The 72089-nt window shown below is 38.6% G+C and overlaps 1 protein-coding gene across 1 annotated transcript; it reads left to right on the top strand.

Annotated features, from left to right (window-relative positions):
- Nucleotides 1-34913: 34913 nt before the first annotated feature.
- On the top strand, nt 34914-52492 carry Slc10a2 (solute carrier family 10 member 2). The gene is made up of 6 exons (XM_036209299.1): nt 34914-35290; nt 40890-41008; nt 46916-47004; nt 48060-48235; nt 50517-50674; nt 52365-52492. Exons 1-6 carry the CDS (start codon nt 34914-34916, stop codon nt 52490-52492), a joined length of 1047 nt encoding a protein of 348 aa, XP_036065192.1.
- The last annotated feature ends 19597 nt before the right edge of the window (nt 52493-72089 follow it).

The raw sequence follows: 72089 nt of genomic DNA, 5'->3' as shown, positions 1-72089 counted from the left end.
AGACAGACATGCATACATCAGTACACATTTGTCTAATTAACCCTGAGTACTTTATTCAAATTTTTACTTTATTCAATTTTTATGGCCAATTTATTGAAACACAATTGATTTTTGTGTCTTAAACATATGCCCTACAACCTTACCAAAAGATCATTCATTGCATACATATTCAAATAATCATCAAAAAATTACTCATTTCTTACTTTCTAATCTAACTCCCTCTGTTTCTTTTCTTGCCATATAATCCTACATAGAAACACTCATACAAAACTGCTTTGAGCAACAAGTGTTATTTTTAGGCTGTTCCGGTCTTTGAAGATAACTTCAAATATTTTTTTATAGATACCTTTCAGAAACTAAAGAAATTTCTTTCTATTTCTAGTCTACTGAGAGTTTTAACCATAAGGAAATATAGTATTCTATGATAGTATTTTCTTCAACTACCAATATATTAATTTTTAGTATGCTAATAGTTATTTCATTGATTTGTTTCCAATCATTAAAAAACTCAGAAACAAACTATACTTGGTTATGAATCATTATACTTTTATACATTACTCATTTCAACCCAGTAACATTTTGTTAGGAGGTTTTTTGTTTTGTTTTGTTTTGGTTTTGGTTTCGGTTTTTTGGTTTGGTTTGGTTTGGTTTGATTTAGTTTGGTTTGGTTTGGTTTGATTTAGTTTGGTTTGGTTTGGTTTGATTTAGTTTGGTTTGGTTTGGTTTTGGGGCGGGGGGGTTTGTCTTTTTAGGGTTTTTTGGTTTTTTGGTTTTGTTTTGGTTTTGGTTTTTCAAGACAGGGTTTCTCCATGTAGTTTTGGTGCCTGTCCTGGATCTTGCTCTGTAGACCAGGCTGGCCTCATGCTCACAGAGATCTGCCTGGCTTTGCCTCCCGAGTGCTGGGATTAAAGGGGTTTGCCACCGCTGCCCAGTGAGTTTTTTTAATTTATGACTATACAAGTATTGACTGCAATTGTGGCCTGTATTGCTTCTGATAAGGAGCTACTTTTCACATTTTTCTCCAAGGTAGGCTGTGGTTTTAATCTTGATTCTTTTAATATTTTATTCTTTATAAGTATTTTTTAGCTATTTTACCATGCCATATCTTTGAATGTGTATGTATGTGTATGGGGAGGTTCATCTTCCCTGACCCTTGTTGTGGGGGTTGGAGGTGTCTCCCCTACCTATGTATATGTGTATATGTTCATCTGTGTGTGTGTGTGTGTGTGTGTGTGTGTGTGTGTGTGTGTGTGTGTGTCTGTGTCTGTGTCTGAGTGTCTGTGTGTTTATGCTTTCTAGAGTTTATTAAGATTCTCAGGTCTACTGGTTCCTTCATTCAGGTATATCTGAAGGAGACTCACAGTCACTTATTCTAGTTTGAGCCTCACTTCTCCTTGTGACCATAATTCTGCCTATTTGTTCTCACCCCTGTCACCTTTTGCTACCAATGCTCACACATTCTCTAAAAAGAAAACAATTGAAGATTCTTAGGTCTACACACTTTAAAAACTTCAGAAAAAAAAGTTAGTTATTTTTCACTCAAATAAATGTTTGCTCTGACTTCTCCAGTTATCCAGCTACTTTGAGTTACTGATGACATGCGAAAGATCACCAGGGGAATGCCACTGATTCTCGTGTAGCCTTCTGTGTTTTAGCATATTTATATTAGCATTTTCAAGATACTTATTTGTTAATTATAACTTGTCATTTCTGAACCTTCTTATTGCACTATTTTGCTCTAATTATTGACCATACTTTCCACTTCCTTGTTCAAAAACCTCTAATTGGATAATGATGAATATCATGAATGCTAAGCTGTTGTATTTCTGTCTCCTTTATAATGCTGTTTGGAGAAGTGTTTGGGTAAACTGTCAACTTGGTCCTTCAGTTACATGTTTGAAGCCTTTTTTTTTACAGTAGGACTAGAGTAGCCTTCATTCATTCCAGGGTTTCATTGGCCCCTTTACTAAGTCATGACATTCAAAAATCTGTATTGAAGCCTCAGGAATTCAGCAAGGTCGGCCTGACTTGACCAAAATTAGATGTCTCCCAGTACCATTAGCTCTGGTAATACCCAATTTTTATCCCATCATTGTTGTTCCATGCTCAGAGTTTCACCCTGTGTACCTGTAGATCCATAGTTATCCACAGATCAAGGGAATGCCTAGGTATGTTTCTGGATATCTTTAAAGGGATAGTTACCTTCAACCTACTACTCTTTCCAGTCAATTTTAACTTCTGCTCTGTCTCCTCATCTCAGTACAGCAATTGTACTGTTTGTTTTCTTTCCTTGCATCAAGCAGAAATCTTGGACAACTACATCATTATATTATTTTTATTATTATTATTATTATTATTATTATTATTATATTCACATCGTTAGCTTCCATGTTCTCAGGTATAGGAGACTATGTGGCCTATGGTCAAATATTTGAAGTGACTATTCTATGATTATTGACAAGCCTCATAGTTTGTGGAAAAGATGAAACACTGTGTATTTCTATGTACATTTACTCATATAACATATCACTTGAACTATAGCCATTTTTGTCATTTATTATATTTGTGTTTTAATTTTACACATCAGCCATGGGTTCCCCTGTCCTACCACCTCCTGGCCCCCCCCCCCACCTTCCCCCCAGCCCCTCCCCTCCATTCCCATCTCCTCCAGGGCCAAGACTCACGTGGGGATTCAATTCAACCTGGTAGATTCAATACAGGCAGGCCCGGGCCCCTCCTTCCAGGCTGAGCAAAGTGTCCCTGGGTAAACCCAAGGTTCCAAACAGCCAGCTCATGCACTAAGGACAGGTCCAGATCCTACAGCCTGGGTACCTCCCAAACAGTTCAAGATATTCAATTGTCTCACTTATCCAGAGGGCCTTATCCAGCTGGGGGCTCCACAGCCTTTGGTTCATAATTCATTTCAACCTGAACGACAGTGGGAGTAATGAAAGATATTTAAGGAATTGCTCAACATCCCTAATTATCCGGGAAATGCAAATCAAAACGACTCTGAGATACCACCTTACACCTGTTAGAATGGCTAAGATCAAAAGCACAGAAGACAGCTTGTACTGGAGAGGATGAGGAGCAAGGGAAACTCTCCTCCACTGCTGGTGGGAATGCAAGCTTGTATAGCCACTTTGGAAATCAATATGGCGCTTCCTTAGAAAATTGGGAATCCATCTCCCCCAAGATCCAGCTATAGCACTCTTGGGCATATACCCAAGGAATGCTCAAACATACCACAAGGGCATTTGCTCAGCTATGTTCATATCAGCATTGGTTGTAATAGCCAGAACCTAGAAACAACCTAGATGCCCTTCAACTGAAGAATGGATAAAGAAAATATGGTACATATACACAATGGAGTACTACTCAGCAGACAAAAACAATGACATCATGAGGTTTGCAGGCAAATGGATGGATCTAGAAAAAATCACTCTGAGTGAGGTAACCCAGACTCAGAAGGACAAACACGGTATGTACTCACTCATAGTAGGATACTAGATGTAATACAAAGATGACTAGACTGCTACACATCTCCAGGGAGGCTACCTAGAAAACGGGACCCTAGGAAAGACCCAAGGATCACCCAATGACAGAGAAATGGATGAGATCTACATGAACAAGCTGGATGACCGTGGGAGTAATGAAGGGAAAGATTTGAGGGAAAGAAAGCTTAGGGGAGCAGGAGATCCCAGCTGGATCAAGAACAGAAAGGGAGAATGAAGAATAACAGACCATGATAAATGAAGACCACATGAGAACAGGAATAGGCAGAGTGCTGGAGAGGTCCCCAGAAATCCACAATGATATATCCTCTGTAGACTGCTGGCAATGGTCGAGAGAAAGCCTGATCTGACCTAGTCTGGTGATCAGATGACTAAACACCCTAACAGTCGTGCTGGAACCCTCATCCAATAACTGATGGAAGTGGATGCAGAGATCCTCAGCCAGGCCCCAGGTGGAGCTCCAGGTGTCCAACTGTCGAGAAAGAGGAGAGTCTGTAAGAGCATGAATTGTTGAATCCAAGATTGCAAAAATCACAGGGACAAATAGCCAAACGAATGGAAGCACATGAATTATGAACCAAAGGCTGTGGAGCCCCCAGCTGGATCAGGCCCTCTGGATAAGTGAGACAATTGAATAGCTTGATCTTTTTGGGAGGTACCCAGTCTGTAGGACCAGGATCTGTCCTTAGTGCATGAGCTGGCTGTTTGGAACCTTGGGCTTACACAGGGACACTTTTCTCACTCTGGAAGGAGGTGACAGGACCTGCCTGTACTGAATCCACCAGGTTTAAATGAATCCCCAGGGGTGCCTTGATACTGGAGGACATGGGAATGGAGGGGAGGGGTGGGGGGAAAGGTGGGAGTGGGGGCGGGAAGGGGGAGGACAGGGAAACCCATGGCTGATGTATAAAATTTAAAACACACAATAATAAAGAAAAAAAAGCAAAAAATCAAAAAGAATTAGGACTCAAACTCAAGTTCACATTCCCTCCTCAACAAGGTACCACCCTCTGCAAAGATTTCCTTTGATTCCCTGACAAAGTATTGTGCTGGGCATAATTCTTGGATAGCTCCAGCAGAAAATTTCTGCACTCATGTCTCCCCATCCTCTAATCCTATCCATTTTCTCAGTTTCTCCAGAGGATAAGAGTAGGCTTTGTCTTAGTTTCCATCTCTAGTATCACTGCAGAAACTAACCCAGATCCAATAAAACTGGGCCTATGAAGGGTCTACCATTTATCTGGCTCTCCAGAGTAAAACAAACAACAAACAAACAAATAATAGCAACAATAAATATATTACTAAAACATATGAGGAGTTTTTATCTAATAGAAGTTTTGTTCTTTGGATGATAGAAGAAAGGAAAAGAAAGCAAGAATAGTTCCATATCATCTTTCAGCCTGGAGATTGCCCTATGTGACTGAATGGTCAGTCTTATCAGACTGAGACACCATAAGCAAGTTGAATAGTAACCACTCTAAATTTCTCTAGTCTTCCTTCCCTCACATCCCATTCTCCTTATTATTACTTCCCTCATAGTATATTGATCAATAACTCAAAACTATGTATGCATAATTTCTGCACCTATTTTCTTGGACTATCAAATTTTCCCTTCCAAATATATAAATTAATTTATACTAACATATATTGTATCTTTGTTGCATTAATATTAATTATCCTTGTTTCAATAACAAAGGATGAAAACTTAGTGGCTCAAATCAATAAACATGTATTATTTCACATTTTATTTGGGTAAGGAATTTAAAAATAGCTTAATTTGGTCTTCCATGAGAATGTTCTCAAGGTACCAGGCAGGGTTTACAGTGATCTGAAGACTGCACTAAGGCCATGACAATGGCTTTCAGTATGACTTACTCATGTGGCTGTTGGCTATAGGACTTGAATTTTCTTTAACTATTGATATGTGACTTCAATCCCTTACCATGTGTGTCTCTCCAGAGAGCTGTTTAAGCATCTTCTTAACAAGGCTATTTGTTTTCTCAAAAATAAGATTTCTGAAAGAGAGCATCAAGGAATACCCAATATCTTTTATCACCCCATCTTCAAAGTGTCCCCAATTATTTTGTCTCATTAGATTCATTAGAGATAAGTCACAAAATAGGATGCATCCTTAAGAGAAGTAAAGTTTTCTCTACATTTGGAAGTAAAGGGTGCGAATAGGTTATAAAAAGACCACACAAAGCTTTCCTAGATTCTGAGAACATATATTTTCTGGTAAAAGCTAATTCTCCCCTTCTCAGCAGTGTGACTCCTCAGGGCCTTGTGAGATTTTCCATATCCACATTGGCATGCACCTTATCTGTATCCATTACCAAGTGGTCAATCCTAAAAACATATACACACCACCAACACTAAATTGACTCAGCCGGTTGTATTTGCATAGTTATTCATATGTGTGTGTGGACATGTGTGTAACAATAAGAAAATGAGAGCAAGAATTTGAGATGAGGCAGTGATGGTGAGACATTGGAAGGGCTGCAGAAATGATACACATACAGTACACATGTATAAAATGCCAAGAAATCAAAATTTTAAAAAGAATATATATTTGCAAAATGCATTGTTCCAGGGGAATTTGCAGACTTGAAGCTAATGATCACCCCAAGGATAAACCAGTAGCCACCACTGGAGCTTTGCAGAATTCTTGCTGGCTATCATGTTTTCAATTTTCTAAACTATATCAAGAAAAATACCTTAAAATCATCTTGCTCAGAACTTTTTGCTCTTTGTTTCCTCCATTATGTTAACTATAACTCCATTTTTTTAATCAAGATCCCAACCATTGATTCACATAGACTATACCTACTATTGGTATTGGATATTTACAAATGTTCTTGTCAGTAACCACAAAGTTATTAGAAGAAGCAAATGAGCTGTGAAGTGAAAAATTACTACAGAATGATTCCTGGTGCAGTAGATGGTCAATAAATGTTCTCCTTTAAAGAAAAAACTCCTCCAAACCCATTAGTCATCAGCCAGTAACTCTTGGCTTATTGCTGTTTGAGTCACTATACCTATAATCTTATGGATTCCAGATCATACAACACACATTTGCTTTCTTTCATCCTTGCATGGGCATAAGTAATTTGTCTCTTTCATCTGGTATTTTCTTTGCACATACATATAAAAATAATAACATGTCAGCTTGAGCAGTTATGCTACCTGCCTTTTCTTATACTCTGTGTATCCCTTTGACCTTGTGGAACAAGAAGTCTCTCTCACACTACAGTTTTAATGAGGTTATTAGCTTGCATATCTAATGAGATGATGGCATATGCTATGAGTTCCTAACTTCAAAATATATTATTTTAGCTATTTAAAGAATTAACTTCTTAAGTAGAAAGAAACTCCGTTGGTCATGGTTACAACTTTAAAATAATAATTATTATTACTATTATATATTATTTAAGAAATTCTGCATACACATAAAAGTAATCTTTGCGGACAACTACTCACTAAAGAATCTTTATATCTTTTTTTAAGTTCCTATGTATAGCAAACTTTTAGTTATTTTCACTAACAGGTAACAATATAATTGAAATTAATGAGCCAGTAACTGCATCTTATCTTGCAAAATCTTTTCCATTTCATTTACCACATCTAACACATTTAAATAACTTCATTCTGATCTTCTATTTCCATTACCCATGCTTAAAGATAGAATGCTAATAAGCAAAGAAGAGTCAAAATGGGTCAGGTAGAATGGAAAAATAGCAAAGCACTAAGAATTAACTATACTTCTAAATATTGGAACAGATACAAAAAATACATTATATAGTGGTCATTTTTAAGTGATACACTATTAGGTCAAGAAATAGGTTTTCCCATTCATGTTGACTTCATATGGTTCATGCTGCTGAGAATTTATTGAAAAGGATTCCACATTCCTAGGCAGGGAGAAGAGAGGAGTGGCACATTTATCTTTTGAAAACAGCTTTACTCATCATTAATTGTTTGTGCTGTTTTTACCCATCATGCTCACTTAATCTGAAAGAAGCATCCCTTTGAACCCACACTTCCCATCCCTGATATGCAGTGCAGATCATCCTTCCTCATGCTTTTCCTTTGCCCCACAACCAAGAATCCAATGGCCAATGTAGTCTCCTAGTGAGTGTGCTCACTCCCAACAGAGACTAGCAGCCATAAAATCTGTGATATGGAAAGTCCATCCTGAAAGTGGAAGAAGAGGTAAAAATGTGTATATTCCATGACATATCACAGATTGGCCCCCTTTGGAAAGGCCTTATAATACCCTGCTCAAGGGAAAAGAATGATGCCAATGTGATGTCCTTGGTCATTGCCTAGTGACTCACCACTATTACGAACTGTCCCAGCTTGTGTAGCAGTCCTATTCTTAGACTAGCAAAGGGGGAAAATGAGTAGGGTGGTGGTGGCACATGCCTTTAATCCCAGCACTTGGGAGGCAGGTGGATCTCTGTGAGTTTGAGGCCAGCCTAGGCTACAGAGTGAGTCCCAGGAAAGGTGCAAAGCTACACAGAGAAACTCTGTCTCAAAACACAAAAAAGTGGGGGGAGAGGATGAATTTCCACTAAAGTAATAAGGTTGGAATCCCCCTGACAGCTTGGAGAAGACATTTATTTGTAAAACATCAGCTGTACAATGCAAGACCAACGCTACATTAACATGCCTGGGACAAATTTGGTTAGCCAGTACCTAATGGTTAAATAGTCTTGTACTAGATCAGATTTTATTTTCCTTTTTCCTCTGGGAAGTGGAATTTTTTTTCCTTGAACCCCTATCCCCCTGAAAAGCAACTCAAGTTATCTATCTATCCTATCAGAGATGAAATTCAATATTTTGTTTCAAGAACCAAGTAAACAATTTGACAATTGCTTCTCTCATAGCTACTAGAACTGCTGGGTATTCCTAGAGGATCAGTTCATCCCCAGTCTCAGAAGACAGCTCCCACAGTATAGCCGCAGGTTTCCTTCTGAATCCATTTCACTAATGAAAATTTCACCCAAACAGAGCTGACTCAGACAGCTGTATGCAGTCCTAGTTTATGTACCCTAGATCTTGAATGTCCTTCCAAACCAATCCCCAATAGCAGAGAGCTATTTATTGCAGAGACAAATGCATTTGTTCCCATTGTAGAGCTGCAGGCAAAATCTAGCAATTTAGAACAGAAAGAAATAAAATTCTTTATCTTATACATACTGGTTTTAGTCCCATCAAAGTAACAAAGTAATAAATGCATATCAAAGTCTTCCTGCAGAGATTTTGATATTTTTGTGCATACAGCTTGTTTGTAAGTATCTGTTTTGAAGACTGAATCTTAAAATCATGTATTCAATCTAAATGTCATTTATTTTGGATTCAGATTCCATTCATCTCCCCATCCCTTCATGTCTGCTCTCTGCCCTTGAAACTCACCCCCAAATAAAATAAAATTTAAAAGAAAAAAAACCTAACATACAAATAAAAAAAGTCTCAGTGTGGAAGTTGTAGTGTGACACAGGGAGTCACACAATATACCCTTTGGTCCATACATCTTTACACGTAAGTGTTCGTTGTAATGGGTCATTAGTCTGTTTCAGTGTCTCTGGATTCTGCTACACCCTCTCTACGGGGCCCTCATTGGGACTCCTTTTGGATATCCTGTTGTTGCCTTGTGTCATGGAGATCCTGTGGCTTTGGATCTGCAGGTCCAATCCCTTTACATGCTCCAGCAATTCATAAATGAGGTGAATGCTGGGGTGAGCCAACTTACAGCTCTGTTTCTGAGCCTGCATGGTAGCTGAGTTGGTCAGTCTACCAGTTTTCTCTTTTTGACAAGCTCTACAGCATTGCCCTGGCTAACTCTACCACTGCAGCTGGCTGCAAGGAATGCGTGGGGAGGGGGAGGCACCTCTCCTGCTTTCATGCATTCAGGCCCTGCCCACCTGCTCTCACCATCAAGGCCAGAAATGCCCAAGGCTCCTGTTGCCATTGAGGGCCATGCAGATGCCCAGGATCTGGACCACCACCTGAGGCTATGTTGGTACTTGAGGGCCATGCAGTTGCTGGATCAATGCTGATCTGAGTACCCTGTACTGCCAACTGGGGCCATGGTGACATCCTGGTCCTGGATGCTGACAAGGACCATCTCTTGGTCCATGGTCCAACCACAGCTAGAGTCTGTGTTGATATCTATGGCCCATGTTGCCACCAAGGACCGCACATACAAGTGGGGTCTGAGCCCCCACCAAGGGCCATGTTGGTGTCCTAGGGCCATACTGCTGCTAGGGCATACAGATCTGAGTGGCCTCTGCTGCTACCTAGGGGATCATGGTGTTGTCCAGGCCTGGGCTGTGTGTGGCCAAGGGCCGTGTCTGGGTCCATGGCCCTGCTGTAACCTTGATCTGTGTTGATGTCCATGGCTCCTGTTACCACCAAAGACAGTGAGGATAGGGCTGCATATAGTATCCAGATTTTTAAAGGTGGCCATAAACAATCAATGTTCTTGATTCTCCTCATATTCACTGTTATTGCCACTAACCTTCATACCTCTTGGATTCCAAATAGCTTCCAACTAATTTATTTCTCTTATGACCCAAAATACCTTGGACACTATGTGTTGCCCATAACGTTATTGCATCAGGTATTCAGTGGTTCCTTATAGCCTGTCACATAAAGCAGAAACTTCATGATCCCTTAAGACTGGGCTGCACTGCTTTCTAGCTGATCCCCTCAGCTTGTGTACACACTATGTACTGCACTGACTGCTCTTTCCCAGTCAGTTCTCACAGGAGTTGCAATATTATTTCTTCCTGAAATTTACTTTCCCAACTCACTCCATTCTTGTTCATTTTCCATGTCAAATTTTATTGCCTTCCTGGCCACAGTCACCACATCCTCCCACACTCACAACACAGTATTTCTAATCTCTTTTCTCCAGCACATGTTCATATTCCATTCAGCTCTGTTTCTTCTCTGTGACCATCCAACCATGTTCACATGAGGGTAAAGACTGTATCACTCTATGATCTGCCAAGCAGGAAAGATCCTGACAAGCAGAAATCACTCATAAGTACTTTTCAACTTGTGTTGGAAATAATATTGTTTGGAAATATCTTTATATTTACCTTGTATTTCTTTTATTTGAATTTTACTACTACTGTCAATATCATATCTTTACCCTTCCCATTTGCAGTCCGATTATTATCAGCAAACAATATTCTCAGTAGGTTGGGCCTATATACTGCAAGTCAGAGATAAGTGATAGAGAGAGAGAAAAACTAGGTATCACAGTATTTCCAGGTGAACGTTCAGTGGAACCTCATGTTCTCTGGTGACTGCCATAATGTACCAGGTTATTGTACCATTGAAATAAAATGGAGATTAAAACTAATATTAGTCTATTATTCTTTGGCATTATACCTTTCCTTTGAGTTATCTCTAAAAGAATTTTGCATTCTTTTTTGTTGTTGTTGTTTTTCGAGACAGAGTTTCTCTGTGTAGCTTTGCGTCTTTCCTGGAACTCACTCTGTAGCCTAGGCTGGCCTCCCAGAGATCCGCCTGCCTCTGCCTCCCAAGTGAAAATCAACAGTTCTTTAGTCTTCCCTAACTTTGTTTCTCAGACCCTGTGATTTCTTTTCCCAGTCTAACACTTTTAAACATCATACATTCTGAAAGTTAAAAGTTGTAAAGCAAGAGATTTACTGCAAATGAATACAACTGTGTGCTAGGACTTTATAGCCAATATTTTAAGTACAAAGCAAAATAATATTAAGAGATATAGATGATACTTTAACTTGTTTTTCAAGAGGAGTATCTGAAACAATGTACTATTCCATTTATATTGATTGTTTGATTTTTTGTTGTTGTTGTTCATTTGTTTTGAGACAAGGTCTCAATCTGTTACCCAGGCTGGCCTGCAACCCACTACCTAGTTCCAGGCTATCATGATAAACAAGGGTATATAATACACTGTGATAAACAGGAAAAACCCTAACACTTTTCTTTGTTTTAAGATTATTTAGAAAACTATTTAAGAAGAGAAGGCAGGGAGAGAGGAAACTGTGGAAGAAAAGAGAGAGAATGGAATGCTGACACCATGACAGGAAAAGACTTTGAACTAACCTACATAACACTGGTCAAGGTCTAGGGTTGAGTCTATCTGAAAAAACTAACGTGGATAGTTTGTGCATTGAAGGGCTCCAATAAAGCCATCCGATGTGTTCAAATATGTGCTTTCCCCTGAACACAGTCATATACTTGTCTGTTATAAAAGCAGTGGTATTTAAGGAAACTGTGCAGGTTCAATAACCAAAAGGCTAAATGTGTCAAAAATTCTGTGACCTTTACCTCGAATAGCACACCCATGCAGGAGGGTGAGAGGACAGGCTGGGATTGAGAAGGATACACAGAAACCACAACATGCATCTTTTAAGAATTTTAGTGAAGTAGTAAAGTATTGTTTTTGCCATTGCCCACCTCATGGTTTTACTCATTCTTACATCAAGGATTCAGATTTACTTAAAAGCAGAATGCCTACATATTTCACTTTTTGTATTTCATTAGCTTAAAAAAATATTTTTCTATTCTTGATATTAGAATCAATTGTCAGCAAATAAATATGAATTTCAGATAAATAACAGATCATCCTAATATAAGTATAGTCTATGCAATGTTTTGTATATACTTATAGCAAAAATGCATTGTTTATCTGGAATTTTAAAACTAAATATTTTTAGTATATGTGTCTGTAGGACCTATTTGCACTGAGAAATTATTTGTTGCTTGTCTAAAAAATCTAATGAAGCTGGATATTGCTTATTCTACTTGGCAACCCAACTCATAATTTACCTATTATTTAAAATTATATCAAATTCCTTTTCTTTTTTAATTTTTATTATTTTATTTTATATATTTTTATTTTATTTTATAATTTAATTTAATTTTACTTAGCAGCCATGGGTTCCCCTGTCCTCCACCCTCCCACCCCCGCCCCCACCCTCTCCCCAGCCCACACCCCATTCCCATCTCCTCCAGGGCAAAGACTCCCCCAGGGATTCAGCTCAACCTGGTAGATTCAGTCCAAGCAGGTCAGGCTGAACAAAGTGTCCCTGCATAAGTCCCAGGTTCCAAACAGCCAGTGCCTTTTCTTATACAAATGTTTCTATACCTATCTTCCTTCAAGAAGATTAAAGTATTAATCTCTACAACACTATTGAATATGTGTTATTGTCTACAAACTATATCAGGTGCAGGGGACTAAACCAGAAGCCTCCTGTTCAAAGACAGAGGATAGCAAGGATGGAACAGATATGGTGCAGGAGCAAGGACCATGGGAAGGTGCAGAGTATGATCCCCAATGAGCCTTCTTGTAGAACTTCGGGATGTCTACCCCTCTCATCCCCTTTCTAAGTGTGTCTCTTACCAGCATTAGGAGGCTACAGTTAACACCTCTCAGACTCTTTTGTGAAATACTTTGCTTTAGCACTTACATTTATCTATTTTCATGTAATAAAGTCATTTTGTCCTCATTCAGTGACTTTTCAATGGAGTTATTACAAAGTTGGGTTGGTTTGCCTGACTTTAAGGAAAGTGAGAAATTGTGACTTCACAATGTACTAAATTTGATAGGCATTTCTCTACAACTTTACCTAGTCATTTAATCCTCATACTATCTCAATGAACTCAGTACATTTTGTCAATTTAAGTAAGAGACTAAGAGACTGAATGCTTTGTTTTACTCAACCCAATTGCAAGAATGGTAAAAAATGAAGCTGAGAGTCAGACCCAACATTCTGGTTCCAAAGTGTTATGTTGGAACTCTATAATAGAGTAGCATACATGATATAAAAATTTAAATTAGCTTCTAAAACCTCCACAGAACTAGTAATGTGTTCTTTTTATTTTGAAAAAGCTCAATTTTTATTATGCCTTTGAGATTCAAAAATTAACCATATATGCTCAAGTACAATTTGAGGAGGGGAAAATCTTAAAAGAAGGAAGCTAAATCAATGCTACTTTTTATAATTAAAGTATATGTTATTTTTGATGCCCCTATTTGTTGCAGCCCACCCAAGGAGTTCAGTTCTGTGCTATAGACAGACTCTAATTCACACATGAACACTGGTAACAGACCTGTGACTACTAGACCACTGCAGATCTGAGCAATCTGAGAAAGCAGGGCCACAAGATCTTTCTCAGGAGACCATTTTATATAAGAGGATTTATTTTGGTGTTTAAAATGACTTGAAAGTTGAACAAGTTACACACACATCTGTAATCCCAACACCCAGGAAGCTGGAACAAAAGGACCCTCTCTTTGAGATCAGTTTGGGACACCTAATTAGATGGTGCCTTACTAGAACAATAATATGTTTTTCAAAAACATTTAAAGCATTCTTAAACACTTGATAAGAATTTTTGAGAAAACCAGACATGAGACAGAAAGAAACACTGGTGTTTAGGATTTTTACTTTAGTCTTGATCTGTAAAGTACACAGTAGATTATGCTAGATATTCCTAGAGTCTTAGTAACATCCAAAATGGTTTCCTTGTAAGCTATGATGAATATTAATTCTCCATTTCTTCACTTGTCTAGTGAAGACACTTAAAACACAGAGACAAGTGAGTGGGAAAGGATATAAAACCTCCATTCTGTAGCAAGTGTCTTGTTCCCAAGTCTTGATGGATTAAATTTCTAGAAAACATTTCATGATATACATGTCAGCTATGTGGCACAGCAACAGGGACCAGGTAAAAACTATTCTCACAATGAGAAGAGATGAAGGAATGACTGTGACCAAATGGATTTGTCTCAACAAAAAGTAAAGGTTGTTGGGCAGTGGTGGCACACGCCTTTAGTCCCAGCACTTGGGAGGCAGAGCCAGGTGAATCTCTGAGAGTTCGAGGCTAGCCTGGTCTACAAATTGAGATCCAGGACAGGCACCAAAACTATGCAGAGAAACCCTGTCTTGAGAACTGCCCCCCAAAAGAAGAAGAAGGAGGAGGAGGAGGAGGAGGAGGAGGAGGAGGAGGAGGAGGAGGAGAAGGAGAAGGAGAAGGAAGAGAAGGAGAAGAAGAAGAAGAAGTAAAGGTCTTCAAGGTTTGGTCTCCATGTTCACATCCTTAGTAGACTGCTGCATTACATAGAAAGAAGAGTGGTTTAGTATGATCTCAGTGGTATAAAAATTGTCAGAGAAAAACTTTTCATCCCTAGGAAGCATACTGACATCAAAGGAATAACCCTATTCATATTTTCTAAATACAGTTAACTGTAAAATATAATTTATGGCCTCCCACTTTTAGAGTCAGAAGATAAAGAGATATGTAAATTGTGCTTAATGTCTGGTATAAATCAAAGGTTTCAAAATTACAAAATAAAAACCTTCTTATTTGGGGTAAATTATCCCACATATAATTTAATAAAAATATATAATTGACAAAATATGACATTTAAGAAAATATTAAGTGCCAACAGAGCCATCAACATGTCACACAAGCCTGTGCTTATTGTCATAGGGTAGGTGGACTCTGTGGAAGAGCAGAGTTCCAGAACTGAAAGGATTTAAAGGTCCCCTACTTTACTTGAACATATCTGTAATATCTTCAGAATCTGGCCAGCTCCTGGGTGAGAATGAGCATGGAGAAACACCCTCGAGGGTCCCATAGATGATTTTACACAAGATTCGTCAGTAGGACTGATTTACTAACAAAGAAGGAAAAAACACGGTTAAAGATGAGAAGCAATTTAGAAAACACCTTTCCTACCTCTCTTGCAATAGGAAAAGTCTTCTCTCCATTTTAACATTTTGCAACTATTCTTTCCAACCCTTGCTTAATGCAGATACTTGAGGAAAGAAGATGTTTTGAACTGAGACTCATGGATAGGTAATTCACAAGGACAGTGTCACAATCTGAGGAATAGTGTCCCTAGTTTGGTGTGGAGCTGTGAAAAAGCCATATGATCAATAATTTGCCTTGGAAAAGATATAAAATTTACTACTATATACTTTGTACAATTCATTCATGTTAATGATAACTACATTTGTGCAAGAAATCTCTATAATTGCCCCAACTTATAACACTAGAACTCCTTGCCTTAAGAATAGTAATCCTTCACAGCCTCCCCGACTGGCAACCATCATTCAAGTTTATATCTGAGGTTCGATTACCTTGATAGCCTCAAATGAAACACGAAGCACTTGTGGTTTTTTGCCTGTCTTAATTCACTTAGCACAGTGTCCTCAAGACCCACGCATGTTGTAGTGTGTGATATATATTTTGCCCGAAGGATGATATCCAGTGTTTGTGTATGTATAACATTTCTTCATCAATTCATCTGCCAATGGACATTCAGGCTGACACTACCTCTGGATGATTGTGAATAGTGAGCATGGGAATGCAAACATCTAGAGAGTTGGCTTTCAATTTGGAAGACAAATATATAGTAGTTGAGATACTGGAGTACAGAGAGTTCTATTTTTATTTTTATTTTCCTTTTACTTTTTAAATTCAAGATTTAACTATATTGCTACCTTCTTTTCACCTGTCTGTTGTTCTAACTCCAGCTTCACAGCTATGGCCCCTTAAGCTCTGTGTGGTCATTTGGGAATAATTTCCTGGTTCCTCCAGGGTAGTTAACAAACCAAATTGTTCTCTGCTTCTGTTTGCATAATCCTTAGAGATGATGCTGATTCCATTTACTCCTCTTTGTCCCTTGGGACAAGGAATAATGCTGTTCGCCCCTGGTCATTGTTTCTCTACTGTTTCAATAATTTAGTAAGAGCTTCCAGGGACAGTTATTCAATGAATGGTCTTCCACCTTTCATATGAGACAGGAACACATATTTAAAGGAAAACTATTGTTTGTGATATTTGATATAAAGTGTGTACAAAAGTCTCTGTTTGTATGAAATGTTTTTATAATTTTTTACTATAAATCACAAAATTAGATACTTATTAAAATTCTAAGGTAAAAATTTTGACCTGCAAAATTGGTTTTCTCCAAAGGAGTGTCACTGGGTGTATCAACCACACTCCAGCAGACCCCAGGTTCAGGGTAGTTGGCCAACCTAAAACAGACTCCATAGTTTTTGTGGGATTTCTTATTTTGTTGCATTATTTTTGTCTTAAAGATTTTTGTTTGCTTTGATTTCAGGGTTTTAGTTTGTGTGGGTGTTTTGGAGGGAAAGAGAGAAAACATTTATTTGATGGCTCGGGATGATCTGGGAGGAGTTAGGCAAAGGAAAAACTATCAAAATATATTATATTAGAAAATTCCTAAATGAACACAATGAAGAAGTACAAGAATATTTTTAAGTATGCAAAAGATTGTCTCCTGCATGCTAAATTAGTGAAATGCCTTAAAGATTTGTTATAAATAACTCCTGAAAGAATTTTTTTCTAGTAAAACAATGAAAAAATGTGGAATTTAGAAGCTAATAAATAACTAGTTATTAAGAAAATCAGCAAATAACCACACATAGTACTTTTTCCACTGCTGTGACAAAATACCCAACAGAAGCAACTTGAAAGATTAATTTGGCTCACAGCCGGTGAAGATATTGTCCATGAAGGTAGGGAAGGCTCTGGTAGTTAAGAATGTGGGGTCAGGAGCTTAAGGCTGCTGTTAACATTATGTCCATAACCAGAAAGGAGATGAAGATGAGTGCTAGCACCCAACTGGCTTTCTCTTTGTTCTTTGCATTTGGTCTATGATTCTAGACCATGAGATGGTGCTGCCCACATTCAGAGTGCACCTGACTCCTCAAACTTTTTTGGAAATTTTCTCATAGATACACACAGAAGTGTGTTTCCTGGGTGATTCAAAATCCAGTCAAACTAACAATGAAATTTAATCATCATACCATAGATAATATTATTCTAAAGATGAATATAAACACCAAGGGAATGCTCAGCAAGTGGCTAGAGAAAGATGATTGCAAAGCAAAGAAATTCTTCAGCATTTATTTGGTATCACTCCAATTAAATTAATTGACCTGGACAAAAATCCTCTTCTCCCCAAAGATCCCTGGAATAAAGAAATAATACAAAGTACAGAGATGTCTCAGTATTTGCCACAACCTAGAACAACTCAGCCTTCAAGAGCATCGACTTACCTTTGTCCCACATCAATAAGCAGAATTTTGAGCATCCCCTAACATGTCTGACACTTTAGAGAAACCATATGGACTGAGGACTCCAGGAATAAATTCTCTTAATTGCAATTAATAATAATATGAGTCTTTGTCCATACATCACTATAACTGTGCAGTGAGTTGTGTAAGGTTTCAGCTTTTGGAAAAGTAATGCACACACTACTCCACTCCAGAATAAAATATGTTAAGACACTTGCCAAGAACTCTCACTATGATTCTTCCTAGCTAATAGTAGAACTTACGAAATGTAACCTTTTGGAATAAAGAACACTTACAATAACCAATAATAATAACTAATTATGTCTCAAAGTTGTTCTGCCATACACAGACACCAAGACTTCAAAATGTCCACCTCAATAATTATCAAATGTTGAGATAATACTTAATGAAAAAGATGGGATCAATTATGAATAAATAAACAGCATTGGGATCTAAATAACTTTGTCAAAAAGCAAAATTCCAGAATAATATTCTCAAGTGGAGTTTTGTTTTGTTTTTTCAGGTTTTACCACATCTGAGAAACTCTGCTCTTTTCGTTGGGGAAGACAGTCACATGAAAGACTTCCACATGAAAGCCTTTCTCTGGGGAAATGAGATACACCACAGACCAGCAGGCTCATGTGTGGTTGGATACATTCTGTTCCTTCCCACCTCTCTATAGAAACTGATACTCCTTGATTTTGGAAATGTATATATTTAACAGTTTAAGAATGATTTCTAAGCAAAGCTGTCCTATATAATGTTGTCAGCTTCAGTCACTTTAAAATAAGGTCCAGTTACCATGTTCTAAATTCCAGAAAGGGTAACAATATTTAATATACCTCATGTATAAAAATCAACATATTAGTATTGAATTATATATCTCATTTCTCTGTAGTCCTCTAATGTCTCTTCTTGAGATGCCTAAGGTATAACACACACACACACACACACACACACACACACACACACACACACATTTTAAGAACAAGTTGGCAGAAGACTAAATTGTAAGAAGACAGAAAGATCAACTCATTGTAAAAGAGACATTTACATCCCTCAACACTGTTTCCTATCAATTGTCTTATTTTAGTCAATCTTCACAGAAGAGATCAACTCTAAGGGTAAGAACAGCTTTAAAAGTTGAGATGATCATTCAGGAAATGATGCTAACAGTTTACAGATAGGACTTGATGAAATTTAAAAGCTTCCACACAACAAAGGAAAATCTTGAGTGCAGATCTAGTCCATAAAATAGAAAATCCAGGCTAGCTATATATCTAACATTATTCATACCCAGAATGTACAACAAACTCAAAATCTAAATATCAAACAACACAATCAACATGGGCTAATAAAATGAGCAGAGAGTTCTCAAATGATAAAGTATAAATAGGCAATAAATATTAAAAAAAAAAAAAAAAGGTTCAACCTCACTAGCCATCAGAGAAATTTAAATAAAAGCAAAGTTGAGACTCCATCTCATCCTAGTCAGAATGGAAATGATCAAGAAAACAAATAGAAAATCCTGACAAGGACAGTAGATCAGAGGGGCCTTATACACTGCTGGTGTGGATGTAAACTAGTTCAACCACTAGCGATGTCAGTAACAGAAAAGATCTTCACGTGACCCAGTTGTACCATTCATAGGTATCTATCCAAGGTCTTCCAAGTTAATAAGTCACAATGGTATATGCACCTCAGTCGCTAAGTTATATGGCCAACCTATGTGACCCACCACAGAGGAATGGATAAATGTGGTTTGTATACACAATGGAAGTTGTTTCAGCCTTAAAAAAAGAATGAAGTTATACTATTTGCAGGAAAATGAAAGCAACCAGAGATAATTATAGTGAGTGAATTAAGTCAGGCTTAAGAAGACAAACCATGTTTTCTCTCATTTGTAGGTTCTGGTCTTTATAGATGCATAAAATCATACATGTACAAATGACTTGAAAGAATAAGTGAAAGTGTCTGGAGAACCAAAGGGGCTGAAAAGAGAGGAGCAGGTGGATTGTAGTACATGGAGAATATTATCAAAGCACATTATGAACTTGCATGAAAATGGCCTGGGTAACCCTGTATAATAAAATTAAATTAAAAACTGAGATAACTGAAAATAAAAAATAAATAAATAAAATTAAAATAAACAAATAAATGAAAGAAAATAAAAATAAATGTACAGTCATTACCATGTTGTTTAAGGGAAAGGCAGGGTGAAGGATCAGAGCTCAGAGTACTTCTACAGTAATGTATCAGACCATATGGGAGATCCCTGTCATATATTCACCTATACTTATAAAATAAAGCCTGGTGTAAACTATTAAAAAATAAATATTCCCAAAGATTCCCAGAAGCAAAGTCCTTTCTGTCAAATGAGAGTGAACTAAAAGTCCAAAGCATTGCCCAAAGCATTGCGTGATTACCACAGGCTCACAGCAAATGTAATGGTCGGAATGAGGGAACAATAGCAGCTGTACAAACCCCACTGTGAAGTTTCAGTGGGATAATGGGATATTACACTATTCTTGTAGTAAAGTTTACACATGAAATATAAATTTAAGCAATTAGTTCATTTATAAAAGTATTTTAAAGATTTATCTTTATGTATGTATATATTCTATATATGTATGTATATATGTATAGTGTATGTATTTTGTATGTAGGGAGAGGGTTTAGATGAGTATAAGTATCCAAGAATGAGAGATCCTCTAGAGCTTGAGCTATAGGCAGTTGTGAGCCTCCCAATGTGGATTCTTAGAACCAAACTCAGGTGCTCTGGAAGAACAACAACCAACCCTAACCACTGACCTATTATCTCTCCATCCCCAGAAGTATGTTTTATATAAATATTAACCTATATAAGAGTAAAAAAGTGGACAAAACTAAAAGGAAATGGTTGATAATTTATCAACATCAAAATTGCAAAAGTAAAACAGTACTTTTTGTTTCGTTTTGCTGCTTTCCACCAGACTAGAGTAAGTTTGTGAACCTTGAAAAGCTATTGGAATCATCAAATATGTAATAGACAGAAAATGTAGAGACAGAAGGATGTTATGGTGAGAGGGTGCTTGAAGGTCCAGTGCATGCTTGACAGCATTTTAGGGATGTAAGGCTTGTGATCAGAGTCAAACAGATAACAACAAGAAGAAAGCAGCCACAAAATGGGAGACAGAATAGCATAAAGGAAGCCCAACAGGAAACAAATTAGCAGAAGCAGATCTCCAGTGGTTCCAGATACTACAGACTTTATATTATAAAATGAGTGTGCTGACTGCTCAAAAAGATCACAAGAAAAGTTGGTCATTTCATCACAGAAACACACAATCTAAAAGCAACAGAAAAATATAAAACTAAATGTACAAGAACTAATAACTAAAATGAGATGAAATCAAGCACATTGAATGGGAAATTCACAAAGGTGGAAGACTACAAAGACAGAAATCAGAAAAGTACAGACCTTTTGATAAGCAGAATAAAAACCACCTGATTCTGGGGAATGGACAGTCCAGAAAAGTAGGTCCCAATGAAAGGATAAGGGGAAGTGCTGTGGGATGGTCTGTATGTTAAATGTGTTGCTCTGATTGGTGACTAAACAAAGTGCTGATTGGCCAGTAGCCATGCAGGAAGTATAGGCAGGAAAAAGAGAGAGGAGAATTCTGGGAGGAGGAAGGCTGAGACAAAGAGACGCTGACAGCTGCAGCCAGGAGAAGATGTTAAGATACCGGTAAACCATGAACCACATGGCAACTTATAGATGAATAGAAATGGCTTGATTTAAGATATAAGAACACTTAGCAGGTCAGGTGGTGGTGGCACACACCTTTAATCCCAACACTCAGGAGGGCAGAGGCAGGCAGATAGATCTCTGTGAATTCGAGGCCAGCCTGGACTACCAAGTGAGTTCCAGGAAAAGGTGCAAAGCTACACAGAGAAACCCTGTCACAGAAAAAAAAAAAAAAAAAAAAAAAAAAAGTTAGCAAGAAGTCTGCCATGGCCATACAGTTTATAAGAAATATAAGTCTCTATGTGTTTATTTGGTTGAGTCTGAGCAACTGAGGGACTGGTAGGTGAGAGAGATTTGTCCTGACTGTGGGCCAGGCAGGACCAGGAAAACTCAAGCAACAAATGGCACCCAATGGCTTGGCAAGAGTTTCCACCTAAAACCTGAAAAAAAAAGGATTCTAAAATGGAGCTACAAACAGCTTCCTAGTTGTCTCTCTCAAGTTAGTTGCAGTCTGCCGGTTTGAGGCATTTGTAAGCAGCACATTATGCTGCTGTGTGGTAGATTTAGCCTTTGCTAGTACAAAAAAACAAAAAAATAAATTTAAAAGAGGTTTCTGGGCTACACGCTGCTTTGATAGAAGCATAGAACCACTGTTTCTAAGAGTTAATGGCTCCCCGAGCTGGTGGTAAACATACCACTGCCATGCTGGGAAACTGAGGTGGGTGGAGCCAGCAGCCACAGTGGTCATTTCAGTCTTAGAGTGCTGCAGTTAAAGCAATAGTTTCACAATAAGACAGATTCAGATGGAATAGTTTACAATGTGTGTAAAATATATGTAGGCTTGAAAGAGACAAAAAAGGAATATATACAGTTATATAAAGAAATACATAGTTTTTAAAAATGAAGTCTTTAAAGAGACAGTAAAAGTAGTATAAAAATAAGCCATATAAAGATGGTTATTACACAGAGAATCTGGATTGTGTTGTCTTTAGGATTCTTAATTACAGAAAAACATTTGATTGTAAAAGCTGTTGAGTTAAGCCAATATGTATATTTTAAAGGTACTTTGACTTCAAACTTTAGATGTAAGGATATCTTGCTTTGGAAAGGAGGCTCTGCTTTTGTTTCCACAGAAAGCCAGAGGCTATGGATTTGTTTCACATTAAGATACATAAGGTTAAGATCAGCCAAGACCACCTGAAAGGTCTCCAATGACACCATGGTCCAAATGATCCAACATCCAGAATGGTTTCAAGGCAACTGGCTCAGATGATATACCCTCATGGACTACTCCATAATCCTAAAATTTTCTTTGTGTCCCCATAAGATACAGTGCCCCCCTCCAGCAGGAAGCAGTAAGAGATGCTATGCCCAAATTCCCAAATATACCAAGCTGGCTTTGGAGATGGAATTGGCTCACTCCTTCTCTAAACCCAAGCATATTACTAAAAGAAAAGGTTAAGAGATTCTTGTGCCCCATATCAGAAGAACCCTCTGGTGTGGGACAGAAAGAAACCAATATTTTTATTTAAAACAGGTTTATTATAAATGCAATCTCTTTCTAAAGAAAAAGGGGGTTAGTATAGACAGTATAAGATAAAAGGATAGATTAATGAACCTACTTTTTAAGAACAACTTGTTTGAAATGTTTTACATTACTATGGATTTTAATTTATTGATACAAATTTAAAGTTAATTTTGTTACACTGCATATATATTTCTATTATCATTTAAGGTATTGTGTTTGTACAGCTCATTTAAAATTGTAATGGGTAATTAAGAAATAGATTAATAATTAGTCATCTATGATAATCATAATTGTAGCCATGTTAGTTAAATTTTCTAGGTATACATAGATATAATTCAATTAGATAGGTAATCTTCAAACACTTCAAAGACCTACAGAATATGGCATTTAAAATGTTTTAAAAATTTAGACTTTCTAGACAGTGAGACATGTCTGCTCCTAGCAGCACTGATTTACTTCAGAGAAGAGGATGGGCATTGAAGACACTCTATATAGTGTTTATCTTCACCTTGGCAAAAATAGCCATTGGGGCAAGAAACTGTTTCTTGCCTGGACTGCTTGATCGACTGGACATGCAGAACCCATAGAAAGGTGACCACTGAACTTTGCTTAACAAAATGGTCCTTCAGGTTCCTGCTTCACAGAGGAAACTGCCAGACATTCTACAGGACACAGAGAGAAGTGACTGAGATACTCTAGACCTGTGGGCTGAAGACAGATGCCCCAACTTTACAAAGGAAATTTGGATAACTGTCCAGGCTGCTAGCTGTCTCTGTCTACTCTTGCAAGACTCCTGAAAGTTGCTTGCATCAGTCTCGCATTTCTCAGGTAATAGTATATCCTTCTGGGGTCTTTGATGTAGTTGAAGACTAAATAATTACAATTTTCCTCGGTTATGATAAAAGATAAGTTAGATATGAAACCTTAGACTCACAAATATAGGATAGATAAAATATTTTCTTTAATTTTGCCAAATACAAATATACTAGTTATCATAAATAGACTAGATATTGTAACTGTAATTCTTGCTTGATAATTGTTTTGTTATCTGTAATTTTACTATGTGAAAGTTAAAACCTTCCTTTTTGAAAAAAAGAAAAAGGGAAGTGCTGTGGGATGGTCTGTATGTTAAATGTGTTACTCTGATTGGTTACCAAATAAAGTGCTGATTGGCCAGTAGCCAGGCAGGAAATGTAGGCAGGAAAAAGAGAGAGGAGAATTCTGGGAGGAGGAAGGCTGAGACAAAGAGACACTGACAGCCGCAGCCAGGAGAAGATGTTAAGATACCCGTAAGCCATGAACCACGTGACAACTTATAGATGAATAGAAATGGCTTGATTTAAGATATAAAAACAGTTATCAAGAAGCCTGCCATGGCCATACAGTTTATAAGAAATATAAGTCTCTGTGTGTTTACTTGGTTGGGTCTGAGCAGCTGAGGGACTGGCAGGTGAGTGAGATTTGTCCTGACTGTGGGCCAGGCAGGACCAGGAAAACTCTAGCTATATGGAATTATAGAAGAGATATAATAGTAAGCACTTGTTCATTTTATTAAATTTTATTTTTACTTTTACATTTACATACAGGTACAGAATACATTGGGATCATATTAACCCCCATCACCTACTCTTAACCCTTCCCCACTCTCTTCTCCCAGGCTATTTTCCCTCTACACAATGACTTTCTTGCACATGGATGTCTTCTGTGTATAGACACATAATTCATGATTTTAACCGCCATACCATACATAGAAGATAACATGAGAGTAAACAGTTCCAACCACAGTGAGAGCCTGGGGCATGTGCAATTATGTTTTAAAAAAAAAAGGAGGAACACAATAGTAAAAATAGTAATATAAATAATATTTACAAAGGTAATGGTTTTCCAAAATGAGGGAAGTTAATGGACAACATATTTTAAAATACTGTGAATCCTGAACAATATAAATGGAAAGAATGTACAAGCACATCATATAAAAGCTAAAAGCCAAAAACTAAAGAGAAAATACTACAGAAATAGAAACGACAGGTGACTTTAAAAGGAGCAACAAGTACAAGTACTCAGAGACCCAAGAGGGTGGAAAAGGTGACCAGAATTTCAACTTCTGAAGGCAAGCCCAGCCAAAATAGAATCTCATAATTGGTTAAAATAGCTTGCCATAATGGAGATAAGAAATTTAATTGAAATTTTTTACTTCTAGAATCCCCTCCCTAAGTAAAGAGCTAAGTGTGCCTTCAGGATGAAGGAAAATAACTGAAAACTAACCTTCAGCAACAAAACAAACAAAAATGAATAATAAAATTGTCTTTTGATAAATGTAATGAATACTGCTTACAGATTAATTTTCTTCTTCTAAGATAATGAGTCACAATTCTCAACATCACTGCTTTATGTCAGGAGGGATTACTTATAACATCTAGCAATAAAACAAAAATTCCAGAATTCTCTTTGTTTGGTTGTTTTTTATTGTAGGAATTGAACCCAGGGCCTTGTGAAAGCTAGCCAAGTATCCTACCACTCAGCATGTCCCAAGCCCTTCTTTTCAACTGAGAAAGGGTCTCTCTAAGTACCCAGATGACCCTCAAGCTTGAATAATTAATAAAAACTAAGTTGCTACAAGAAAGGCATCTTTTTTTTTCTTTTATTTGAAATAATTTTTTTTTTACTTAATATATCCTGATTATGGTTTCCCCTCCCTCTCCTCTCCCCAGATTCTCTCCATCTTCCCTTCCATCCAGATCTATTCCCCTTCTGTCTCTCATTAGAAAACAAACAAGGCATCTACATTATAATAATAAAATAAAACAAGGTAAGATTTAAAAAAAAAAAAACTAGCATCAGAATCAGACAAAAGCAAACAGAAGGAAAAGAGAGAGCCTATGAGAAGGCACAAGAAACAAAGACTCATTTGTTCTCACACTCAGGAATCCCATAAAAACTCTAAACCGGAAGCCACAATATGTATGAAAAGGATCTATAGCTTTAAAAACAGTAAGATAAAACTAAAATTTAAAAAAGGAAAATAAAAAGTAAAGTTTTTAAAAAGTAAGATAAAATTAAAAGAAAAAAGTACTGATACCACACTGGGAATCAAGGAACCTCCAAAGATGACATTGGGTTAGTTTTATATTGACCATCATCTCCTGGACATGCAGCCTACCCTTAAGAGTAGTTTATTTACCCAAAGAGATGCATTTGGAGGAAAAAACTAAATTTTCATTTACAAGTGGTTATCAAATGGAGATTGCTTCTGGGTGAGGCATGGGGCCATGTGCCCACTTCTTTCAGTTCTAGGGCCCCATCTGGTTTAGACCTGTGCTGGCCCTGTACATGCTGGAAAGGCTAATTAATTTTTAATTCATTTTTATTAATTATTTCTTTGTGCATATATGTGTGCTTGCCTCATGCTCATGTGTACCATCTATATGATGTGCCCTCAGGGGCCAGAAGAGGGGGCGCAATCTTCCTAGAACTAGAATTACAGAGTTGTGAGATACCATCTGGGTGCTGGGAATGGAAACCATGTCCTCTGGAAGAGTAGCAAGCCAACTTTCCAGCCTAAATTTAAGACATCTTAAATTTAGGAATGCAATAAAGATGCCATACAAGCACTCATGAGAAAAAATATATTGTACTCATCATAAAACTATTTTAGGGTTCAAGCAGGGCAGAAGGCAGCTGAGAGGCCACACGCACAACAGGAGGTTCAAGCAGGGGGGATGCCACTACAATGAGCATGTGGTGAGGAGATGGGAGAGAAAAAGAAGTGGAACTGTTTGTGCACTATGAAGAAAGGCTGAACTGGAGACTCAAGGGTGATAAGGAACAACCTGATGTGAGTAGCCCATGCTGAGGCTGAGGGACATGTCTGGGTCCCTGACCATGCAGCAGCAGGGGTTTGGGTCAATGTCCATGGCCCACCTTACCACCAAGGCCATGCAGATTTCCCTAGTATGGGTTATCACCTGGAACTATGCTAATATCCTAAGGCAGCACAGAGCTGGCCCCAACTCTCAGGAGCTATTGCATTCTGGAGAGCTGGCCCCAAGGGTATGTGAGCCAGAGAGCTGGTCGTGCCCCTCACCCTCTGCAGCACTTAGGAAAGCCTCAGCAGCACAGAAGGGCTGGCCCTTGTATCATGAGTGCAGGAAAACTTGTCCTGCCCCTCAACAGCCATGAGGTGGTATGAGTACAGGATAGCTGGCCCAACCCCTTGCCTGGGCAGTGTGAAAGAGCTGGCCTGGAGGGCATGAGAGCAGAGTGCTGGCCCTGCCCCTTGCCAACTGCAGCAACTGGCACACCTGGCCTAGGCAGTGCAGTACAGATGACCCTGGAGGCATGGGTGAGGAAGAGCCAGCTTCAAAGGTATAAGAGGAGGAGAACAGTCCAGATGCCAAATGCAGGGGGTCTACAGAGCAAGTTCCAGATAGGCAGAAATACACAGAGAAACCCTGTCTTGAAAAACCAAAAGAGAGAGACAGAGACAGAGACAGAGACAGAGACAGAGACAGAGAGGAAAGAAAATGAAAGAAAAAATAATAAAACTCCTTGTAATAAATAAACTGTCAACAAATAAGTAGATAAAGAAATGTTCCAATATATGATAGACAGGATATGGCCTAATAGGAAGGATTTAAGGATAAACAGAATAAGGGGCCAGTGAGTGGCTGGGAACTTCTTTAACAGGATCATTGGGAAAGGCTTCTCTATGGAGTAATATTTGAAGATGATTTAAATGAAGTGAGGGAAATGATGCCCTTAAGATTAAATGGGGAAGTATTCCAGGCAAAATCCTGAGGGAGAGGTAAGCTCACTTTATTAATGAGCAGCAAGAACACCAGTACAGCTGTACAAGGATGCCAGTGATCAGGTGGTCAGGTGATCAGGTGGTCAGGGCTACACTGCATGGGCCTGTGGTGCAGTGTTTGGATTTTATTCTGCATATATTAGAACCACATTGAATCATCTGAGTGGAGTCTGACACTGTCTAATAGTTATATATTACTTAGCTTTTGCATTACTGTAAAAAATGTCTGAAGTTATCAATTTGCAAAAAGAAAGTATTATTTGTTTGTTTGTTTGTTTGTTTGTTTATTAAGTTCAGAGTATAGAGGTTTCAATCCAAGGTCTGTTGGCACCATTGCTTTGGATCAATGGCAAGGCAGAACACTCTGGTGGAGAGGGGTGAAAAAATAAGGAATGGCATGTAAGGAATCCCTTAAAAGTTAGTCTAGCTTTGCAGGTCAATCACCTGGCCAATGGACCACCTCAGAGATGTGGGTCCACCTCAAGCCATGCCAAAAAGATAAGAGGAATAACCAGTCAATTGATTAAATTACTTTTGCTTCCTAAAATTTCTGCCCCTTAGCATAGTCCCTCCAAGCCGCCAAGATGTTCTTTTGGGTCTGTCCACCTATCTGAGACCTAAATAAAACATAACTTCTTTTTCTCCTCTTTCAGATGATGGCCAGAGCCTCATTATTCTTTCTCCAGTAGTTTGGGCTTTTGAACCTGTTCTCTAAAGCTCCCGTTTTCACCATATGGTTGCTTGTCCTTCGTGTAACTGACATCTTTGCCAGCTTAACTCAAAAGGCATGGCTTTTCCTTTCTCTCCTCCAGCCTCCTAATTCAGACACCTGACAAGATTTACAATTTACCTTCTCTCTGGTTTATTTTTCCTTTTTAAACCTACTAAAGTTATCCTCAAGCCTCCATTTGAGTCTATTCTTAATTTTTTTATCTATGAGACTTAAGAATCCCAAAGGGGACCCTAATTTTCTGGTATCATTTGGCAACCACAGAGGAATTCCCCAAGTTTTCTGGGTAAAGAGAAGCCACTCACCTCATTACTATGACTCAAATAATGAAGAGAAAGAGACTGAGGTCCCAGAATCCACTTCAAGAGCACACCTACCATAAGTCAAAGAACTGCCATTATAAATTGCCCCTTAAAAGTTCCACCCCCCCAATAGTGCTAATACAAGAACCACACCCTTAACAATGGCTTTGGAGGAATGTTCCGTACTCTGACAAACTGCCTTGCATTCCTTATTTTTGTTTCTAAGGATTGCTTCTTAGAGAAAGGGCCATCGTGGAGACAGTTTGAAGTCAGAAGGCTACAGCTACATTTCAGATGGAGATACTGTCAAGTGACTGAGTTGGGCAGTGGATGGGGTAATGTGAACAAATGCCTTGGAGACTTATGGCAGTCAACATGATGAAGGAGGTAGCAAGGTATCTTAGAGAACGCATTAAAATCAGAGTTGGCAGCATGAGGAGCTCCAACTGGCAGAAACTCAGGTGCTTGGTACAAATTTAAGATGAAAGGAAGATGAGTTCAACTTCTTAGGAGGTTCTTGCTAAATCAGGGTTTGTCAACCTTTCTAATGCTATGTACCCTTTAATACAGTTCCTTATGTTGTGGTGACCCCAAACCATAAAATAGTTTCATTGCTATTTCATAACTATAATTTTGCTACTGTTATGAATAATAATATAAATATCTGATATGCAAAATATATGATATGCAAACCTGAAAAGAGTTGCTACCCACAGGTTGAGAACCACTGTATTAGATGAACCAGGTGGAGTGAAGAATAGTGTTGCTTTGGGACTAACTCACATAGTCAGCCTTAAATAATATCTGAATAAGGATTTTTGAGATGCAAATATTAAATTTCCAAGTTTCCTAGCCTGTTAGGCTATGAGGAATTTGTCAGAGGAAGTAGGAAACCAAGAAGAGCATTGCTACTACTACTAAGAATACATATTCTTCATAGTCCCTAAAGTCACTGGTACCTCCATTCCACTGACAGATGGAAAGGAGTTGGGCAGTAAGGTAGTACTGCAGTCACATAGTTTCTTGGGGTGGGGGGACTCATCAGCATCACCGTACATTACAAAGCAGGTCCCTGGGTGGATGACCACACTTAACATCCAGCTGGAATCCTCAACAGGGAGTGCCATAACTGGGTCTCAGCAGGTATCACTGTAGAATCCAGTGGTATAGCAGTAGGGAGTGGTCAATACAGATACAACAATACTCTATAACCAGCTATGGCATGACTTCCTGTGAAGTATTATTCATGCTAGTTCTAAATACAAAACCAAAGACATAAGAAACAAAAATAGTTTTGGTTGTGAGATAGCCAGGTGGTGTGTGCCTTTTATCCCAGCACTTGGGAGGCAGAGGCAGGCAGAACTCTATGAGTTCGAGGCCAGCCTGGGCTATAGAGCGAGCTCCAGGAAAGGCACAAAGCAAAAAAAAAAACAAAAACAAAAAAACAAAAAAAGAAAGAAAGAAAGAAAAAAAGAAGAAACAAAAATATTATCGTGTTTATAGGAGACATTAGCAAAAATATATGGTTGAGTTTTGAACTTTAAGATTTCCAGTTACTGCCAGGAGTAGTACACTGTTGTAACCCCAGCAATTGAGCAAGATGATCAGGAATTTGAGGCTGTTCTGAACTATATAGTGTTTTAAGACCAGTCTTGGAAGTATAACAAGACTCTCTTTCAAACATGAAATGTAAAAGGCTATTATTAGAAAGTTTCAAAGCATAGAAAGATGGTCATCTTTGAGGAGATTAAGTTCATAGAGCTTAATGAAACTTTTGACATTTACAAGATGCTTAACTGTTGACAACAACATGACTAAGACAGGGTGGTTGAGCAGGCTCATTCTTCTTAATGTAATGAAATCAAAATATCCTACCCTACCCACAGGCACAAAAGCTACACAGAGAAACCCTATCTTGAAAAACCAAAGAAAAGAAAAAAGAAAGAAAGAAAAAAAGAAGAAACAAAAATATTATCATGTTTGTAGGAGACATTATCAAAAATATATTGTTGAATTTTGAATTTTAAGATTTCTAGTTACTGCCAGGAGTAGTACACACTTGTAACCCCAGCACTTGAGCAAGATGATAAGTATTTGAGTAAGATGATCAGAAAACACCACTTAAAGATTTCTTCAGATCAATATGTTTGTCTAGGATGACTGGGTTATGGGATTTGTCTACGTTTTCTGGAGCCTTTTTGGTAAGGCATCACAGTTATTAAGACCTGAACATTTGCATAGAACTTTCCAAGGAAAATGGCTAGGAACAAGTCCTGCTTCCAAGCCTAGCACCTTGTCCTTTACTAAGTTCTGAGCCTTCCATCCTTCTTACTTCTTCTATTCCCTGCTGCCTTTTCCCTCATCTTCATTAACCACTCATTTCTAAGGTATGCTTTCTTTAAAAAAAAAAAAAAAAAAAAAAAAAAAAGTTAATGGAAGTGTAAAATAATTGCAGTTAAGGGAATTTTATGCTCTGTGGAGCATCAATGGCCAGAAGCTGGGGTGAGAACATCAACAAGAAGGTGTTCAGCAGCCTTATTCATAGCCCAAATAGTCATGGGTCTGCACAGAGACATCACTGGTGGATCACAACAGAAAAGAGAGAGCTTACCTTTTATCGTGGAACTTTAGGGTAGACCTGTTGGCAAGCTATTAAAGCCCAGGCCCTGCCAACTGACACAACACTGGAAGGGAGCCAACAGGAAACTTCAAGTGTCAGGTTAAGGCACAACTTCATGTCCCCACCCAAGATACCAGCCAGGGCAGCAAGCTACTTCTTTGTTTAGAACACTGGGAACTGAGCTTCCTGTGAGGAAATTGAGAACCATGACAATGGAAACCAAACTTCAGCATCCTACCCTCCCCTGTCAAGTGTGTATCTGTCCCTCCATTCTGTATATAAGCAGTTATTTCTGTGTATTTAAACACTTGTAACACCCTGGAGTTGAATACATCTAAAGTTAAGGATTCTCATTAATTGTGAATCATTCCAATACTTGAATGTAAGGTCTCTCAAACTTAATGTGAAAATTTATGTAAAAACAATGTGAAAATTAGAAATGCAATTGACACATTTTGTTAAGCCAGAACTGTAGCACTATGTCTAGTCAAGCGGTCTGCTCATTTGCAAGTTGTCTACATGCAAAGCATTCTTTCCCTGGAAGCTTAAGGTCTCCTCAGCGAGTCATCTCAAATTGGGTAACAGCTTTGTTCTGAACCTGCTTTCTGCACTCTTTACTTTCTCTTCTCTGATTCCAGCACTGTGGCAAAGGAAATTGGGGTGGAGATTCCTCCAAAATCTAGGAATAGAACTCCCTTATGTCCTAGCTGATCACTCTTGGGTGAATATCCAGAGGCCACCAAGTCAATACAACAAAGAGACGTTTTCACACCCATGGTTATTACAGCACCACCCACAATACCCCAGTTATGGGATTGGTCTAGGTGTCTGTCAACAGAGAAATGGATAAAGAAATGGTAGTATAGTTATACACTGGAGCTTTATTCAGTCAGAAAAAGGAATAAAATTGCATATTTTGCTGGAAAATTGATACAACCTGAGACTATCATATTAAACAAAATATGATTCAGAGACAAACATCAAATGTTCTCTTGTTGTAGACCCTACAGTCTATAAAAATACATAAAATCATTTTTTATGACAGAAAAACAGAAGCAGGATTGGGAGAAATTGAGGAAGGGAAGGGGGAGTGGTGAGGGCCAAAGTTCTTGATCTACTTCAAAAAGATGTCTTTATGAAACCTGTCACCATGGAGTTATACACCAATTAAAAATATTTTGACAAACGTATAGCCTTAAAAAGTTCACAATTAGAAAACGTCTTTATTAGAAACAATATGGCCATTCTTGCATCATTAAGTTAAATAAATGCATTTATTTGAAAAAGAAAGAAGAGAGATGCAGAGGAGAAGAATCGATTGCAGATGACCAGCTCAGCCACAACCATAAACCTTGCTGCCCTGGCCAAGCCTGGCATGCAAAGGAGGGCGTCTGAAAGTCAGGTGCTTTGGCCTCGTGGTGAGGCCTTTCCGTTTAGGAGAACTTTACAAATCTAAATCCGTCTAGCCTAGGCCTCAAATTTTCCTTGACAGACAAAACCTGCTGAAATAAATAGGCTATATGGAATAAGCTACCTTTTTTACTTTTACTTTAAGGATTAGATAAAGCAAAACAGAGAGGAGGGGGACATGGTGCCGGCAGGTACTCAGAGGCAGCAGCAGGGGGCGCACCCCACTCACACACCTGGGGATTGGCCAGGACCAAGAGAGGAAGTAAGGCAGAGGTCAAGGCCAGGAGTGGGAGGAGAGGCCTTCCTGGGAAACCTAGCTAATCATTTAGCCAGGGGTGAGGCAGGTAGTGGGAGAGAAGAAAGGATCTTCCAGAAGCTAGCCTCTAGCCAACTGAATCCTGTCTAGGGCAATCCCGACCTGGATTTGTCAGAGCCGATACTGGCCCACCCACAGGAGAATCACAGAGCAGCCTACCCTAACAGAGAAGAGGACATTCCTGGGAAAGAAGTTATTTCAACAAGGAGAAGAAATCAGAGACCAGTTAGAGAAATGCTTATGATCATGTCAGTAGTCAACTCAAACGTAGATTAAAGGGAAGGTGTCTCCAGACCCCAGCTGCAGGATGTGAGGTTTGCTCTTCTGCCTGGCAGCCCAATGGTGATAAGAAAGCGGTTCTTCCTGTGCTGAGTGGTTCCTCACAGGCAGCTTCTAAGTGTGAGTAGTCAGACTTCACCATCTGGCTACAACTGCTGACACAGAACTCTGGCCATTCTCAGCATCGTTACCATCAACCGTGAGTTCCTAGAAAACAAAGTCCAGCCCAGATTTGCAGACTCAGAACCTGCATTCTAACCACCAGCCTCCAGCCCCCACCCCCAGTGATCTTGGGCACACTGAATTTTAAGAAACTATTCTAAGTTTCCTTATTTACTTACTTACTTATTTTTTATGTGTTCATTTTCCTGGAGGAGAGAGGTAAAAAAGAGTCCCATTCTGTAGTCCGTGTGGCCTTGAACTAAACACCCTCACACTTCATTCTCTGCACAGTACTGAGACTACTACTATGTGCCACAACCCATCCTCTTCTAATGTTGCAATAAACACCACAGAACTGGACCATCTCTCTCTCCTCTGCCTATTTTTGTGTCTTCCCTATATAACTAACTACAGTGTTCTGCCCATCCACCACAAAGGTAACCACTTAATATTTCCAATCACCTCTTAGACTCCTTCCCCTTTTACACACACACACACACACACACACACACACACACACACACACACCACCACCTAATTTTAATTCTTGACTCTAAGCACAAATAAATATACTGTTACTGACCTAATCTGGAGTTCATCTTTCTAAATAACTGTATTGTCTCTATCTATAAGGCACTTTGTTGCCATGGCAATACATGCATAATTGCCTGTGTAAGGTAATTGAGGGCTGCTGTATATGACAGATTCGCTGGCAGAAAACATCTGTACCCTCAAGGGTTAACCACCCTCCCTAAGTTTTCTTCCAACCCCTTGAAGTCTCTGAAACATTCGTATATTTTATGGACACTATAGTAGATGCAAGGAAGAGGGACCAGGTGGGAGCTATTGTAGGAAAGCTGGAAACCTCCTTCAGTCTGTTGTTAACTTGTAATGTAGTTTGGCACAGGCTTATTGATTTTTGTTTATAATGTAATTTTCTAAGCCCCGTTCCTATGTAAAGTGAGAAGAGGGGATAATATGCTTTCTTATACCTCAACCCTTAGAATGCTCTACAATTCAGAGTTTGTTTAATTTTAACTAAAATTATTCAGCAAACCTTCCTGGCATTAAACATTAACATGGCTATTTTTATGTGGCACAGTTCATTATCCTGCCAATAAATGATTAATTATAACTTTCTGTCTTGGCCAGTAGTTTTTCTGGACTTTTATGATTCATTATTTGTGCTGTGTTGTAATGAGGCCTCTCGAAACTGACATACTAGCATTTATTGTTTTTTATTGCTTCTCTAACGTGGCTATTGAAAGAGACACCAAGTGCCACATATTTAGAAAGGGTTTAAAAGTTTGCCGTGTTTAGTAAGTGATACTCAGCTGGCAGTAGATACAGAACCAGGAGACAGGTGCTTCTGTGGACTTGGCCATTTGAACAGCACAGCCATGATGGATAATAGCTCTGTCTGTCCCCCCAATGCAACTATCTGCGAAGGTGATTCCTGCCTAGCACCCGAGAGCAACTTCAATGCTGTTCTCAGTCTGGTGATGAGCACTGTGCTCACTATCCTGCTGGCCCTGGTAATGTTTTCTATGGGGTGCAATGTGGAAATCCACAAGTTCCTGGGACACTTAAAACGGCCATGGGGCATCTTCGTGGGCTTCCTCTGTCAGTTTGGAATCATGCCTCTCACAGGCTTCATCCTGTCCGTAGCCTTTGGCATCCTCCCTATACAAGCTGTGGTGGTGCTAATTATGGGCTGCTGCCCTGGAGGAACTGCTTCCAATATCCTGGCCTATTGGGTAGATGGTGACATGGACCTCAGGTAAGGTGGAGGCATCTGCAACTACTGCAGTATGCTGGGGTGATGCTTGGAAACCTTTATAATTTCCAATGTCCTTTTACCAGCTGCACTGACTAGACATCTGACTAGGGAGTTAAATGGGAAGAGAGCGTGCATCTTTTGGGACAGCTGCTTTGCTGTTAAAATTGGGGAGTTTCCTTTTGTGCCTGTGAATTGTTATAGCTATCATCCTGAAACAAAACAGTCATTTAGATTTTAATTTTATATCCTTAATAGTTTTAGTTAGCACACAAAGTAGTAGGTTTCTGTGTGATATTTGTATACACATATATCATTATGCTTTGTTCTTAATCATCCCTCATAGCCATCCCAGTCCTTCTCTCCCTCCTGCTGTACCACTTTTGGCCTGCTTTCCTGTCGCACACATTCCATTACCTTCTCTGTTCTTTCCTTGCTTTCAACTTCCTGCTCTTCACTGATAGTTTCCTACATGTCCTATGTGTATGACTATGTGTAAATATTTAAGTTTAAATCTAGATGTGCATCTGAGAGGAGGCCTTGATGTCTGTCTTTCTTAGTCTGAATTACTATGCTTGCACTTTGAATTCCAACTCAGTTAACAAGAAGTTGCATTATCTCTGGGAAGAGACTCAAAGTTTCTTTTTAATTAAATAATCCTTTCCCATCCACAACTGTAACTGAGAAAGTCTTGTTAGAATGGAATAAGGAGGAACTTTCTTTTTGATAACATGGAGGTCTGAGTGCAATACAAGCCCAAACTCTGTGGTCGACATCAGCTCCACCAAACTGCCTGTTCTTTAGACATAATACCTCTTGACTAAAATCTAATGAAAGATTCATAAATTCACTTTATCTCTGCTGACAATAAAAGGAAAAAATTCTTCAGTGGCATTTTTTAATTATCCTTACTTCTCCATAAAGTAAAGAGAAAATAATTTCTGGTTTTCAACAGAGTAATCTACCTGTAATGTTTGTCCAATCCAATTTGTGCCAGTTTGAACCAGCACTGGGTGGGAGAGAGGAAGAAGCAGCATTAATGGGACTAAAGCAGAAGTTTTTAATTCTGAAAGCTTCACTTTCCTCATCTCCTGTGGAGGACATGCACTTCAGCTAAGCATTGAGCTGTTCAAAAACCACGTGCTTATTAAATACTGGACAACCTGCCATCAGCTCTGTTAGTCCCTGGGTGCCTGGTGAGCAGCAGGGAACTAACCATTAACTCCCAATTGGTGCTGTTTTCCTGGTGCCTTAGGAAACAAAGAATATGCATTACTCATTTTTGCATGGGGACATAGAATTGCTGCCTAGCAACAGATGTTAGTTTCCTTAAAGAAAAGCCCTGTGAAATAACACAGATGATAAGTGTTATTGGCATTTAGTTAATCTGTGAACCACAATATAGTAATCAGGACTTTTGGGGCTTCTAATCCATTGACCTGCACACACACACACACACACACACACACACACACACACACACACACATACACACACACACACACTGAGTGAGATTTCCAGGAACTCATAAGAACCAGATTGTAGGGAGTGACCCTTAGGATTTGACATACACTAAATGGCTTCTTGATATTTGTAAGTTTTAAACAGTGCAGCCTTGTAACAGTACAACCTGTATCTGAACATGATATCATACATTATTGCTGAACCTAATATCAGTAGTATATGGTACCATATCAATACCCTTACATCCCTTATGCTGAGGACAAATTATTCAGTAGGATAATACAGAAGACATTACCATGTTCTACCACAGTGAAAAATAATGTGTGCTATAATTGCCCTTTGTCATAAAGAGGTGGTCATGCTACAATGAAAGATGACATTAGGGGTTGGAGAGATGTCTAAGGGCTAAGAGTACTTGTTGCTCTTGTGGATGACCTCAGTTCACTCCCCAAACCCCTATCAGGTGGATTAAAACTGTAACTCCAACTCCAGGGGATAGGATGGCCTCCTTTGACCTTTGTGAGCACCCATATACATGCATGTATGCAAACCCATTGATATTTTCAAGATCCATGACCCTCTGGCTGGTCAAAGCAGTGCCTCTTCTTTCAAACACATGTACACTCACCTCTTCTCTGTGGGAGAAGCAATCCAATCCCATTTTCTTTCTTTCAGCCTCACTCACAGTAAGCAAACTTTGTTGCTTCCATGAAATATTGATTTTTATTTTACTAGCTAGTATTTCTTAGATGCTTTGAGGTACCAAATATAAGGCTAAATTGTTAAAGATCATTGGTATATTTTAACTCTCCAGAGAATCCTAGGATCTTCTGCATTGACAGATGAGAAAAATTAGGGTTTATAACCTTTGCTAAAATCATCAAGTTGGTGAATGTCAGTATCAGATTTGAGATCCAGACAGACAATATCTACTGGACTCCTCTTAGCTCTTGACCTTTGAACATATACCTATCACCTGCCCAGTCTATAGAATCAGACATCTGTTGATATTTCAAAGGTGGAGTTTCACTTTTGATGTGATTGTAGTCTTTTAGATTTCTTTTCCTTGATTCCACCCAATTCCTCAATACATACTAAATCTTTAGTTATGAACTTCATTTCCCCCATATAAATGCTTTCCCTAGCAGTAATAGACTTACATGAGAAGAATTAAAGCCAAATGATATTTTTAATTTACTAATACATTAGAGTTTTATCATTCCAATGTGACCTCTCAGAAGTATTTATATCTTTAACATCTATGCCTTTTATAGAACTTAAAATTTTTTCACATAAAATACATTTTTTGTTTGGTGAAGTTATTATTCTCCCTACTGTTTATGAAAGTTCTCTGTGAACCATTTCAACAGTATCCAACAGTATTTTTGTCTTGTTCTTGTTATTAGCTCAGATAACATCAAAGTATAGCCCCCTTTCACTTATTCCTCAATATCTTATTGCCAAGATTCCCACTATATCTAAACCCTTCATTTTCCAACTTCCATCTTTTCTCTCCTATGAAGTTTCACTAAGAAATTTCTCAAGTCAAATTAAAACCACAATACAATTTCTTAAATTGGACAATAATTTTCATTCAAACTTTAGCAAAGCTATATATATTTTTACAAAGTATAACTAGAGAAAAATCCTGACTTCATTCTAATTCTGTTCTGTAGTTTAAAACAAAAATCATTCTCAGTCTCTTCCTCTTCACCATGCACTGATAAGGAATCCTGTTCCCCTGAATTCCCTCCTCATTATGAGGACATACTAGATGCCCAGCCCAGCAACAAAGGGCTTTTATTGTGGAACAGGTTAAGATAAATAATGTCAGAATGGTGAAAGAAGGAAAGGGGAGCAAATTTGAAAATTCCAGTATGTTGGTTACAAAAAGGATGAAGCATTGCTAGCAAATGAATGTTTTGGTTTCTTTGTTCATTTTTTTTGGTTTTTTTTGAGAGGGGGGCTACAGGATGCTACCTTTATTTGTCTATATTAAGTTTATCTATGAACACAATTAAACCTATGAGAAACTCTTTTTATTTCATTTTAGTTAGAATGTAAAACAATGTATTTCATTTTGATGTCTCAGTTCATACATTATCTTTGTGCCTCACTAAGAGTCATTGTTCCCAATGTCCTTCCCACACTTATTCTCTGCCCCCATCTACTTAGTCCTCAGGTCATTTCATATCACTGTGTGACATTTTTCTGACGACATGTGAATAAACAGCTACCTAGCATAGGTAGGACACCAATAACAGAAGAAAAGAAGTGATTCCATGAAAATCTAGCTTAATGAATCAATGAGTCTAATTGAGGTTACTCTTACAGGAACATGGACTACTCATAGTTAGCTGCCCTACTAAAGAAAATGTCTCTCATCCTCAAGCAACCATTGGCTGCATAAATCCTTGGGGAGGTACACAGCTTTATGAGCACACATACCCCAGCCATGACAGAAAGTTAATAGGTCCAATCTTGTGAATATTTCCTTCTAGAAATCACAGATATTGACAGACAAAAGGGAAATGGTCACAGATGGTCACATATATTTGGAGTGGGAGAGAGTCAGACACAGAGACACTGAGAGACAGACAGACACACATGTGGACAGGGGTGGCTCTATATGTGAGTTAAACATTTGATACTTGGTCTTTCATTTCTTCCTGCCTTCAGAAAGTCTTTTAAATGCATCTTTTGTATTGGTTTACTGTCACACTATTTAAGCTCCATTAAAACAAACGTTTTAGTCAAAATCATTTAAAACCCATTTTAAGTTCATTCACTTTAAAAAAGACTACTAAAGAAGTAAAGACCCGAATGACTTTGTTACTATCTATTATTTTGCTCAAATTATGCAAGTGTATTATCAGATGCATTGAAATAAAATCATTCATGTTCATCTGTTTTCCTTACCACTTGTTGGCCAAGTTGTGCGGGGGGATGTATTATAAATATAACTGACTTTCCTCTTGGTATTGTTCCAGAAACCAAACTCCACTTTTAATTATTTGTAGCCTGTGAGGTAACAGTGACAAGGAAAAGTCCAATACATTACCCAAACCCACATACTTAGGGACATCACATTCTTCCAATCCAGTGTGTGCCTTCAGAGCTCAGGTATTAAGTCCCTCTAGAATCCTGTGTCCAGGACATCTGAAGAGCACCAGAAAGACCCATTACTCAAAACCCTCTCTTCTGTTCTCTGTCATAGTGCTGTAAATAGCATTCTTGAAGAAATTCCTCCAGATCAAAAACCTAAATCTTCCTACTCAGTCAGGTACCCACAGTAAACAAAGTGTTTGCTATTCTCTGATTGCTGACTCAGACAGTGATGTTACATTAACTTTCCCAGGGAAGGTGTGAACAAACATCTATTCAACCTGATAAGAAACCAAAGTAAAGATTTCACCCAAGTTCCACTTGTTGAACCAATGAGTTTATTGAACTTACTTAGAAAGCACAGAGAAGAGGTTACTCCTAGAAGTGTCAATAAACCCAAAACAAATCCATTGCTACAAAGCCCACCCCATCATGGTCAGAGTTTACCCCTGTATTCAACCTTTCCTTTCCTATATGCTGTAGCAGCTCCCAGTATTACCAGGATATGAGGATGGGGCAAAAGGGAATGGGTTTCCAACTAAAATTTTGGGTAGGGTCCTGTGACCCTCCCAACACCCTTACTACAGGAAAATGTCACCACTCCCATTACCATTATCATAGACTAGTTAGCATCATACTGTTCGACTTATTCCACTGTCATAGCTACTACGTCAAAGTAATTTCTATTCTAAGACAGCCTGGTATGATAGGTTATGCATGGAAGAAAATGTCATATATAAGAGGTCACAAGCCCAGATACTTGGTACCTTCTTCAATAATTATTTTTAAGCATCATTGACAACTCTTTATGATCTGTGAGAACAATACTAGGGAAGGATGGTGCAGACTATGTCAGAAGACACCAAGTATAGGTGACCCTACACAAAGCCAGGTACTTTACAAACATGACCAATATGTATTTCTATCATCATACAGAATGGTGTACTGATTGAGTCTCACAGAAATTGAAAATGAAAGAGCACCTCCCCTAGAAAACACGGGTCATCACCTACAGCTGTTTGCTTCATTCCAGTGTCAGCATGACCACTTGTTCCACACTGCTTGCCCTTGGAATGATGCCCCTTTGCCTCTTCATCTACACCAAGACGTGGGTCGACTCAGGGACGATTGTGATTCCTTATGATAGCATTGGTAAGTAATTTCTCTGCAGGATGCTTCATATTACCCTCAAGGCCTGGCTCGAAGCTCCACACACATCATTTTCCCTTTGACCTAGGGACAGATTTTTTTTTCCACATTTAATTTCATTATGAATTTACCCTGGAGTCTGTAAAAATTTTGAAAGAATGCAAGTTCCAAAACTTAACTCTATGAAGAAAAACTGAATTTGCCTCACTTCAAAGTAACCTGGAAAAGAGACAGCTTGAGGATTATAGCCTTATCCTAACAGTCTCCCCTGAGGAGAATTAGGCTGCTGGCAAATGAGAGCCCTCATTTTCCCAGTGGCAGGTTTATGGTAATGGATCTTTGCATGACATATTCAAATTGAAGACACGTACACACAAATAAATATAAGTAAATAATAAATAAATAAATAAAATTACTTCAGGGTAGTAGGTAGTCATGGGTAGCAGAATGGGTACTCCTGGATGAGGTGTATTGTTCTTTATCCTTAACTGTAAACCATATCTTGATATAAAAGTCAATTTAATGGTAGACTCTATATTTTCATGTCCTGGAAATCAGATTTACTAGTTACTATTCTGCCTATATTTATTTCAACTCCTAAATGCCTCCCCATCTTGAAGATGCTTCTTTTCTGTTTGTGGGATAAAAAATGGTAGAGATGCAGAGATCCATAGCCAAATACCAGGCAGAGCTCCAGAAGTCCAGCAGGAGAAAGAGAGGAGGGAGTCTGTGAGCAAGTGCATCAGGATCATGATGGGAAACCTGCAGAGATGACCAAACCAAACCAATGGGAACTCATGAAAGTTGGATCAATGGCTGTGGAGCCTGCATGGGACTGGACTAGGCCCTCTGCACGTGTAGCTTGATCTGCTTGGGGAGCCCCTGGCAGTAGAATCAGAATCCATCCCTGGTGCATCAGGGGGCTTTTTGGAACCTACTACCTATGATGGGACACCTTGTGCAGCCTTGAGGCAGGGGGAAGAGCTTGGATTTGCCTCTACTGGATGAGGCCTTGCATTCTTGTGGGGGAGAGTAGGGGGTAGATTGGGGGTAGCCTTGGGGGGTAGGAGAAGAGAAGAGGGGAATCTTTGGTGTGTAAAATGAATGTAAGAAATCTTAATAAAAAACTTTATATTAAATAGATCATATTTCTCTGTGGAAAAAAAAGATAGACGATAAAGCAGTTGATATAACATTAAAATGGGGACAGGGACAGACTGAGAGAAATACCAGAATGTGCAAAGGAGGTGGTCTCTCAGAACTACCTTGACAGAAATGAGTTGTAGAGAATATAGCATGCAGCGCTGGTCAACAGGTATACTGCATAACAGCCTCTCTCTCTTTATTTATTTTACATCCTGACTACAATTTCCCCTCCCTCCTCTCCTCCCTCTCCCTCCTCCACCTCTCCCCCCCCCCCCCAATCCACCTTTCCTCTGTTTCTGTTCAGAAAGGGTAAGGCTTGCCATGAGTATCAAAATAAGCATGGCATATTTTGTTGCCATAAGACTAGGCATCTCCCCTTGTATTTAGACTGGACAAGGCAAACCAGTATGAAGAAGAGGTTCCCAAGCCAGCCAAAGCATTAGGAACAGCCCCTGCTCCCAATGTTAAGAGTACCACAAGCAGACCAAGCTAGACAATATGTCACATATATGGGTCGGTCCAATGCAGGCTCCCTGGTTGTTGGTTCAGACTCTGTGAGTTCCTATGAGCCAGGTTTCTGTGTGTCTTCTTGTGATGTCTTTGACAGTCTCTTATTAAGCTGACTTGGCAATGAATTTTTCCCTAATCTCCCTCAGAAAAGTTTTGGGTTTACTATAAACAGAAGCACACGTCCAAAGTCAAACAGAAACTCCCTAGGCTATTTAAGAAAGGAATTCCTGTGGGGATGGAAAACTAGACTAAAAGTCACTTCCATTTCAAAGAAAGGTTACTTCCATGAGTAAATGTTGTTCGGCCTACAGACAAGTGAGTTAGGACAATCTGTGTGAGCACTAACTGTGAGACAGACATCTGCATTGCAATCCTGCTCTTGCTCACATTAAATTGTGAGTTACCCCTAATTTCAACGGGGAATTTTGAATGTACAAGATCATCCTATTGTCCCCTGAGTAACTCCCAAATATCAGTAGAATCTCCCTCCAACAGGGTTTACAGTGACATCCAAGCCCAAGTATGTATACTCCTGCTTGCATCTCAAACTCTTCCCTCAGTGAAAACCTTCTCTAGAGTTGAATAATGCCATGGGTTTGAGCACCGAACAATATTGTACGTGTCTCAGAGAAACCATTGGCTGACTAAACAATTTTGATTGGATATTATTCAGTGCTAAAGCAAGTAATTTGTCTTAAAATATTCTTCTTTTGATATTCAGTCCCTTCTGGGAAATGTTCAATGAGAATATTAATAAATCTTTTTTTTCCACAAATAAGACTTTTATTTGTCACTATTAAAAATCTGGATCTCAAACAGATTCTTGGACTGGTGGTTCATATCCATCAGCTTGTTCAACTTTAGCACCTGTCTCATCACCAGTAGCTTTTCCAGAACTACCACCTTCACCATGGAGCTCGAGTTTTTCCAATTCAAACTTGGGTTTCTTCAGCATTTTTACTTTTCTAACGAAGACGTCATGAAGAGTATATTAATATGTGGATTGCTTATACCATATAATTTAAATCAAACACATTTTGAGTTGGGTTTTATTTTGTAACAAGGTATCACAATGTAACTCTGCCTGTCCTGGAACTTGATATGTAGGCTAGGTTGGTCTCAAACTCACAGAGATCTTCTTGCTTCTGCCTCCCAAATTCTGTGATTAAAGGTATTGCCATGGTTCCCAGAAAGACAAATAAATTTGAAAGGATGAGAAAATGAGAAATAAATTAGCATGTCCATGAGGAATGACCTCATAAGATGTCAAAAGAAAGAAGGAATAGAAAACCAAAAGATTTTTAAAAAAAGAAAGAAAGAAAAAGTAAAGGAGTTTTGAATACAAAAATTATTTGCTCACAATGTCTGTCTAGCCAGTTCTCCAAACTGACCTTTCTCCTGATTGTTTTCTAGTCTTTTAATGAGTGAAAAAATGAGCTGACAGCCTCATGAGATGTTGTCATCACTTCTAAATGAGGTTGTTAAGGCTTGGTGTAATTATTTAATTTGCTCAAGATTACTGGGGATCTGGGAATAGCTACTGGCAGGATCTCCAGCCTACTCTGCAGGCACTGTGCTTGTGACACCTTCCACATTGCTCAGTGTGCCTCTCCCACTCTAAAAATGCTGCTGAGCCCTGAAGACGCTGACATGTGGCTGAAAAGAAGCCCCTATGCAGCATGAGTCACTAAAGCTGGACTGTGTCAGGCAACTATACCAACATAAGTGAGCACAGGGTTTACTGATGTCAACACCATTGTGTATATCACCACAGTACTGTCAGGCAGGCATTATCCTACTCAGGTTTTTTGTAGAGAAACTGACAGAAGCTACAGCTCAGTCCACAGTATCATCCTTTCTTTCTTTCTCTTCTCTTCCCCTTCCTTTCATCCTATTCCCACTGTGTAGTCTTAAATAAATAACACATGATGGTTTTGATATATGTAAACTTCTTTTTGGATCTTACAAACAGGCATCTTACAGAGATAGCATGAACAATCTATCAGTAAATGGAGAAGTCTAGAGAGGAGAGAGTCAGTTCCCCAGCCACTGGAGAGTAAACATTACAGCACCTTCCCTCCATGGGCAGGGGCCACACTGGTGGGTGTGAAGAATAACCAGAATGGTCCATGAAGTCACTGAAAACCTTCATTGGCATTACCTGGCCCAGAGAGTAATTGCTTCTGTCATGGGTATTCCAAAGTCCTGTTCATGTAGTCCTGCCACCGTAGGCACCCCCAGGACGGGGGGACATAAGTCCAAAGGAGCCAACCAGTTGTATCCAGATAATTTTAATTCAAAACCTGGAAACTTAATAAAATTTATGGTGTGGCCTAGAAATCCAAGAAGGAAATCTCTTTAAAATAGTAGATACAGGAATAACCAAGGACTTTCTAGAAGATCTGACCAATAAATCTAACACGTTTTCCCACAGCTCTTCCTCTACACTTTTCTCCTGAGTTTGAGTAGTTCTTGTTTTATTGTCTTTCCTTTTCTTCTTTTTTCTTTCTTTTCTCCTATCTTTCTTAGTTTTTATTTTAATTCTGCTGAGTAATTTGGGAACAACAACAATTTTTGATATATTGAAGAATTTGTATTAGATTCATTTAAATTTTTTTTTTTTTTTGTGTGTGTGTGTGTGTAGGCTTTTAGTCCCTAGTTTGTTGGCCAGACCTGAATCAATCTATCCAACACTAGGCAGACATCTACTCTCAAAATTTCACCATTTCGTTTCACTTTCTCATACTACTTTCAAAGAGTTTTGACAAAGAAACAGTCCATGAGAAGTCGGAAGTCCAGTGCTGTGTTAAAGGGACTATTGGGCAAACAATTGTTAAATAATATAGAGACACAAATCATTTGTCACAGGAGTGGCAGTAAATTTCCCACGATGAAGTTGAAGTATGACTCTTTTATCTGGTTGGGTGAACACAGTGCTGCAAAGAATTATAATTACATGAGAGGTTGCCAGATATATTATCTCACAGAAAATTTAGGGCATGGTTTTTTCATCTTATTCTCTCATATCTCTGTCATAAATTTGAATAAATGAAATGAATTTTAAGTAGAGTTTGTTAGCCTTCAAAATTCCTATGGACATTAAGCAATTTTTTTTAATATTTTTTTTTCTACTTTAAAATTACGGTCATGCTGGAACTCTCATCGAATAATTGATGGAAGTGGATGCAGAGATCCTCAGCCAGGCCCCAGGTGGAGCTCCAGGAGTCCAATTGTTGAGAAAGAGGAGGGACTGTAAGGGAGTGAATTGTTGAGACCAAGATTGGAAAAGCACAGGGACAAATAGCCAAACGAATGGAAACACATGAATTATGAACCAAAGGCTGTGGAGCCCCCAGCTGGATCAGGCCCTCTGGATAAGTGAGACAATTGAATAGCTTGAACTGTTTAGGAGGCATCCAGGCAGTGGGACCCAGACCTATCCTTAATGCCTGAGCTGGCTGTTTGGAACCTTGGGCTTACACAGGGACACTTTGCTCAGCCTGGAAGGAGGGGACTGGACCTGCCTGTACTGAATCCACCAGGTTGAATTGAATCCCCAGGGGAATCCCCAGGCCCTGGAGGAGATGGGAATGGAGGGAGGGGATAGGGGGAAGATGGGGGTGGGGCAGGAGGGGGGAGGACAGGGGAACCCATATCTAATGTGTAAAATTAAAACACAAATATAATAAATAAAAAAGGAGAGAAAAAGAAACAAAATGCACAGGCATAGAAATTAAGGAACAAAAATAAACATTATATGCAAATAATAAAAAAATTATAAATGTTTATTTTTACCACCATGAAGTAACAGGCCAGTGTAGAATATACCTACTTACATTACAAGAATACACACACACACACACACACACACACACACACACACACACACACACACGCAAACTATGAGGAGGTATTTTTTCTAAAAATATAAAGACCTAATAGACTAAAGAAGCAAAAATGTTGCCAAATAGAAAGTAGGTTGGTAATATAAGGAACCCTAAAATTGTCATCCCTGGATTGAGATAAGTTATTTATATCATCATTATTTCTCTACCTATAATTAACTAGAATGGAGAGAGGGGATGTATAAAATATATATGTGGATGTGTGAATTTGTGTGTGTATGTGTGTATCTGTGTGCACATAATTCTACATTCTCTTTTCAGTATTCAAGAAGACAGAACACTGCTAAGCCATTTCTAGGCTTCTTACATTTCCTTTTCCTTGTGTTAATGTTGTTTTCATCATTGTTAGGCACTTCTCTGGTTGCTCTTGTTATTCCTGTTTCCATTGGAATGTATGTGAATCACAAATGGCCCCAAAAAGCAAAGATCATACTTAAAGTAAGTACCCCATGCATGGACAGACTGCCCAACTCAGTGCCCTGCAGTCTGAACTAGAATGACATGGTCTTTCCATCTCCTAAGTGGCGCTATTATCATTACATCTACCTTTGGAAGACTTGCCATCATCAGTCCTAAAGCCCCCCTTAGAGAACGTCCTTTCTGGTCCCATCTGAGGGACAAATTTCCATCCATCCTTTAAGCCACCAATCCTAGTGTCACCTGTTTGTTTTACTCTGTTTTCAAATGACCTTGCTGTTACATAGGCTGAGCTTATGGTATAAAATATATCTAGGCAGCTTTCTGAGAAGGTACAGCGTATCTTTCTCATAGCTAAAACAAATTGTTCATACTTAGCATATCTTTCCCATATATAGAACTCAGTGCTCCCAAACTGGTAGATACTATGCTGTGGGATGTGGGGGAATAAGGTAGTTGGCATTTATTGTTTTATAGGGAAAAAAGCAAAATGGTCATCTCCAAATGTTTTTGAATTTAATCAGAGAAGAAGAAAATAGATCTGGGGAGATGGCTCAGCCATTAAGAGTGTGTACTGCTCTTGCAGAGTACCCCCACAGCAGGCTGTTCAAAACTACCTGTAACCCCAGCTCCAGGGGATCCAGAGACCTCTTCTGGACTCTGTGGGCACCAAAACTCATGCACATATGTACACATGGACATACATGCAGTAAATTTGAACCTTCCAGAAAAGGAAAAAAAAATATTACCATGGCTTATGTTTATTCTTATTTGACTTTTACAAACTCTTATATCCATTAGTTATGATTACAACAAGCATAAAATATAACTTGGGCAAGATTTTATGTTTTGCAAGCTCAGAAATCTTCCTTGTGCCATTTAAGCATGAAAACATTGTCCTGATGTTTCCTTAGTCTCTAGAACACAGAAGCTCTTTTTGTCCCACAAAGCTGGAGAGACATAGAAAACTCATATTCGCTTTCCCAAAGGAACAGTCTGCCCAATCTTCACCCCTGACAAACATCTCTGGACTCACTTTGACACAAGTATGTGCACTTATATGCCTTTTCTTCCAGATTGGATCCATCGCAGGTGCAATTCTCATTGTTCTCATTGCTGTGGTTGGAGGAATACTGTACCAAAGTGCCTGGATCATTGAACCTAAACTATGGATTGTAGGAACGTTATTTCCTATAGCTGGCTACAGCCTGGGGTTTTTCCTGGCTAGAATAGCTGGACAACCCTGGTACAGGTATGAGGCTGAGATCAATGGGATTGAGCATTTTAGTTTCTAACAGCTACTGCACTAGTTTTCTGGGGTGCCAGTACAAAATGATCATAAGGCATAAAGAGGTGAGTCTGAAGTTAAGAGCATGGGAAGCTTCCCAGCACCCACATGGCTGTTCACAATCATCTGCACCTCCAGTTCCAGGGTATCCAATACCATTTTCTGGCCTCTGCAAGCACCAGGCACACATGTGGTGCATAAGCATATATGCTGACAAAACATCCATTCGTACAAAATAATTTTTAATTAAAAATAAGAAAAACAACCCTTAAGTGGGTCATTTTGGCAAAAGCTGGCACATTCTTATAGTTTCACAGGTCAGAAATCATACTTAAGGAAGTATAGAGCTGGCTTCTTCTGTGGTCTGTGGCTGATTTTTTGGAGGACTCTCACTTTGGTTTTTAATGTCTATCTTCTCCTATGTCCCACCACATTTTATTCTTTCTGTGCATGATTCTAAGCTCAGATTACCTCCCCTTCTTATAAGTATGTAAGTCACATTAAATTACAGGACACCCTAATGACCTCATCTTAACTCATTATATCTACAATAACCCTGTTTCCACATGAGGTCACATTCTTAGATACTGAGGGTCAGATATAGGATGGCAACATTTGAATTTGAGTGAGAGACATACTCAAATCATAGAATCTGAAAACATTGATGCCAAGTTCAAAATCCTTCACCTTCAATCACCAATTACATCATTTAAATAGCATCATTTGTTCATAAATTATACAAATCTCCAAGAAGCACTGGCTGCTTTTGTCTTCAACTTCCTGACATTCTTCTCCATTAATCCCCAACCTGTTAAGTAAAGTTTTTCCTTTGCTGTGTACTCTGATTTAATAAGCTGAGTAAATTTCATGTAAGTAGTCAGTTTAGTCTTGTGATAAATATAGGTTCCTCTAACTGGCACCAAAAGGACTCATCACCCAAAGGTGATGGACACTAAAGTATACTTGTCATTTATATAAAAACATTTTTTTCCAAATGGTTCACCTAAATCAACAGACAGGCAGAAAATCAGGTATAGAAACAGGTATCAATGTGCATCTGAGAAAAAGGTGAGCAAGTTTGAACAGTGTGGGCACTTCTATGCTTGACCAGGCAGATTCAGGCTTCATTTTACCCTGCCACTCACTCACTGGAAGACTTTGGGCTACAGGCTTACTTTACCTTGATTTTCTTTATTGAAGATTAGAAACATTATTTTTTTATCTTGCAGACTTTTAATCAAGACTTAATCAGAACAAAATTAATTTTAAAATAAATGCCTATGAGAAATACCATAGCTTCAACATTTTCTGAGCCCTGATCTCTCCTGTATGTTTTCACTAAGTGCATAATTTGAAAATGGGTGAAATGGGCCTCCTTTGCAATTTATTGAATGTTATAAATGAACCTACCTTTCACATTATAAATATATTAGGACTAAAGAAAAGTTTCAGTATTTAAAAGCATGTACTTCTTTTCTAGAGGACCTGAGTTTGCATTGTAGCATCCATTGTGGGTGGCTCAGAACCACCTTTAACTGTAGCCTCAGGGGCACCCAATGCCTCTGGTCACTATGTGCACTGCACTCACATGCACATACCCACATGCATATACACCATTAAAGATAAAATAAAGCATAAAATAAATAAATATATTTATATAGTAGGTTGTTTCATATATTAATGTACTTGTCCAATGTAAAGTTATGTTAAAAATATACACCAAATATGGATGTTAAAAGTAGAGATAAAATCTAGGTACACGCTTGTGATCTCAGCAATAAGAAAGCTGAAGGAAGAAGACTGCTGTAAGTTAGAAGACAATCTAACTTGTACTACATAGTGAGACCTATCTCAGAAGGAAGGAAGGAGAGAGACAGAGGAAGGAAGGAAGGAAGGAAGGAAGGAAGGAAGGAAGGAAGGAAGGAAGGAAGGATGGAAGGAAGGAAGGAAGGAAGGGAGGGTGGGAGGGAGGGAGGGAGGAAGAGATAAAGAGTGAAGAAGGGAAGGAAAGGGAATGGAGTAAAAGGAAATAAGGTAGAGAGACAGAGGAAAGGGGAAAGGGAGGGAGGAAGAAAGGGAGGGAGAGGGAGAAGAGGGAAGTGAGAGAGGGAGAGGGAGGAGAGGGGAGGGAGGGAAGAAAATAATTGCAGTCTGTGTACATGCTTTCATTATACCTTCCCTTTCTGTTATATCCTAATAAGCCTAATAACAGGTAAAGCATATACATCTTTGACCTTTCTCCCAGGTGCCGAACAGTTGCCTTGGAAACTGGAATGCAGAACACTCAGCTGTGTTCCACCATTGTACAGCTCTCCTTCAGCCCTGAGGAACTCAACCTTGTGTTCACCTTCCCACTCATCTATAGCATTTTCCAGATCATCTTTGCAGCGATATTATTAGGAAGTAAGAAATAATGCTAATCAAATTCTACTATGATGTTCCTTTTGGGTAAATCCTGGAATTGCTAAAACAGACTTTTTAAAGACTCTCCATTTCTGGCAGTTCATTGTACAAATAAATTTGAAGAAAATGCATCCACAGAAGTCACTTATCCTGACTTCATATATGCTGATGCAAAGAATATGATTTTATTATAGGCCTTAGTGAGGCATTTTTAAGAGAAAGACGGAAGAGATGGATCCTTGCTGCTGACTTTCTCTTCCTCAGTAGTGAGAGAGGCACATTAGCCTGTGAGGAACATTTAATTGTGCACCTTTCTAATTGCTTCCAAGGAACACGGGTTTTAGCAATTTTCACTACAAAGCCTTGTCTTGACATACTTTTTAAATAGGGCATCTATCAGGTAGATGGCAAGCCTAATTTATAATGAAAAATTGTAAGTCAGATGTGAAAGTTTGTACATGTCCATTTTAAATACTCCTATAACTGAAGAAGGGTAAGCAAAGATGTACCAGAGGTAGATAACCCACTTCTTAGTTTTACTCTGTCATAGCATAATTTCATCCTCCCTCATTTAGTCCACACTAACTCTCCTTCACCAAATAGGAACTTTTCCCTATCATTGACTATACAAAGTCTGATGGTGCTTAAACTGCATTTTTAAAGTCCTATTGAAAACAAACAAATAAACTTCCTCTTAATAGAAAATAGTAGTGGAGGAACATGACAAAAATACTGGGAAGGTTAAGCTATGAAATGCCCAGAGATAATTTCATCTATCCTTGTATTATTTTTATCCCCAGCTCCAATGTGTATCCATGTGCCTGCAAGTGCCCAGCACACTGGCTCAGTGTTATTTCTCAGGAAGAGTCTCCTTTCCAGTATGAGAGTCTCATATCACACACACACACACACACAAAATATTACATGGATCCATTAGGGGTCTGACTCTGAGGAAACACAACCTAGCCTAACCAGTGAGTTTCAGGCCAGTGGAAGTTCCCTGTCTCAACAAGCAAGATAGATGGCTCTTGTGGAGCAACACTCAAGGTTGAACCCTGGCCTCCATACTTACACACAAATGTGAATATTCATCTGAATACACACGTGTACCTGTGTGTGCTTGAGCAACATGCACACACACAAAAATGCACACACATTCACAAACACAAACACAAAGAAAGGGGAGAAAATGCTGATAAATACTTGTAACACAGAAAAAAGGAAATCTGATCAACAACAAGAAAGAATGAGTGAAGACAAAAGACCAGGCATGTTATTCTGACCCAAGACTTTCCATAAGGGATGATCAGACCAAGACGTTGGACATTGCACACAGGCATACAGTATATTTAGTTGAAGACTACACATTAACTAGGTTGGTGTAGACACAAAAATAAATTATTTTTCCTTGATGTTAAGTAGCATATACAGCTTGAAGCCATGAGAAGATCATACACTTATGCTGAGCAAACATCCTCTGAAGCTCTCCTCCCAGACTTCTGGAGTGCAGTCATTGCTGCTATATGGTGATGCTAAAACTAAAACAATGATAGTTGGTTTCCCATAACACCTCCAGTCTGTAGAAAATGCAAAGTGCTATCTGAGCTGTATAAAGCAATCACTGGCCAAAGTAATTTTTCAAGGTGTCATTCTGAAACTTACTTGACCTCTCATACATGGTTTTTTGCAGTTTATGTCGCATACAAGAAATGTCATGGAAAAAATAATACTGAGTTGCAAGAGAAAACAGACAGTGAAATGGAGCCCAGGTCATCATTTCACGAGACAAACAAAGGATTTCAACCTGATGAGAAGTAAACACTAAGGGGACAAAAAAAAAGCTTAATGAAAGCATTCAATAAACAACAACTATAATTATTTCCTTTGGTGGAATGATTAGCAGAAAAAAATGTTAAAAGTTAAATTCAAATTGAAATTTGTTATTGTTTTTGGTGCAAAGTGACTAGCAATCCATTTTTTAATATGATAAACATCTATCTGTGTGTATCTGTGTGTGTCTGTGTGTTTGTGTGTCTGTGTATGTATGTGTACATGAGTCATTTCTCAGTATCCACGGGAGAGTGGTCACAGGATATCCTTTGATACCAAATTCACAGAAGCTTAAGCTTCTTTCATAAAATGTTAAAATGTTTGCAATTATTTTTCATATACTTTAGATCAATATTAACTTACTTAAAATATTTATCATGATGTAAATGATATGTAAATAGTTGTTTTACTGTATTGTTTAGGGAATGACTTTTTTTAAAGCCTGTGATATTTTATGTTCAGTACAGACATAATTTTTCCTGATGTTTTTGGCAAAAGTAGGTTATAGACATAGATGTCAAACTCATCCTTGGAAGGGCAAATGAATGCGCAAAGAATGTATAAATACATGCCAGCTAGATAGATGATATATGGTAGATAGATAGATAGGTAGATAGATAGATAGATAGATAGATAGATAGATAGATAGATAGATAGATAGATAGATGATAGATAGATAGATAGATACAGAAATAGAGAGAGATAATAAATATAGATAGATGAGAGAGAGACAGATGACCAATCATCATTACTTAATATATTATCAGAAAACATCTATAGGCCTAACTGGATATTTCAGACTGGAAAACTTGTCACAGTAAGCTGAATTCAGAGAAAAGCACTTTTATGTGTTAAAATATAACAGTTTATTACTGTAAAATGTTGATTTTGTTCAGTATTTATGATTGTAAAAAGATCGATGTGAATGAATGTATTCCTCTGACATTTTAATCATCAGCTTGAGACTTTGAAACCTATTTGTTTGTAATGTTTCCACTATACTCTGGCAAATATCTGTCTTTGTATGTTAGAAAAGTAGCTTCTTCCAATGACATTCGAAAAGCAGAAGTGAGAGAAAATGTTACTAATGAATTCACTAACAAATTAGAATTGGACTAAACTCATCAAGGATATTTCACATTCATTCACATTCTTCTAGGGTCCACCAATGGCCACTTTATCTTTCAAGGAAAATAGCTCATTTAGAATGGTTTGTACTTGGCAACTACTTTTTTGAACTCTATGGAAGTTTATTGAAGGTTTGCCTGTGAAGCAGCATCAAATTGGCCAATACAAGTGCTATAACAGCCATCATGAGACGGGAGGCATCAGAAATTACAAAAAAAATGCTATCAGTCTATGAGCTAATACAATGAAAGAGACAAAGAAACATAAAGAAAAGTACATATAAAAAATATGGTCAAAGCACTTAATATGGTCAATCTGATGTGTGGCAGGACGTAGTTACAGGAAGGTTCATGTCAGGGAATGATATTTGAAGATGATGATGAGTCCCCAGGATGCAAAGCAGGAAAAGCACCCTGCAGATGCTGCAGATAAGTATAATGATAAAAACCAAATAAGATTTGGTAAACGCCAGCAAGGTAAAAGCTGCACAGGTCAAGTGCTAGGCTTTTCCATGTAGCTAGAAGATTTCCTGTGTCCCAGCCTGCCAGTGGTCAGGACAAATTGCTCTCCATTGAGTTCTAACTTGATTGAATTTTCTTCAAGATACACATTTTTAAACTAGCCTTTAATGGTTGGTCTCATGGCAACCTTGAATATTCCCTTTAATTTGTGGATTTATTCCTTTTAATTATGTATTCCTTCAATTTATAATGTTCTAGTTCCAAAAAATATATATATTGCATTTTAATGACCTGATTCAGAATGTGCTGGTACCTGAAAGGATTATAGGAACTCAGCAATGCCTGTGGAGGGATGATGTAGACTTGAAACATTTTGACTGGAGCGATCACATGTCTGTAAAGTATTTGCTATGAAAGCATGGGGCCAGATTTTAACTATCAACATTCATGTAAAAATGTCAGGTATGACAATGTGTACCTGCAATCCCTCTGCTAGAAAGGAGAAGCCAAGGGAACCACAGCAAATCTAGCCAATCAGTGAGCTCTGGATTCAGTGACAGACCATGTCTCAAAATTTAAAGTGAAGAACTAGCTAGCTATAAAGGAAGATGCCTGCCATTCACACACACACACACACACACACACACACACACACACGAGAGAGAGAGAGAGAGAGAGAGAGAGAGAATTCTTACATCAATGACAAATTCACTAAGTTGTACTAGGAATGTCTTGAGGTATTGGGAGAGGAGAGGAGAATGGATTTTCTTCTTGGGACTGTCAAGAAAGTACCTCCAAGGATGCAAAAGGAAGTCTATCTGTTAAGTGCCTTCTACACTTTCCTCATCAAGCAAAAAACAGACAAGTGCACTAAAGGCACCCTGTGAATTTCTATCAAGTTTCCAACACACCCAAAGTCAAGGGCCTGAATGTCAGCAGCTGCAACAGCAGGATTTTCCTCCCTGTTGATAAAGAAATGTGACATAGAACTTTGCTTTCTTATAAGATGTGATACCTTGTGAGTTTAATATTTCACCTAATATTTTAGAAGGAAAAAATAACTAAGCTTTCTCAAATGACAGATCTCTATTTTGAAATGAGTGTGAAAAGCTGATTAAATCATGTATATTATTGCCTCTGTTTCATATTAAATGAATATTTTATTTTTAGGCATGAATAAATGAAAAAGATTTTTGTAATATCTGGTTAGTGGAGTCTTTGTGAATATTGTCAAGATGTCCTCACTATATAATCCCGGGGATATAAATCAGGTGGAGTTTCTGAGATCTTAAATTATTCTTTGAAAAGTGACTGAAAGAAACTCTTAATTAAATACACTAATAATTAGGTCTCCCACTGATACCAATTGAGGTTTACCCCCAAGAAAATCATGCAGGAGAAGCATTAATCAAAGGCTCTTAAAAGTGATGTGACAATGATTGCAAATTAAAAATAATAATAAAAGTACTTCATGTACTCATTAATAAAGCCATCACCCTATACGAGATATATATGTATGTGTCTATGTGGAGAGAGGGAGGGATGAAGGGAGAGATGGAGGGAAGGAGGGGAGGAGGGAGGGGAAGAGGAAGAGAGAGAGAGACAGAGAGAGAGAGAGACAGAGAGACAGAGAGAGAGAGAGAGAGAGAGAGAGATCATGTATTAAAAGCTTCTCATTGAAACTCAAAGCAATACCACTAAAATCAGGAACAAGGCAAGGCTATCCTCTCTCCCCATACTTACTTAATATAGTACTTGAAGTTCTAGCCAGAGCTATAAGACAACATAAGGAGATTAAGAGGATACAAATTAGAAAGGAAGAAGTCAAGCTTTCCCTATTTACAGATGACATGATAGTATACATGAGTGACCCCAAAAATTCAACCAAGGAACTGATACGGCTTATAAACACCTTCAGCAACATAGCAGAATACAAGATCAACTCAACAACAACAACAACAAAAAAGTCACCCACCTATATACACTAGACAAACAGGCTGAGAAGGAAATCAGAGATACATCACAATTTACAATAGCTACAAATGAAATGAAATACCTTGGGTTACTCTAACTAAGCATGTGAAGGACCTATATGACAAGAACTTTAAGTCCCTGAAAAAAGAAATTGAAGAAGATGTCAGAAAATGGAAAGATCTCCCATGCTCATGGATAGGCAGGATTAACATAGTAAAAATGATGATCTTACCAAAAGCAATCTACAGATTCAACACCATCCCCATCAAATTACCAACACAATTCTTCACAGATCTGGAAAGAATAATACTGAACTTCATATGGAAAAACAAAAAAACCCAGGATACCGAGAGAATCCTGTACAATAAAACAACCCCTGGAGGCATCACGATCCCCTACCTCAAGCTCTACTATAGAGCTACTGTAATAAAAAAAAAAAGGCTTGGTACTGGCATAAAAACCAACATGTGGACCAATGGAATCGAATTGAAGACCCTGACATCAACCCGCACACCTATGAACATAATTTTTGACAAAGAAGCCAAAAATGTACAATGGAAAAAAGAAAGCATCTTCAACAAATGGTGCTGGTATAACTGGATGTCAATGTGTAGAAGGCTACAAATAGATCCATATCTGTCACCATGCACAAAACTTAAGTCCAAGTGAGATAAAGACCTCAACATAAATACAGTTACTCTGAACCTGACAGAAGAGAAAGTAGGAAGTACTCTTGAATGCATTGGCATCGGAAATCACTTTCTAAATATAACACCAGTAGCATAGACACTGAGAGGAAAAATCAATCAATGGGACCTGTTGAAACTGAGAAGCTTTTGTAGAGCAAAGGACATGTTCAACAAGACAAAGCAACAGCCTAAAGAATGGGAAAAGTTCGTCATCAACCCCACATCTGACAGAGGGCTGATATCCAGAATATATAAAGAACTCAAGAAATTAGACATCAAAATGCCCAACAGTCCAATTAAGAAATGGGCTATAGAACTAAACAGAGAATTCTCCACACAGGAAGTTCAAATGGCTGAAAGACATTTAAGGAATTGCTCAACATCCCTAATTATCCAGGAAATGCAAATCAAAATGATTCTGAGATACCACCTTACACCTGTCAGAATGGCAAAGATCAAAAACACAGAAGACAGATTTGCTGGACAGGATGTGGAGCAAGGGGAACTCTCCTCCACTGTACAGGATTTTTTTGGCTATCCTGGGTTTTTTGTTTTTCCATATGAAATTCAGTATTATTCTTTCCATATCTGTAAAGAATTGTGTTGGTAATTTGATGGGGATGGTGTTGAATCTGTAGATTGCTTTTGGTAAGATCATCATTTTTACTATGTTAATCCTGCCTATCCATGAGCATGGGAGATCTTTCCATTTTCTGACATCTTCTTCAATTTCTTTTTTCAGGGACTTAAAGTTCTTGTCATATAGGTCCTTCACATGCTTAGTTAGAGTAACACTAAGGAATTTATATCATTTGTGGCTATTGTAAAGGGTGATGTATCTCTGATTTCCTTCTCAGCCTGTTTGTCTGTTGTATATAGGAGGGCAACTTTTTTTATTTGAGTTGATCTTGTATCCTGCTATGTTGCTGAAGGTTTTTATTAGCTATATCAGTTCCTTGGTTGAATTTTTGGGGTCACTCATGTATACTATCATGTCATCTGCAAATAGGGAAAGCTTGACTTCTTCCTTTCCAATTGTATCCCCTTATACTCCTTATGTTGTCTTATAGCTCTGGCTAGATCTTCAAGTACTATATTGAATAAGTATGGGGAGATGGGACAGCCTTGCCTTCTTCCTGATTTTAGTAGTATTGCTTTGAGTTTCTCTCCATTTAATTTGATGTTGCCTGTTGGCTTGCTGTTGATTGCCTTTATTATGTTTAGGTATGTTCCCTGTATTCCTGATCGCTCCAAGACCTTTACCATGAAGGGCTGTTGGATTTTGTCAAATGCCTTTTCTTTGTCTAGTGAAATGATCATGTGTTTTTTTTTTCTTTGAGTTTGTTTATATGGTGTATTACATGGACAGACTTTTGTATGTTGAACCTCCCTTGCATCCCTGGGATGAAGCCTACTTGATCATAGTAGATAATTGTTTTGATGTGTTCTTATAGACTGTTTGCCAGTATTTCATTGAGTATTTTTGCATCAATGTTCATGAGGGAGATCGGTCTGTAGTTCTCTTTCTTTGTTGCATCTTTGTTTGGTTTAGGAATCAGGGTAATTGTAGCCTCATAGAAGGAGTTTGGTAATATTCCTTCTGCTTCTGTTGTGTGGAACAATTTAAAGAGTATTGGTATTAAGTCTTCTTTGAAAATCTGGTAGAATTCTGCACTGAAACCATCAGGCCTTGGGCTTTTTTTTGTTGGGAGACTTTTAATGACTGATTCTATTTCCTTAGTGGTTATTGGACTATTTAAATGGTTTATCTGGTCTTGATTTAACTGAGGTATATGGTACCTATCCAGAAAATTATCCATTACTTTTAGATTTTCCAGTCTTGTGGAGTAGAGGTTTTTGAAGTATGACTTGATGATTCTCTGGATTTCTTCATTGTCTGTTGTTTTGTCCCCCTTTTCATTTCTGATTTTGTTAATTTGGATGCTCTCTCTCTGTCATTTGGTTAGTTTGGATAAGGGCTTGTCTATCTTGTTGATTTTCTCAAAGAACCAACTCTTTGTTTCATTAATTTTTTTGTATTGTTCTCTTTGTTTCTATTTTATTGATTTCAGCTCTCAATTTGATAATTTCCTGGTGTCTATTCTTCCTGGGTGACTTTGCTTCTTCTTGTTCTAGAGTGTTCAGGTGTGCTGTTAAGTCACTAGTGTGAGATTTCTCCAACTTCTTTATGTGGGCTTTTAGTGCTATGAATTTCCCTCTTAGCACTTCTTTCATAGTGTCCCATAAGTTTGAGTATGTGGTATATTCATTTTCATTGATCTCTAGGAAGTCTTTAATTTCTTTCTTTATTTCTTCCTTAACCCATTGGTGATTCAGTTGAGCATTATTCAGTTTCCATGAGATTGTAGGCTTTCTGTAGTTTCTGTTATTGTTGAAATCTAACTTTAAACCATGGTGATCTGATAGAACACAGGAGGTTATTCCAATTGTTTTGTATCTGTTGAGTGCTGTGGATATTGCTCTATATAAATAAAATGCTGTTTGGCCAGTGGCCAGGCAGAAAGCATAGGCAGGACAAGAGAGAAGAGAATTCTGGGAATAGGAAGGCTGAGGGGAGAGACACCGCCAGCTGCAGCCATGAGAAGCAACATGTAAAGACACTGGTAAGCCACAAGCCATGCGGCAAATTATAGACTAACAGAAATGGGTTAATTTAAGGTAGAAGAAGTAGATAACAAGGAGCCTGCCGTGGCCATACAGTTTGCAAGCAATATAAGTTTCTGTGTGTTTACTTGGTTGGGTCTAAGCGTCTATGGGCCTGGTAGGTAAGAGAGATTTGTCCTGACTGGGCCAGGCAGGAAAACAGTTGAGATTTGCTTTGTGGCCAAGTATGTAGTCAGTTTGATAGAAGGTTCCATGGGGTTCTGAGAAGAAGGTATATTCTTTTTTGTTTGGATGGAATGTTCTGTAGATATCGACTAAGTCCATTTGAGTCATAACATGAGTTAAGTCCATTATTTCTCTGTTAAGTTTTACTTTGGCAAATATGTGCAGAGGTGAAAGTGGGGTGTTGAAGTCTCCCACTATTAATGTGTGGGGTTTTATATGTGATTTAAGCTTCAGTAATGTTTCTTTTATATATGTGGGTACCCTTGTGTTTGGGGCATAAATGTTCAGAATTGAGACTTCATCTTGGTAGTTCTTTCCTGCAATGACTATGTAATGACCTTCATCATCTCTTTTGATTGATTTTAGTTTGAAGTCTATTTTGCTGGATATTAGGATGGCTACACCAACTTGCTTCTTAAGACCATTTGATTGGAAAGTCTTTTCCCAGCCTTTTATTCTTAGGAGGTGTCTGTCTTTGAATCTGAGGTATGTTTCTTGTATGCAGCAGAAAGATGGGCCCTGTTTTCGTATCCATTCTGTTAGTCTGTGTCTTTTTATACTTGAATTAAGTCCACTGATATAAAGGGATATTAATGACCAGTGATTGTTTGTTCCTGTTATTGTTTTTATTTTTTGGTGGTAGTGTGAGTGTACTTCTCTTCTTTGGAGTTTACTGCCATGGTGTTATCTATTGCCTGTGTTTTCATGGGTGTGTCTGAATTCCTTAGGTTGGAATTTTCCTTCTAGTGCTTTCTGTAGGGCTGGGTTTGTGGATAAGTATTGTTTAAATCTGGTTTTGTCTTGGAAGGTCTTGTTCACTCCATCTATGATGATTGAAAGTTTTTCTGGGTATATTAATCTAGGCTGGCATCCTTGGTCTCTTAGTGTCTGCATTATATCTGTCCAGGTCCTTCTGGCTTTAAAAGTCTCCATTAAGAAATCGGTGCTATTCTGTTGGGTTTGCCTTAATAACTCACTTGGCCTTTTTCCTTTGCTGCCCTTAATATTCTTTCTTTATTCTGTATGTTTAGTTGTTTAATTATTATGTGGCGAGGGGACTTTTTTTGGGGGGGTTAGTGTGTTTGGTGTTCTATAGGCTTCTTGTATCTTCATAGGCATTTCCTTCTTTAAGTTGGGAAAGTTTTCTTCTATGATCTTGTTAAATATATTTTCTGTGCCTTTGAGTTGGTATTCTTCTCCTTCCTCTATCCCTATTATTCATAGGTTTGGTCTTTTCATGGTGTCCCAAACTTCTTGGACATTTTGGGTCATGACTTTGTTGGTTTTAGTGTTTTCTTTGACTGATGAATCTATTTCTTCTAACGTATCTTCAGCACCAGAGATCCTCTCTTCTATCTCTTGCATTCTGTTGGTTATACTTGCATCTGAATTTCCTGTTTGTTTACTCAGATTTTCTATTTCCAGCATTCCTTCTGCTAGTGTCTTCTTCATTTTTTCTATTTCCCTCTTCAGGTCTTGGACTGTCTCCCTTGCTTTTTCATGATTTTCTTTCAGGGACTTATTGTTTTCTTCTGTTTTAATTGTCCTTTCCTCTAGTTTTTTATAGTGTTCTTCCCATTTTTTGTTTGTCTGTTCCTCCACTTTATTTTTGATTTCTTCTATATAAGACTCTAGCCTCTTCATGATGTTACTTATAAGGTTGTTTTCTTCTGCTTCTTCAATTCTGTGATGTTCAGGTCTTGCTGTTGGAGAAGGGCTAGGTTCTGGTGATGCTCTATTGCTCTTTACTTTGTTTTATGCACTTCTGCCTTGACGTCTGCCCATCTCCTTGTGGATTCATTCTTGTTATTGTCAGTGTACTTGGTCCAGACAGAGCTGACAGATTTAGGGAGCCTCTCTCTGGTCCATATATCAGCTCTGGGCAGGATGGGAGCTCTGGTCCAGATGATTATGCTGGCTGGATAGGAGCTGGGTGACTGGACTCTGAGTCTCTGGAAGTCCCTGGGGTCTCCTTATCTTGTCCAGATGGGAGCTCCTATTGTCCAGATGGGAGTTCCGAGGCAGGATGGAATGCTGGACGCTGGTCTCTAAGTCTCCAGAAGTGGCTGGAGTCTCTGGCAGATGGGTGTGGGGGCAAGGTGTTGAGGTTGTAGTGTCCACCAGAGGGTCTTTCTGGTCCAGATGGGAGTTCAGGGGTGGATGGGACCTGGGGGATGGTCTCTGAGTCTCAGGAAGTGGCTGGGGTCTCAGGCAAATTGGTGTGGGGGCACAGTGTAGAGACTGCAGGGTCTGCCTGCAGTCTTGGAATAGGGGAGCCTTCCTGCAGGGCCTGCTGAATGGCCAGAAACTGGGGCCAAGTTGGGCCCAGATTTTTTTTTTTTTAATTTAGGACTGAATTCAATTTTTTCCTTTAGGAAGATCTAATTTGACTAATTGTTTTGACAAGGTCCCTTGATTTGCAAAGTGGGAAATAAAAGGGGAGGTAAAAATGCAACAACCCTGTTAGAAAACTCAGGGGCCTTACCACTAGAGTAGATAAAGAATATCAGGACTTAAAGGTAAAGTAAAGGAATTTAGTCACTCTATCAAAGAATATAAACTTTGTTTTACAACACACTAAAAGAATAAGCAGAAACAGTGAGATGCCATAAAAAGAACAAATCCATAAACTATAGGCATAGCAGTGACTCTCAAGTCACCAGATTTTCAGTGGGATCATGGAAGAATACATCCCCAAATTAGTTAAAGACATACCAATAAAGATTTTATAAACCATATAGAGCATCCTTTTGTATTTTTTTTTAATTTTTCTTTATTCTCATATATTTCTCTACAGCAGTCTCCCCTCTCACCCACTCACCCAGCTCCCTCCATCCCCCCCTCTCTCTCTCTCTCTTTCTCTCTCTCTCTCAAATTCATTGCTCCTCAGTTTCCCTTCAGAAAAGAACCTAAATTAAATCAACTCAATCTGCATCCCTAAAATTAAAAAATACATGTAAAACAGGGCAATATATAGCCAGTATAATGCTAGTAGCTATGTGGTGAGGCAGGAAGACTGCTGTGAATTCCAGGCCAACCTGGGCTACACTGTGAATTCAAGTCAGTCTGGGCTGCAATTAGGACTCTGTCAGGAAAGAAAAGATACAATAACATTAAAAGCATATTACAGAGTAATGAACTGAAAATTCATGAAGAGGGATGGGGATATTGTAAATTGATGTTTTCTGTCCCAACTGACTGGTCCCAAATAATCATTCAGAGGCTTATATTAATTACAAATGCTAAGTCAATAGCTCAGGCTTGTTACTAGCTAATTCTTAGATTTAAATTAACCCATTTCTATTCATCTATGTATTGCCACATGGCTCATGGCTTTACCTGTCCTCTAGCATGTCTTGCTTCCTGGGAGGCTGGGTGGCTTCTCTCCTGACTCTGTTCTCCTTCTTCCTCTCAATCTCAGTTTGGCTTTCCCACCCAACTTCTTGCTCAGCTACTGGCCCATTAGCTTTGTATTAACCAATGAGATTAACACATATTCATAATGTAGAAAATGATTGTTCCACAGCAGGATATTGCTCAGTAGGTAAGAGAAGTTGCTGCACAACCATGGGGATCTGGGTCTAAATCCCAAACACCTGCATACAAGTTGGACATGGCCATGTATGCCTGTAGCTCCAGCATTGGGAAGCAAAAAAAAGTAGATCTTGAGAGCTCACTAAGCAGCCAACCTAGATTAAACAATGAGTTCAAGTTTCAGTGAGAGACTCTGTCTCAAAACAATAAGGTGGACAATGACATAATAGGTCACCAACATCATCTGCTGATTTTTGAGTGTGCCCATGTGCACACGCAGGTATATACCAAACCAAACACTCACACAATAAAATAACCCAAAGTTCAATAACCAGAAGCCAATCAACTTAATTTTTAAAATGAGCAAGAATATTTTAATAAATCTTTCCACAAATACTGGCAACTGGAGCTAATGATCAGAAGACAAATGATGAAGAGTTAACTCACCATTGCAGTTAGGCAAGTGCGAGTTAAACCACAGTGAGGCACCACTGCATGTCCAGGAAAATAACATGAGAATACATTAGTGATGACAAGAGGCAGACAGCAGCTCTCATAGACTCCAGGTGGTGCTGCCGCTTTAAAAAACACTTTGTAGTTTCTTTAAAAGGCAAAACCAGCCAGGAATCTCATCCCTATGCATTTTAGCAATATCACCTGAAATAAAACCATTACCACAAACAGCCAGTCTTCTAGGTATATAGAGAAGAGACTGACTGCACTGAAACATGAAGGAGCAAGTTGAAGTCATTTTGACCTTTGCAGTGGCTTTGCACCTGTCGGAATTTATGTGGTATACATATGCAAAAGAGTTTATGAAAATCATATCATCCACAGCAAAATGGATGAAACTAAATCTCATTGTGTTATAGAACATAAGCCAGATTCAGAAAGATAAATATTATATGTTTTCTCTTACAATCAGAATTTAGATTTTAAAAAATGGTAAGTCATGGTAGCAGGTTGGGGAATACTGGGGAAAGGGAAAGGACATTTATGGAGGTAAGAAGAAGTCAAGAGATGGAAAGGATGTTGGAAAATGAGCAAAGCACATGAGTCCATGATAGGAATAGATGAATGTCACAATAATACCTCTTGCTTTATACAATGAATGTAAACTAAAAATTCACAAAAGACTTAGTTTTTATTTACATATATTAATTATACATAATAATTGGTATCCTTATGGTACTCTCATACATGTAATGTATCCCTTCCCTTCTCTTGCTTCCTTTCCCCTTTTACTGATGACCTTTCTCTTCCCAACTTCTGTGTCGTGTCTACTTTTAGGTCATTATTTTTTTAACGTGTGCAATCCAATGACTTTTATTATAATATTTTACAGGAGTATAGGAACGTTTACCCATGTCTACACCTGGAGGTTTGAATGAGAAAGGTACCACATAGGCTCAGGTATTTAAACCTTTGGTCCCAGGACAGTGGTGTTATTTGGGAAGGTTACAGAACTTTTAGGATGTGGGAACCTGAGGGAGATCACTCATCCCTTGTTTCAGGCTTTAAGGGTTTAAAGCTTCGTTTGTCTTCCAGTTCATGCTCTCTGCTTCTGTGTGGTTGGAGATGGAATCTCTCAGCTTCTTATTCTAGCAGCCTGATACCATGCCTCTCCTACTATTATTGACCCTAACACTATGCAAACATAAGCCCACATCAATTCTTTCTTAAGTTAATTTTAGTTGTGGCATTTTATCATAACAATCAAAAGTAACTAATATAATACCACTAAAGAAAATGTCTCTCCCTTCCTCATCAAATATGAAATCTGTATGAATCTTCAGGGAGGAAATAGTCCCTATGAACTCACCCTCCCCTTCTATAACAGGGTGTTGACAGGCCCAATATTGTGAAGGTCTTTTGTGGGTAATCATAGCTGCTGTGAGTTCAAGAGTACAACAGCCATGCCATGCCCAGAAGTCAGCATTCCATACCACACCCTTGCCCCTCCTTTAGCTCTTATATTCTTTTGGCACCATATTCCATGATGTTCTCTGAGCCTTAGAGGGGACAGTATGAATGTCCCATTTATGGCTGTGCCTTCAATAGTCATTTATTCTTTGTACTTTGACCAGTTACAAATCCCTGCAGTCACTACCTACCACTGTAAAATGAAGCTTCCCTGTCCAAAGCTGACAGGAACACTACTCTATGGGCATACATGGTTATTTTTAAGGCAATTTGACAGGCACACCATGCCCATTTGGCAGAACAATAGCAGTACCTTCCCCATTAATGACCTATGGCCTCCCCATATACAGACTTTATAAACTGAGTTTATAGCAGCAGACATGAATCCATCCTAAAAATCAGGCCTCATATCCAATCAAAATGTGACTGGTTATGTCAATAACTGATTTTCCACTATTGCACTTTATGTATAGTATACACATATATGCCTGGACTATTAATATGGCTACATACAAGTTACTCAGCTGAGTAAGAGTGTTGGTGACAATTCTCCCCAGCAGCCTGCATAGCAACTTTTGGTAATATAAAAGCTAGCATTAGAGAGGAAGCTTCCAGAACAGTTCAAGCGAGATTTCTCTATGTCATATGATGGTGAAGCTTATAGTATCTTCATCCATAAGGTCTTATCATCTAGAACAATGTTGGTGGATCTTGTTTATATAGGTTTTGCCATAGAAAACTTCATTGTCCAAAATATAGCAGCAAAATTCATTCAATATATTTTTATTCTCCAGAACATTCAGAGAACGTTAACATTAATCTGGAGTCTCTAAGTAAAGAGGAATAGGAACTAAGAGCCATTTGACAGTCAACTTCCCAGAAATTGAAGTGATTGATACCTTTAGTTAGAGAAACACTTTGAAAGTTCCAGTTCTCTGATTTCAGCAAAACTGTAAAAAGACACCATAAAGTTGTTCATACATTTTTTAATGGTTGTAAAAGCCGGGTATGGTGGAACATATATACAGTCCCAGAACATGAGAGATTGAAGTAGGACAGATAATTCCAGAGCACCATGGGATAATGGTTAGAACCTTTCTCAAAAGCAAAAATAAACATTGAATTGTTCTGATGACAGATCACTATGAGATTGGCTTCTCTTCATCTAACTTGAGAGGTTGAAGGTGAGGGGTAATACATATGCCCAACCCTCCCCCATATCATCTAATTCCTTATGTAAACAAAATTTACTGTCAATTAAATATAAACTCTATCTTCATCAAACAGTAACAGAAGACTTTAAAATAATGTTAACACTGCTCCTAACTTTCTTCCAGATTATGCACATAGAGCAAATCAATTAGTCCCCACAATAACTCCATGTCCTATTATCCCATTTTACACTTGAGGGGATTTTCGCACAGGAAGGCTAGGTTAGCATTTTTAATATCATTCAACTGAAAAGTGACCAAACTTGAACTAAATAAATCAGGCTCTACATTCTACATATCCACAGCAAAAGAATGTCAAAGTTTGCATGAATGCCCTACATTAGGATGAGATTCTTTGTGGATAAGGATGACAGTTGGTAGAGTGCTTATCTAGCAGACATGAAGCATGCCACATAAACCAGGTGTGTGACAAACCCTGGCAATCCTAGCACTCAGGAAGAGGAAGCAGCAGGATCTGGTTTAAGGTCATCCTTGGCTACCTTTGTGGTGATGCTACTAAGAGGTAAAATATGCTGCCACAAATACCCTTCTACTTTTGCTTTAAGACAAAAGGCTGCCTGCTGCTGCCTTAGTGACTAGGAATGGAGGGACAGAAACTCCATCGCTACCAAGTGAGCCATTGTGGAAGCACAGTCAGTAGCTTCCTGTCTCTAGATATATGGACTCCAGAGCAAAATAAGCATCTATTTACTTCACCTGTACATGCTCACAGTCAATTTCATGTGATATTAGAAGTATTTTCAACTTAAATCCTGCTAATTCATTATAACCAGAGTTGTCTTAAGTATAAAATCCTTCACAAATACTTTAGGAATCACTGAGGGCTGATAAGAGTAAAAAGAGTTTAGAAGGCAAATAGGGAAAGCTTGACTTCTTCCTTTCCAATCTGCATCCCCTTAATCTCCTTATGTTGTCTTATTGCTCTGGCTAGGACTTCAAGTACTATATTGAATAAGTATGGGGAGAGCTGACAGCCTTGCCTTGTTCCTGATTTTAGTGGAATCACTTTGAGTTTCTCTCCATTTATTTTGATGTTGGCTGTTGGCTTGCTGTAAATTCCCTTTTTATGTTTAGGTATGTTCCCTGTATTCCTGATCTCTCCAAGACCTTTATCATGGAGGGGTGTTGGATTTGTCAAATGCCTTTTCTGCATCTAGTGAGATGATCATGTGTTTTGTTTGTTTGTTTGTTTGAGTTTGTTTATATGGTGTATTACATTGACAGACTTTTGTATGGTGAAACACTCTTACATCCCTGGGATGAAGCCTACTTGATCATGCCATCAGAATGGCTAAGGTCAAAAACAAAGAAGACAGCTTATGCTGGAGAGGATGTGGAGCAAGAGGAACACTACTCCACTGCTGGTGGGAATGCAAGCTTGTACAGCCACTTTGGAAATCAATATGGCGCTTCCTTAGAAAATTGGGAATCCATCTCCCCCAAGACCCAGCTATAGCACTCATGGGCATATACCCAAGGAATACTCAGTCATACCACAAGGGCATTTGCTCAGCTATGTTCATATCAGCATTGTTTGTAATAGCCAGAACCTGGAAACAACCTAGATGCCTTTCAACTAAAGAATGAACAAAGAAAATGTGGTACATATACACAATGGAGTACTACTCAGCAGAGAAAAACAATGACATGATAAGATTTGCAGACAAATGGATGGATCTAGAAAAAAAATCATCCTGAGTGAGGTAACCCAGACTCAGAAAGACAAATATGGTATGTATTCATTCATAGGAGGATACTAGATGTAAAACAAAGATGACTAGACTGCTACTCAAAACTCCTACCTAGGCTACCTAAAAAACAAGACCCTAAGAAAGACACAGGGATCACCCAATGACAGAGAAATGGATGATATCTACATGAACAACCTGGATGTGAGTGTGGGTAATGAAGGGAAAGTTTTGAGGCAAAGAGAGCTTAGGGGAGCAGGAGATCCCAGCTGGATCAAGAACAGAAAGGGAGAACAAGGAATAACAGACCATGATAAATGAAGACCACATGAGAACAGGAAGAAGCAAAGTGCTAGAGAGGTCCCCAGAAATCCACAAAGATATCTCCACTGTAGACTACTGGCAATGGTCAAGAGAAAGCCTGAACTGACCTACTCTGTGATTGGATGGCCAAACACCCTAACTGTCATGCTAGAAATTTCATCCAGTGACTGAGGGAAGCAGATGAAAGATCCATGGCCAGGCCCCAGGTGGAGCTCCAGGAGTCCAATCAGTGAGAAAGAGGAGGGATTGTATGAATGAGAATTGTTGAGACCAAGATTGCAAAAAGCACAGGGACAAATAGCCAAACTAACAGAAACACATGAACTATGAACCAATAGCTGAGTAGCCCCCAACTGGATCAGGCCCTCTGGATAAGTGAGATAGTTGATTAGCTTGAACTGTTTGAGAGTCACCAGGCAGTGGGACCAGGACCTGTCCTTAGTGCATGAGCTGGCTGTTTGGAGCCTGGGATTTGTGCAGGGACACTTTGCTCAGCCTGGAAGGAGGGGACTGGACATGCCTGGACTGAATCTACCAGGTTGAGCTGAATCCCCAGAGGAGTCTTTGACCTGGATGAGATGGGAATGGGGGTTAGATTGGGGGGAGGGGAGAGAAGGGAGGACAGGGGAATCCTGGCTGATATGTAAAATTGAATTAAATTATAAAATAAAATAATATAAAAAAGAGTGTAGAAAGCAATGTGAATACCATGTTTTCCCATACAGAATTTTGTCTGGGAAACAGGATGCAAAATTCCATAAAGACAATGACTAACATTTAATACTTGTGAAATTGAGAACACTGGTCCTGAATTAGGTTATCAAATGTTGCCTATTTTCAAGACAAAATAATCCTCCCCATAGACTTACATTTAAAGTTAATTAACACAAAAGATTCATATAGAAAGAACAGGAATTAATTTGTATTTCTGAGCAGTTAATGTCAAGTTCTATGTTAGAAACATTTCACATTTATACAACACAATCATGATTAACTCTTCCTAATCTATAAGCATTTCTTTGAGGGTAAGTACACAATTTCTTTACCATAGGGAAATTTAAGTCCCTACCAAATAGCAACCTGATGGGGACACGATAGGATACAAAAATAAAATAAAATGAGGGATTCCAAGTGCTTAGTTGTTGTTTCAAACCTTGAAATGTTCATTTACTACCTTCGATTTCTGTACATGGGTTTATTTTTTCACTTTTCTAAGACTAATGAGTCACTTGAATCAGGTGTAGGTTTCAAGTGCTCATATACGCTCAGTCAACCAGAACAAGGCCATTAACAGTAAGCCTATCTGATTTATCAAGTCAATCTAGAGTAGGTCTTTGGAAATGGCTCACGCTTTACATTTATCCATTAGAGTTCTATAAAATCCCAAAGTAATATGTTCATTATATCATGGATTTTAATGCTGTGCCAAATGATGATCTTCAAAATGCCGAAGTGGTAGGAGATCCTCTACAGCATAGGGGTTTTATATATATATATATATATATATATATATATATATATATATATATGTGTGTGTGTGTGTGTGTGTGTGTGTGTGTGTATGTGTATGTGTATGTGTATGTGTATGTGTATGTGTATGTGTATGTGTATGTGTATATATGTATATATGTATATATGTATATGTATGTATATATATATATGTATATATATATTTGCTTTTTCAAGACAGGTTTTCTCTGTGTAGCTTTGTGCCTTTCCTGGAACTCGCTTGGTAGACCAGGCTGGCCGTGAACTCACAGAGATCTACCTGCCTCTGCCTCCTGAGTGCTGGAAATAAAGGCATGTGCCATCAACACCCAACCATTTATATTTTCTAATACTTATTTTATATTTATAGTTATGGGGTGGAGATATAGGCACATATGTTCAGTTCTCACAGAGACCATAAGGGTGTCAAATCTGCCGGGTGGTGGTGGTGGTGCACGCCTTTAGTCCCAGCACTCGGGAGGCAGAGGCAGGCAGATCTCTGTGAGTTCGAGGCCAGCCTGGTCTAAAGAGTGAGTTCCAAGAAAGGCACAAAGCTACACAGAGAAACCCTGTCTTGAAAAAAAAAATGCCAAATCCTCTGGATCTGGAGTTACAGGTGGTTGTGAGCCACCACATAGGTGCTGGGAACCAATTCAAATTCTTAAGCAGAGTGCTACATACTCTGAGACATTTCGTGTCATGGTATACTGCCCTCTTAGCATAACACAACTGTTACCATCTTAATCACAGTGATTTTGGTTATCTACATGCTGTGGATATTGCTCTGTATAAATAAAGTTCTGATTGGCCAGTGGCCAGGCAGGAAGTATAGACAGGACAAGAGAGAAGAGAATTCTGGGAAGTAAAAGGCTGGGGGGGGGGGGGACAGGACACTGCCACCTGCCGCCATGAAAAGCAACATGTAAAGACACTGGTAAGCCACAGATCATGTGGCAAAGTATAGACTAACAGAAATGGGTTAATTTAAGATAAAAGAAGTAGATAACAAAAAGCCTGCCACAGCCATACAGTTTCTAAACAATGTAAGTTTCTGTGTGCTTTCTTGGTTGGGTCTGAGCGACTGTGGGACTGGCGGGTAAGAGAGATTTGTCCTGACTAGGCCAGGCAGGAAAACTCTAACTACAAATGGCGCCCAACGTGTTGGCAAGAATTTCCACCTAAAACCTGAGAAAAAAGATTCTAAAAGGGAGGTAAAAACAGCTTCCTAATTGTCTCTCTCAAGTTAGCGGCAGCCTGCCAGTTTGAGCTACTGTGGCGGGTTCCTGGCGTGTGTGCATCTGACCTGCCGTGTGGCGGGAATGAGGAGTCTACAAGCGACACTTTACTCTGCTGCATGGTGGATTTAGCCTTTGCTAGTTAAAAAAAAAAAAAAAAAAAAAAAAAAAAGGGTTTCTGGACTATGCACTGCTTTGATAGAACTGCTTCTGATAGTTGATGGTACACACGGCTCCAGACCCAGAGCTGGCAGTAAACTGTACCACTGCCATGTTGGAAAGCTGAGGTGGGCGGAGCCAGCAGCCACAGCGGCGCTTCAGTCTTACAAAGATGAATATTACACAGAGAATCTGGTTTGTCTTGTCTTTGGGATTTTTAACTGCAAAAAAAGATTTGGTCATAAAAGCTATTGAATTAAACAAATATGTACATTTTAAAGACACCTTGACTTCAAAATTTGGATATAAGGATATGTTGCTTTGGAAAAGAGTCTCTGCTTTTGTTTCCACAGAAAGCCAGAGGCTGTGGATTTGTTCCAGATTAAGATACATCAGGTTTGATCAGCCAAGACCACCTGAAAGGTCTCCGATGACACAATGGCCCAGATGATCCGACATCCAGAATGGTTTCAAGGCAACTGGCTCAGAGGTTTACCCTCATGGACTACTCCATAATCCTAAAATTTTCTTTATGTCAACACTCAATATTTCAGGGAACACAATACCCACCACTTCTACATGACATTCTAACAAAATAGGACCTGTTGGCATTCCTTCATATAAAGGTAAGGGATGAAGAGAGTCATTAGTTTTCTTACTGAGGTTCTAGCAATTGTCTTCCTTCTTCTGAAGCTCCCTACCAGGTGCACCAGCATTTTAAGAAAGCATATAAGCATGGAAGTTTAACCGAATGGGGAGATTCCAGTTATCCATCTATTGTGTCATCAACCCCCATAAGCAAATCCTCACTGATGGTCCAGTAAGTTAGTGCAATGAACACAATGTTTCACTAAGCTAGACTTGGGTGAAATTATGACTTTGGTCTATTGTTGGTGTCCT

The sequence above is a fragment of the Onychomys torridus genome, chromosome 17 (assembly GCF_903995425.1).
Source record: "Onychomys torridus chromosome 17, mOncTor1.1, whole genome shotgun sequence".
Lineage (NCBI taxonomy): Eukaryota > Metazoa > Chordata > Mammalia > Rodentia > Cricetidae > Onychomys > Onychomys torridus.
The sequence above is the reverse complement of the archived record's forward strand: the minus strand, read 5'-3'. Positions and strand labels throughout refer to the sequence as shown.

Bases quoted from the DNA above. Each gene is read 5' to 3' on its own strand.
- Slc10a2 (XM_036209299.1), top strand. From the start codon at position 34,914: ATGGATAATAGCTCTGTCTGTCCCCCCAATGCAACTATCTGCGAAGGT. The intron at 41,009-46,915 runs GTAAGTAATTTC...CATCATTGTTAG, and splicing joins GATTCCTTATGATAGCATTG to GCACTTCTCTGGTTGCTCTT. The intron at 48,236-50,516 runs GTATGAGGCTGA...CCTTTCTCCCAG, and splicing joins GCTGGACAACCCTGGTACAG to GTGCCGAACAGTTGCCTTGG.